At 40.2% G+C, this 72,089-nt stretch overlaps 1 protein-coding gene across 1 annotated transcript; it reads left to right on the forward strand.

Moving 5' to 3' along the window:
* Positions 1–18,041: 18,041 nt before the first annotated feature.
* LOC145160280 (BTB/POZ and TAZ domain-containing protein 4-like) lies at positions 18,042–20,346 on the forward strand. The gene is made up of 6 exons (XM_079079408.1): positions 18,042–18,276; positions 18,560–18,858; positions 18,939–19,060; positions 19,170–19,476; positions 19,562–19,875; positions 19,967–20,346. Exons 2-6 carry the CDS (start codon positions 18,592–18,594, stop codon positions 20,100–20,102), a joined length of 1,146 nt encoding a protein of 381 aa, XP_078935534.1. The 5' UTR covers positions 18,042–18,276; positions 18,560–18,591; the 3' UTR covers positions 20,103–20,346.
* The last annotated feature ends 51,743 nt before the right edge of the window (positions 20,347–72,089 follow it).

Raw genomic sequence — 72,089 nt, forward strand, 5'->3', positions numbered from 1 at the left:
ATAATCTTTCAGCACATCCAACCACATCCTCTGTCGAATGTTGAGGTTCCGCTGATCCATCAAATACTTCAAACTCTTGTGATTAGTAAAAATAGTGCACCACACTCCATACAAGTAGTGCCTCCAAATCTTGAGGGCAAACACCACTGCCCCCAATTCCACGTCGTGAGTGGGGTAATTTGCCTCATGAGGCTTCAACTGCCTCGAGGTGTAAGCACTCACATGCCCCCTCTGCATCAGTACCGCGCCTAACCCTAAGATCGATGCATCACAATACACTACCAAGTCATCCAACCCCTCAGGTAGTACTAGAATCAGAGCCTCACATAACCTATGTCTCAGGGTCTCAGAAGCCAACTGTTGATCCGTGCCCCATCGAAATGTCACATTCTTCTTGGTCAAGCGGGTCAAAGGCACAACAATCTTGGAGAAATCCTGAATGAATCTCCGATAGTAGCCCGCTAACCCCAAGAAGCTACGGATCTCGGATGTGTTCTTCGGTACTTCCCACCGCATCAATGCCTCAACCTTGGCTAGATCAACCGAAATACCCTCCTGGTTGATGATGTGCCTCAAAAACTGCACCTCACGCAGCTAGAAATCACACTTTGAGAACTTGGCATACAACCTTTCCATTCTCAGTGTCTCTAATACCTCCCTCGGATGCTGCTCATGCTGCTCCTTGGTCTTAGAGTAGACCAGGATATCATCAATAAAAACGATCACCAACCGATCCAACATCGGTCTACACACTCTGTTAATGAGGTCCATGAACGTTGCTGGGGCATTGGTGATCCCAAATGGCATCACCACAAACTCATAGTGCCCGTACCGAGTCCTGAAAGCTGTCTTCGGTATATCCTCATCCTGAATCCTCATATGATGGTATCCCGACCGAAGGTCAATCTTGGAAAACCAAGACGCACCCTGCAACTAATCGAACAAATCGTTGATCCTTGGTAGCGGGTAATGGTTTTTCACCGTTAGTTTGTTCAGCTCTCGATAATCAATGCACATCCTGTGGGACCCGTCCATCTTTTTCATGAACATGATCGGAGCTCCCCACGGGGAACTGCTCGGACGGATAAACCCTCGGTCTAGCAGCTCCTGAAGCTGCGTAGATAGTGCCTGCATCTCGGGCGGAGCTAGCTGGTATGGTGCCTTTGCTATCGGAGCGGCACCCGACACTAAATCGATGTGAAACTCCACCTGCCTCTCCAGAGGCACTCCCGGTAACTCCTCGGGAAAGACATCCCGAAACTCCTTTATAACCGACACACTGCCCAAATCCATTGGGGTCTCAACCCTCGTATCCGAAATATATGCCAGAAACCCCGTACACCCCTGCTGCAGAAATATCCTAGCCCTCGCAGCTGAACAGAGGGTTGGTCCCTGCGAGGCTCTCTCTCCATGAATAACCAGTTCTCCCCCACTTGGGGTTCGAACCCTCACCAACTTCCCGACAATCACCTCCAGTCCTCGCAACGGTATTGGGACTAGGTCAACACGAAACCTCTTTTCAAGCACATTCAGGACACAGTCCCGATTCACCCTTGCAGCACTCACAGTGTGGTCATCTGCAATCTCAACCTCAAGCGGGGAATCCAAAATCCCCGGCGCATCCCAGAACTTCTTGCTAAGCGCGGCCATAGGTGATCCTCATTGTCCCTTAGCAGGGCGGCCATAGGTGATCCTCATTGTCGCGGGCGCAGGCGCCGCCACTGCTCCTCCCCCTCCCTGCAACCTCGGACAATCGACCCGCTTATGCCCGGTCTGGTTGTAGTGAAAACAAATCAAGCCCTTCTTGGGGCAATCCCTGCCAAGTGACCCTGCTGGCCACATGCATAACATCCTGAGCCCGCTATCCGACAAGCCCCACTGTGCGGTTTACCGCACTTGGCACACCGACCACGACCCCGATGGCCCTTACTGGAAGAATCTGAGGTCTTAGGCTTTTTAGGCTGACCTACTGCTGTCTGTGCCTGCTCGGGTTTCCGCTTGGTGCAGAAGTCCAACTCCATCTCCCGCTCACGGGCCTTCTCTACCATCTCATTCAGGGTTTTGCACCCCGTGAACCTCACAAACTCCCGGATATCATCCCTCAACATGAAATGATACCTCGTCCTCCTCATGTCCTCATCTATAGCATACCGTGGGATCAACAATGCTCGTTCCCGAAACTTGGCGGTGATCTCCGCCACAGTCTCAGTGGTCTGCTGGAGCTCCTAAAAATTCCTCACCAATCTCTGCACCTCAATAGATGGTGCAAACTCCAGGTCAAATCGACTGACAAACTCGGCCCATGTCATCTCAGCCACACCGGCTGCTCCCACCTGGCTAGTCACCTCTCCCCACCAGTCTCGGGCTCTATCTCTCAGCATACATGAAGCAAAACCTACATTTGTCGTATCATGGCAAGAACTCGTGCGCTGGGCGTTCTCTATGTCCGCCACCCAGCGTCGGCTAATAATGGGGTCCCTGACCACGAAAAACTCTAGCGCCCCGCACGCCTTAAACTCCCGAAACGAGGGAGTTCGGGCCCCGACCTGGCCCGTAGCAATCTCAGCTCGTAATGTCCTGAGCCTCTCCTCCATGATCTCCATCATACCCCTCCTTGACTGTCCCAAAAATAACTGGGGAGCGTCAAGGATGCCCCTCGTGGCTGCGATGAGCTCACGTAGCCTCTCATCGATGGGCTCAGTACCATCGCCCGACCCAGATCCAGATCCCGATCCTGATCCCCCAACTCCATGTCATGTCACCACCATACTGTACTGTAGTACCATAAAACATAATGATCAGGATGTCCGTAGAAGGGATCCTCCCACACCGGTCCTCCTTAGAGCTCCCAGGTCTAACATTGGTTCGGGTACAGGTCTTGTGCTTTCAGTAGTATGGGCCTAATACTACCTTCCATACCTACCTGTACCTTCCCCAAGGCTCTACCTGATAACTCTAATTCATCCCAAAACAAATCATATCTCACATACTACCGCATAGCTCAAATCCTAGGCTACCCTAAGATTTCCTCCAACCATATCAAACCAGAATCAATCATAACAGGTTGCCTTTATGCATACAAATTATACACAGAAAAGGATCAAATAGGCTTTCGAATAATAGATTCTACCCTAGGACCACAACCAGACAAGGAACAGGAAATAAGGCCAAATCAATCATTATAAGGCTATAAGCTCCTAACCGTATATAATTTTAAAAGCATACACATAGCAAGATCCATACGATTATCATAACTCAAATATCAGTATAACATGGCTAACATATTGGAGAACTACATACTTGGCTCGGCCGATCACGCGCATTGCACTCTCTTCTTTTCCATTCTTAAAAAGTTTTTAACTTTTATTTTTGAAAATAATTTTACCATTTCCTTAGTTTGAGTCCTGAAACACCTGAGAGTGTGCCCAAATCCCTCAAACCAAGGCTCTGATACCAACTTGTAAAGACCCAATTTTCAAAAGAATTTTTTCATTTTCAAATAGACAAAAACACTTTCCATAAACCATGAAATCTCAATACATTTGTTTTCAAATTCTTAACAATATCAATATTATTTCAAATCATCAGAGTGTCCCAAAAAAAGGCCTGTGAGAGAGTGCATGCCGCGCCATCAAGCCTTGCCCTTGCCCTTGGGCTCAGATGTACCTGAAACAAATCCACAAACTGTAAGCTAATTCTTAGTAAGTTCCCCAGAGCATAACCCACACACAATCCACATAGCACATATCATATTAGCTATAAAAGCTACATATACACCATAAGCCATGCATACAAACATATAAGGATGCCGTGGGCTCCTCCCAAGGTCTTACTCCAGGATGCCATGGGCTCGCCCACATGGTCTTACACCTAAGTGCCATGGGCTCCCCCATGCTCTTTAGCTGGAAAGCCATGGGCTCCCCACATGGTCTTACATCCAAGTGCCATGGGCTCCTCCCATGTTATTTACTTGAAAATCCATGGGCTCCCTCACATGGTCTGACATCCAAGTGTCATGGGCTCCCCCATGGTCTTCCCTGCAAGTATCACATATATAACTAGCATAACACCAAGCATAACTAACTATCATACCACATATCTCTACAATAACGAGTATACCACATATCACAAAATGGGTCGACCTTGGTGCCTTAGACCCATTGGTATGGTGAGGAGACTCACTCTCAAATGCTGAACTGACAAGCTAAGATCAGATAAATCCCACGCACTGCTCCAACTCAACTGCCTATAATCATCATGTTATTAACTTGTCACAATCCCGAAATGCCATAAATACCTTCAAAGTCAACTATGGTTAACCTTGGTCAAAGTCAAAGTCAAAAGTTAAGGTCAACAATCCATGTTGACCTCAACTCGCCGAGTTTCTTCCGAGTCCATTCCACTGAATCCCGAGTCAACTCGCCAAGTCACCTAAGTGACTCGTCGAGTTCATCAAATGTCCAGACGACCAAAAGTTCTTGCAGACCAAAACTCTAATCCTTCATTACCCTCATTCAGAATCTCGAAAACGTACCCTACCCGGCTAGTTGAGTCGACTCATTCAGAATCTCGAAAATGGGTAAACCCTACCCGACTAGTTGAGTCGACTAAGGGACTCGACGAGTTCCTTCAGTCCTTTTTGTGTTCAGTCCTTTACGTGAATGCAAGGCCTCACAAGGCTAAAACACCAAAACTAAGGTTCCTATAAGGTTTTAGTGCATGGAAAGGGCCTAAGCTGGATAAAGTGAGCAACTTTATGTCATTGAGGACCTAGAAATGTCCAGATCTGGAACCATATCCTTGTGACAAGTCCAAATCCGAGCGTGACACCCTTTTGGCACCAAAAGTGACCATTTACTTCCAAGAAAAGAGATCTAAGCAACTAAAGGTCAAGGTAGTGACTTTATACCTCAAGATGGTTGCCAATACAGAGTAAATGTCGGATCTACTGCTTCACTCCTTGCTCCTTCTTCTTCAAGCTCCAAAATCCTTCAGAACCACACCAAAATCACTCTTAAAAGCTCTCTCTCTCTCTCTCTCTCTCTCTCTCTCTCACTCAAGAAGGTGCAAGGCTCAAACTAGGGTTTCTCTGGATGAAAGGACGATGGAAGAGGATGCAAATGAGCCATAAGTTCTTTAATTGGGTACAAACCCCTAAAAATTAGGGTTTCTCTTTACAGTGCCTACTCGTCGAGTCGGGCCTTCCGACTCTTCGAGTAGATCCGAAGTCCTGCGTCCTCATAATAACCTCTACTCGACGAGTTGGAGCTCCCCAACTCGCCGAATCCAAGCACAAAACCCTAAAAACTTAGATAATTTAAATAATACCTGGTGTTACATAAAGAGAGAGAGAGGTGAAAAGCGGGTTGATGAACCCGTTGAAAGAAGCAAATGAACAATACCATTCTTGGAGGGGAGATCACCTTGGAGGTACTTTCGGTATCTCCAACCCACATACCTCCAACCAGAGCTACTTCTACCACCTTTATAAGTAACCATGCTTCTAAATTATAACAATCTACCAAAGCATTAAATGGAAACATGGTTTGGGCCTTTAAAAAATAATAAAGGACAAGGCCACACTATGAGCCTTTCCTAAATATTTTCGGCCAACAAAAGAGGAAGAAGGAGTAGTGTCCAACTCTTCAAGTGGGTCCCACATGCTCTCGTTTATATTTTATAAAATTTACCTTATATATATATATATATATATATATATATATATATATATATATATATATATATATATATATTAGGCTTGGTGGAATAGTCTCAACCTTTATTGGGCCGGATGGATGCTCGTAAACAGTAGTGGATCCTGGTGGAACAGTCGTAGCCTTTAGCTGGGTGCTTGGGTTTCCACCGAGTTTTACACCCATTGGATCTCATGTATTATTGGATGCATTCCCATAAATATAGATAAAGATTTATAAGGTTTATCTAACATCGACTTCCATCTGATGCTGCTGAATAAGAGCACATGCAAGGCCAATGCCAATAAGCTGAGTTAGATGTACAAAAAATAGTTTGAGAAAAAATCGGTATTAAAACCGAATCAGTTTTAGTAAAATTGGTTTATAATAAACCTAATTTAGTTTCAACTTGAACCACCTGTTGAGGTATGATTTACCATTTCAACTTCCGAACCTGTTTGCATATATAGTCGTTGGAAATTCATTTTTTGTCTAGCTGACATATAATTGTGTGTGACTGTGTTAAATGTCACATTGACAATTTTACCAATCATTTATTAGCATAAACATGTGTGGGATGTGTTATTTCATCACACCATTTAGAAACACTTTATAGTCTTCTACAATCACAAGTTTACTCACCTGTTTTCTCTACTTCTCGTTACAAGAAATGACAATCTTCTGTTGACGATGAAGCTTCATCTACCAACATATTGGTTGTTAAAGGTACACCTACAAAATAAATCACATAGATTTAACAACACTTTGACTACTATGGAATGTCTGATGTCTCGAGGAAAGCTCGATGATAATTTATTTAAAGGTATTGTAAATACCTCATTCAAAATCCATGCATATACATCATGTAACGTGATGAAATATGATCCATATCAAAGTTGAGCAACAACGACGAATCAATGCATCATTTGGACATGTGATCAAAGTTTGGTTTAAAAATGATGACAAAGTTCGTGATTCAAGAAACTTTGATGTTCAACCACTTTGAAACCTACGATTGACGAAGTGGCGTCCTAGAGACTCTTCAATCGCGTTATTGTCACCAAAATTGTTCAATTTTTTTAATTACAAAATTCACTAAATATAAAAAAACAAAGCAAATGATATAATAGTAATTTTGAATTTGACAGTGAGGAATCAAAAAAAAATATATAAAAATAAAAATAAAAATAAATCTTGCTTAAAACGTCAAATACAAGTTAAAAACTTTTTAAATCGTATCTAAAAAACGGTGAACCCATAAACTAAATTTGCAATTTACTCAATTTATATTTGTAGGGACGAAATTATTTATAAAGGAAAGCCCATCAATTCAAGGGTTTGGAGTTTGGGCTTTTGCATTCGGACATTATTATTGGTATTATTACAAGCCCACCAGTACTTTGAGATCGAGATATGGTTTCACAACTAAAATAGCAAATGTTAGGCCTGATCCGTAACATCAAAACTCAAAAGCAGTTGTACTCTATGGGCTCAGATGACTCGCTTCTAAATCATGGGCCCCCGGCCTCCGGTGTAATGTTCACATCCAATTTAATAAAATAGAATTCTAAAATAATAAAAACTGAAGTAAATTACACCACTGCTCTTTTAGCATTATAATTTTTTTTTTCTGAAACGACCCTTACAATTTTTTTTCCTTGAGATGGTCCCTACGGATCAAACTTTGCACACAAATCGTCCTTACCGTTAATGTCCGTTAAATTAATCCGTTAAGTTGAAATAATTTTGGATAAAGACTATTTATGCCATTTTGTGAAACCTGTTTTTATATATATATATATATATATATATATATATATATATATATATATATATATATATATATATATATATATATATATATATATATATATATATATATAAAAGATACCCGCGCGATGCAACGACGCAGATTGTTCCTTCCGACGGATAGTTTCCTTGCGGCGATTAATTTGTTTTTTTGGCGCAAGATAGTTCCTTTCAGCCTTATTATAGATTGTTTGGTGTAGATTGTTCCTTTTAGCGAATAGATTCTAGCAATGTGCGTAGTTGCGGTTAGCGGTGAATTGTCTCTAGCAATGTGCATAACAACATAATACGACGGACGACGAATAGTTTCTATTCGGGTGTCATCAATTGTTTTGGTTCATAATATACGATTATTTGGTAGATATGTGCAAAAAATGAAACCAGAAAAAAAAATATCGAAAAACAATTTGTTTTAGAAAAACGTTATGTTTTTTTTATATGAACCAAGACACGCTCTGATAGCACAATCTAAAAATCGTGTATTTTAATGTATTTATATTTTCAAAATAAACCCTATAAATTGTCTATAAATTTTCAAAGTATTTTTATACATACCATTTTTACTCTATATATTTTAGATATAACTATATTTGTATGCAATTTTTATAAAGTGTTATATTTGAATATTTTAAGTCACCATTTTGGTATTTGAAAATCCTATTAAACATCGGTTATTTATTGTTCGCATTTAACTGTTTTTTAAAGGTTGATTTTTTCATACTTTATATTAATAAAATTTGCATGGTATTTAAACCTTTTAAAGGTATTTCAAGTAACTCTTGTTCTAACATACGCTCTTTAATACTTTAATAGTTGATTAAATTTCTAATTCAACAGGAATTCAACATTTAGGATTTTATTATTATAGACATCATCTTGAAATATGTTGTTTTAGCTAATGAAATCATAACAAACAAAAAGTACAATAACAAACTACATCTTTTATATAACTTATTAGGTTATAACCCGTGGAAACCACGGGTAAGAAATTTAAAATTAATTTTAATTAAATTATAACTTAATTACTTAGCAATGATAATACAAAATTTAATAGTTAATAAATATATATGTTTTGATAGTAATTTCATAATGATATAATAATTTGTTGAAATTACTAAAATATAATGGATTTAATAAAATCATAATAAACATATAATCATTTATCAACATAAATAAACATATTTGAAAAAGAAACAACGCATATAAATATTTGTAGTAAATATAACACTAATGAATTTGCATTAAACATTATGATATTTAATGTTTGTAAAAAAAGTTATATAAAAACTTCATATAATTACTTAATATACATAGTTTTTGAAACGACATGATAGTAACAATATTATTATGATATAACATTATAAAGCCATTCAAATTAATCTCAAAAGCAAATAAAGAGGACGCATAGGATTTTGAAGACCTTATTATCAAGAGCTCAAACGAAAATGTCTATTCTGATTAATTGTAACAAATAAATAAAAATATTTTTAATGTTAAAATTAAAATGAATAAAAAAATGAACGGAAAATCAGAAATGATTAAAAAAATGAACGAAAATGAATAAAAAAAGTGAGTCCGTCTTGTTTATCTTTAGCTTTTATACTTGTTTTCTTCTCCCAAAATGTGAAATTAGAAAAAAGCCCTTTATTTCTTCTCTTCTTAGCAATACACAGGTATGCACCCGCAAGGACAAAATCACACCATCGTTTTTCAATTGATGGTCGGTAAAAGATCTGAGCATATTTTTGTTTCCCTCTCCATTCATCTTGAATCGGCACGAGTGAAAGAGTAATAAAGCGCAACTGAGAAAACCCTATGCTCGTTTATAATTCTGGTTCACGATGACTTGTTTTCCGGCAGGGTGCGACTGGAGCGATCATTGGCGGCGGTTTTGCATAGGTGGCGATGGTTTTTGCGGTTGTGATGGATGTTAGATGAAGGTTAATTATTATGGAAACCCTAGTATTGCTTACTTGTTTCTAGTTCATCACAATCTGATTCTTGATTTCATATGGCAAAGCTTCTTCGAGGTCAGTGCTAAAAACAATTTTGTAGCATTACATCATTATCGTATTCTTCATTTCTGTATCATTTAATTGGATTTAAATACGATTAAACAGATAATTACTTACCTTGATTCCATCAATATTGAATTACTAAAAACAAAAACGAATCAGGAGTGTTTGGATGCACTATTTAAAATCGATTATAGCAACTTTCTGTTTTATTTGAGCTCTCGTAACTTCAATGATAGTAGTTTAAGTCATTGATAGTAGTTTAAGTTCAAACATTTCCATGGATCCTTCATAAATATTAAATTGTTGGGATTTGTTCTTTTGTGAGTATGTCCATAGAGTAATCAAAGATTCATCTTTATATTTATTTCCTAATGTTCTATAAATTGATTCTTTATCTTTGTAATAATCAAATTTCAAATCAATAGCATTCAGATTGTCTCTTATATTGTGAAACGATTTAAGTGTTAATTGCAGGTAAATTGGGGTGAATCAACCATGATTGAAGTCGAAAAATTGCTACTTCAAGCAACTCTTGAAATTCCAGCAAACCAGATATTTATTCTTTTATCAAACAGGTATACCCCTAAAAGACTTGTTATTATAGCTATTGCCTATAGTTACACGATTACATCAAATAGGAGTAAATGACCATTTTAAGCTTTCTGGATTCACTATAATCCTAGGGTGTCTTCTATTATACCAATGAAGAAATAGCAAAAAAGGCTCATAGGTGAATTATATTTTCATTTTAATACCATTCTTGCGCAATCTTAATGCACTGATATAATTGATTTTCACTTGTACCTGTGAATTTATTTTATTCTTATATAAATACATTAAAAGCCACTAATTTAAAGTACATTACAATTGTATGCATGTAATATATCCAATAATCAAATTTAGAAAGACTATTTGTCATACATGTAAGTCACTTTTCTATTTTGCTATAATGTTGATTACATTCAATACAATTTTATACAATTTTAACAGAAAGTTTAAGTTTTTCATCTTAAAAGTATGTGAAAAGAGTTTTAAAAAATTGTTTCAACATAAATTGGCATTAGTTCTTTAAGGGAAAAAAAGATAAATATGCCCTTTTGTGTATAAGTTATGAAAAAATAACAACAAATGATAAAAACAATGTATAGATGCGTAACAAATAAAAAAAACTTAAGCTTTCTGTTATAACACTCATTGACAAAAATGGTTATGGCAGTTTTTTTACACAAATGGTCCTGTTGGCGATAAACCTTTTCAAAAAGGTTACGTGGCATGAACAACATGACATAAACGATCATTTGTCAACTTTTACAGTAATTACAAATGCAACAAGATATTTGATGGTATGCAAAAAATCCAACATTATTTGTTTAAGGAAAAATAGGACAAATATGCCCTTTTCTTCATAAGTATGGTATCTCCTTTTAACGAAACATAGAACACACAGAACGAAAGTAGGATGATATATGAAAGTCAATTCCTCAAAATAAGTAAGATATTGAGAAGAAGAATCGTAACAGAAAGGAGAAGAAAAAGAAATAAAGTAAATAAGTTTTTATAGATCACAAAAACACAAATCACTAATAATTTTTTGTTGTAGACTAATAAACAGATGGAGACGCACCTTCAGTAGTTTGCAAAGACGAAGAAGAATTCTCAAATGATAAGTTCCAAGACGCCAATGAAGAAGTGAAGAAGATAATAACTGGGAATCGATATTTGTAAGTTGGAGGATTATGATTAGTTGATTTTAAGGGATTGCATATATCTATAAAAGTTTGAAATTTTTGTTTACATATATAATACGTAATTTGAATGCAGTGTATTGGATATGAAAACAAATTTCCTTAATCTTAGGGGAAGAGTTATTGACACTTGAAGAATTGCATGGGCGGGAAAATCAGTGAAACAGTATTTCCGAGATTGACACGTGGCATAGAGCAGGTGTAGAAAGACGCCACGTGGCAGTGTATAGAGTCTTTTATTAGGCATGGAGATGGAGATGGAGATTAGTAACCCACAATTTATCTTTATAATCAAAAAATAAATAACATGCATCTCAAAATATTTATTTAAACTTCACAAACATAAACAAATTATTCATTTCAAACTCAAACCACATAAAAATTAGAAAATAAATTAGCCTATAAAAATGATATTCTTTTCAAACTCAAATCACATAAAAATTAGAAAATAAATTAGCCTAAAAAAATAATATCTATCCCAGTTAAAAGCCTAATAAAAACACTTAACCCATTTAAACCAATTAGTAGCCCATATCCCACAAGAAATGAGCCCACATACTTCTTAAGTCTTTAATCTGTGGTTGCCCGAATTCCCTTTTGCTTTCGTCTATTTCCCCAACAGCCAGAAAATATTCAAACCAAAGATATGTACCCTTCTTTTCTTCTTTCATTCTTGATTCATAGTTCTCGGTAAGAAGGTGATAGCATGATGCGATGCAGGGTAGTAGAGGGTGTTTCGGCTGTTATGGTATTTCACGCTGATGGTGGTCCGATGAGGCTTGACTGGTGGGGCTGTTGAAGCTCGGGTATTCGCTGGAAAATGGCTCCTGGTATTCAAAATTTGTTTAATAGTTTGTGGGGGATGTGATTTAGCCATTGTTTGCATGAAGATCCCGAAGTTGTTTGATCATGGAGATGGCTAGGTGATTGTTTTGGTTATAACAAACATGTTCCTCTCGAGGTTTGTAAACAACATTCTACATATAGCAAACAAGACAAACTATGTGGAAAAATAGACACGTATATACAAACATAGCTATTTGCCAAGTCATTCAATTTCTTCAAAACCACATCATAATCTGATGGACATTTCAAAACTTGAATACAACGAAAAGAAACATCTCTTATGGTTATAAAAGCTAAAAAAATATCTAACTAATTTTACATTAAACAACCCAAATGAAAAAGATAATTAGTTTTTCATCAATAAACCCAAAAAACCCGATTAAAATATAATCCCTAGAAAAAAAAGATAACGATAGTTTTTTATGATCATATCTATGAAATTAGAAATTTGCTTTGTCAATTCTTGATTTCGATTCACATATATAACTACATACAGGTGCCTTCAAATATGTTGGATCTAACCCAAACAGTGGCGAATCCAGATCAAAAAATCATGTGGTTCCCAAATTAAGTGAAAAATTAAGTGAAGCCAATAAAAAAAATTCAAAATCTAGACCAAAAAATCATGTGGTTCCCAAATTAAGTGAAAAATTAAGTGAAGCCAATAAAAAAAATTCAACAACACTTATCTGGGGTCGGGTCGGGTCGTGTACCTTAAAAAACTAGACGAATCAGTTCAACTTGTTAAAACCGATCAGACAGCACCCACTAAAAATTTTAACAAAACGATTGGAATATAAATGAAAAAAGCAGTACGTTTTTAATGAAAAACTAGTTGATTATTAGTCCATTGATAAAGCGGTGAACGGAGAGTGAGAGTCTTTAGCATGTAGACTTCTTTTTATTACAGCAGTTTATTTATTTATTGATATTTTGAGAGTGCCGATTAAGAGTGGTTAATTTTTTGTTATCAATCCCATAATTTAAAATAACAAATTGATCCTAATAACTTATTTTTTTTCTTATTTTAAAATGATTTTTTAAGACATTTTTTTAAAAAACAAACTCAAGGTAGGTCCCTTACTTTTTCTAAGGTAGTTCCTAATTTTTCTACAATATATAATGTAAATGAAATTGAAAATTTAGGTAGGTCCTCGGACTTACCTTGGGCCATACTAGATACGCCCCTGAACCCAAATACATTTACAAAAAACCCAAATCTGACTATGTATCTCATATCCAACATTGATTTGTTGTGTAGTGTGTGTGCATGATGGTGATGCGAATGTTCGTGGATTTGGTAAAGAATGAGGACGGATGCAGGGATTGGTAGTGAATCGATGTTGGTGGCTTTGGTGCGACGTTTGAGGTAGCGGAGGTGAGTGGGCAACATTGTTATTCGTGGTGAAGATGAGGACGACAGCATGTAGTGTTGATTGGAGTGGATGCGGGTTTCTTGAGTGTAGAGAGAGATGGGAACGTGTTATGTAGAAAGAATATGTGTAATTAATATTTAGGATTTAGATGAATCCCATGTAATTTATAGTGTGATGTGTATGATTTATATGTTATGTGATTGGTCCAAATTTATTCACATGGATCACCATTATGTTTTAATCCCAACCATTTATATTTATCAATGGTCAAAATTTAACCTCCTTGTTTTTAAGACTTGGTCTTAAAATTTTTCATCTTCTTATTATATATGTATTATAAAGTAGTATAGATATGTTTTCGATCCTCTTTCTTCACAACTTTGTTATTATATATTTTTTAAATATATAAATAATTTTAGTTGTTTAGATTTTATCTAAAATATTTAAATTACATACATAGTTATATATTTTCATTTTCTACTTTTTATCTAAAAATATTTGAAGCGAAAAACATCATTTTATTACTTTTTAATTTTTATATGATGTAACTTTTATGATTTAACTTTATTTATCTTATACAACTATATTTATTTTTATGAAAAAACATGACGTGTTATTATAAAAATATGTTTTTATAGAAATAATAGTATGTTGTTATTTTATTTTAAAAATATAAGTATGTGGTTTTGAGTTAAAGATAAAAATATGTTTCGGTTGTGATTTCATAATATAAGTACGGTAAATTTTAAATTGATTCGATATAAAATTTTGATATTTAATTTAAAGAAATTATTTAGTTTTATCAAATTTTGAATATATTCCTTAATAAGACATAAAATTTTCAAAGTAAAATTAAAAAAACATTTGTTAGATAATAGTTAACTTCGTTGCTACACATGCTAAAATAACTAACCATATGAATAATATGAAATTAAATTCCGTTTAATTTATTTTATTTAATGAAAATAAATTTTTTAAAGAAATTACTATCATATTATTTTCGTTTAATTCCATTTAATATGACATTAATTATGTTTAATTCATTTTATATAAATATAATAAATATTTTTATTTTCTATTAAATAAAATGAATTAAACGAAATTAATGTCATATTGTTCATATGGTTAATTATCTTAGCATTTGTAGTAACATACTTAAGTATTAGCTAACAAACATTTTATTTTATTTTTTTATTTTGCGTTGAAAAGTTTATGTCTTATTAAGGAATATTCAAAAGTCGATAAAACTAAATAATTTTATAAAATTAAATATCAAAAATTTATATCGAAGCTGTGTTCAACAAAAAATTATATCGAATAAATATAAAATTTAGTGTACTTATAGTATGAAATCAAAACCGAAATATATTTATATCTTTAACTCAAAAATTAGAATAACAACATACTATTATTTCTATAATAACCCATTTTTATAATAACACATCATGTTTTTTTTTTCATAAAAATAAATATATTTGTATAAGATAAATGAAGATAAATCTTAAAAATTACATAATATAAGCAAGTTTTACAAAATAACAGAAATAGTAATTATCCAAAATTCTTTCAACTTAACGGATTAATCTAACGGACACTAACGGTAATGATTTTTTGTATGCAATGTTTGCTCTGTAGGGACCATCTCAGGAAAAAAAAGTTTCGTAAGGACCATTTTAGGGAAAAACTGTAAAACTAAAGGACTATTCGTGTACTTTACTTTAAAAATTGTTGCTAACTTTGTATATTTTTATATAGGGAAATCTCCAGAAAAGTCCTAAAATTTTACCCTAATTTACGAAAAAGTCCCAAACTAAAATTTGTTTACGAAAAAGCATTAATTACCGGTAAAAATGGCGATTTGACCCCTTTTTTCCCGTTTATCAGTTTTATTACTTACCTGTTTCACTAAAGTCTCATTATTTTACCCTAATTTGCGAATGAGTCCCAAAATAAAATTTATTGATGATTTGGCCATTTTCTTCATGTAACATACATTTTATCGGTTTCATTGCTGACTTAGACACCTAGTCATTAAATTAGTTGATCAAATGAATACGATGGGTTATATAATGTCACATTTACTGTAAAATTTGATATCCATCTCATCGGCTCATTTGTGACTATGTATCTACGTCAGGAAGGAAACCAATAAAATGTGTGTTTCTAAGAAAAAAGGGCAGAAAATGAGTTGATGTCTGATGAGATGAGTATATTGGGTTACATAAGATTAGATAAACAATTTGATATTTCTTATAAACGTAAAAAATAATGCAGTTGTTGTTAGTTTATGTAATTATTGTAGTCTTCGTTGGATGCATTTTATGTTCCAAAAAATATACAATACATCAGGATATCAAGTTTTATGCTAAACATAGCATTATATAACTCAACATATCCATCTCATCATCTCATTTAATGACTAGGCGTCTGGGTCAGCAATGAAACCGGCAAAATGTATGTTACATAGAGCAAAGGGCCAAATCATTAGTAAATTTTATTTTGGGACTTATTCGCAAATTAGGGTAAAATAATGGGACTTTAGTGAAACAGATAAGTAATAAAACCGGTAAAAACCGGAAAAAAGGGGTCAAATCGCCATTTTTACCGGTAATTCATGTTTTTTCGTAAACAAATTTTAGTTTGAGATTTTTTTGTAAATTAGGGTAAAATTTTAGGACTTTTCTAGAGATTTTCCCTTTTATATACGTTGGGCGTTGAGGGGGAGGGGCAGCTGCACAGAGCCCAATTTTTTTCGATGCGTAATTTTTTTATTGTATATATATATATATATATATATATATATATATATATATATATATATATATATATATATATATATATATAAACTTATAATAGCGATAAGGGTCATTTTCTTCTGATTCGTCCTGTATATTTGAGGTAGGCCTGACAATCGTGTCCTGTTCGGGTTGGCGTGTCGCGGGTTGGCGGGTCAAAATATGCCAACCCAAACACGACCCATTTAAATATACAGGTCACGGGTTGACGGGTTTGGAACATAAACCCATATATGACCCGCCAACCCATTTATTTATACGGGTTCACAGGCTGGCGGGTTCGTGAGTCATATTTGGTTGATGCAAACATATCCGAATTTTAGACACTTAAGTCTTAAACATCCAAATGAAAATTAAAACATTCATAGAACATGTTCAATTCTCCAACACCATTTCGATACCTGATAATTCAAACTAAACATTAATACAAACATAGATAATTCAATTGGTAAAGTAATAGCCACAATTCCCATTTTTTTCTCCCAAAAAACAAAGTCAATTCTGCAACATCATTTCGATACCTGATTTCGATCACAGAGTAACAGAGGGGAGAATGAGACTGTGGGAGATCGGGAGACTGGAAGTCTGGAAGAGGGAGATACGCTCATACGCGATTAGATTTTGAGATTATTATTTAGGGAAAATGGGCAAAATGGTTACAGACTTAGCCTTACAGGTTACAACTTACAAACTTAAACCATCCACCACGAGTCAAAATGTCAAAACAGTCAAATGGTCTATGAATCAATGGTATATATCATATATGACCCGTTTAATAAACGGGTTGGCGGGTCAACCCGTTTATTTTTGAAAATGGTCTATGAATCAATGGTATACATAAATAATTTAAAAATAAAATAATTTTTTTTCTATTAAAAATATAAACGGGTTGGCGGGTCAACCCGTTTATTTTTTTAGAAACCCATATATGACCCGTTTAATAAACGGGTTGGCGGGTTGAAAAACTCAACCCAAACCCATTTATTTTTTGTCGTGTCGCGGGTCGTATCGAGAATTGTTAGCCCTAATTTGAGGATATTTAAATCCTCAGGATCGACCATGTTTATATATGTTATGTTTGCTATGATGTAAACAAAAAGAGCATTTTTGTAATTTAATATTATTGTAATCCATTTCATCTCACATGTTTGCGCACCAAACAAAATATGAAATTGATTCCAATTAAACAAAATATGAAATTGGATTCCAATTCCTGAGAAATTCTAATTCTTTAACAAATTCCAATTACTTCAGAAACATTATGCGAACAAAACGCCACCTTAACGTGAACAATATCGATCAGGAAAGAGACATGAAAGGCTTCAGGTGTCTAATTTCTTAAAGGAACACCACCTCGGGTGTTTAGGGAAGCTAGTGAAAGAGTTTTCTTAGAGTTGTTTTCCCAGAGCTACTCTCTTATTATAATTTTTATTTGTACCTTATGCTAGTTGTATAATGTATGGTAGGTAGGAAAGCTAGAGAAGTTCATTTTCATGTGGCTAAAAAAGGTAGGGGAATTGATGAAAAACAAAAGAAAAATAGTGATGTGATGTAGAAAATTGAATGTCCATAGCCATTAGCTATTGTCCTAAAAAACACACAAAATTAAAAATAAATAAAAAATAAAACATAAATAAATGAAACTAATCTTCATTTCTTCGTTTGGTTGACCTATTCCCTTTAAATTTCTTCCATGGGTCAGGTTACCCAAAATATCACTAAGCAATAATGTACGGACTACTTTTGTAATTTACCATTTATATTTGAAGTTTTTTGTCATTCTATAAATCTTTTCGTCGTTCTATCTCTTCCCCTTCTTCCCCTTCCTGACACAAGCTAGGAATCCAACCACCAATCCGCCCATTATTGGCGATTGGTGGTGGATCACGGCGGAAGTGGTTGAGACATTGATATTGGCTTTTATTCGTACATTGTGTGCTTATAGCTAAAATACATACAATTCCGCCATTGTTTTCCAACATCTCGGTTACCAGGTAACGTTCATGTTTTTTTGATATCTATTCGGCAACCTCATGATTGTTAGCTCACGTCTTCTACCGACGCAAATCCAAAATTTGAAATTGCAATCGACGTTTATTAGTCGACGGAGATCCGTGATTCGTATCAGGAAATCCAATTTAACGTTCAATCATTTGTCATTGCGACTGCGTGATCTTATGTTTTAATATGTGCCTACATTCCATTTCATCTTCATATGTTGTTTGATCTATATTATTATATATGTTAACGCGGAATGCATAAAATCTGAATTGTTAGGTGGAAAGCTTCAAATCAGACGAGAACCAGTTATGAATAACAGCAACGACGAAGTTACGCTAAATGGCGGGAAAATCGAACCGGTGCCTCCTCCATTACCTGGTTCATCAACAACATCCATCAATCCTCCGAAGGGCTGCATAATGAGCAAAAACAGGTCATCATGGATTCGAAGTGATTGTTGCGTCTCTTCACCAACAAATGAATCATGGAATCGTCTCTTTGACGAAGCTTACAGAGCAGATGTTAAGATCTATACAGATAATGACATAATCATCTATGCTCATGCCAATATTCTTGTAAGTTCAATCATAATACAAATTTCGTTAATTTAAAGTTCAACAATCATAATCGATCTCAATTGAATCCATGTTTCTAGGGTTTCACATCTCCTGTTTTCAGAAGCATGTTTACGAAATCAAAAAACAGGCATCGGATCTCAATTCGTGGGGTTCCACCAGAGGCTGTTCGTACCTTCATTCGATTCTTGTACACTTCATGGTATGTAGCAAATAGCAAATAGCAAATAGCAAATAGCAAATAGCAATTAGCAATTAGCAATTAGCAATCCCTTCGAAGGCTTATGTTAATGGGTTGTATTTCAATGTAGCTATGAAGCATCACAAATGGAGAAACACGTACTCTCTCTACTGGTCCTTTCACATGCTTTTGCAGTACCTCAATTGAAACGAGAGTGCGAGTCTCATATTGAACACGGATTTCTGAATGTGGAGAATGTAATCGATGTGTTTCAGCTATCAATGCTATGTGATGCTCCTAGGGTTAGTCTCATCTGCCATCGATTTGTCCTAAAGAACTTCAAACCAGCATCATCTTCTCCAGGATGGAAAGCCATGAGAACTAGTCATCCAAAACTTGAAAAGAAACTTCTCGAATTCATCAGGAATGAAGATCGCGTAAGCATAAACATCCTTTTTGATCTGTGTCACTTTTATTTTCCATCTTTCTGATTTCTGATATATAATTGAGCTGGATTTACAGAGACGAAAACGGAAGGTGAGAAAGATGAAAGAAAGGAAGGTTTATTTACAACTATATGAAGCGATGGAAGCACTAGTTCATATATGCAAAGATGGGTGTAGGACAATAGGCCCACAGGATAAAGCGTTGAAAGAAGATCAAGAACCTTGTAGATATGCAGCTTGCAAAGTGCTTGAATCTCTTCTTCGCCATTTTGCTGGATGCAAATTGAGAGTTTCTGGTGGATGTGGTCATTGCAAACGAATGTGGCAGATTTTGGAGTTACATGCTCGTATATGTGCTGATTCAGAAGGTTGTAAGGTTCCTTTATGTAGGTACGTGTAAAAAAAATGTGACACTAGAAGGTGAGAAGAGATTGTGATTAATGTTGATAACTAAATTGTGAGATTTTGGGAATGAATGCAGGAAAAATAAGCAGAAGATTGCGAAAGAAATGAAGAAGAAAAGAAAGAGGAAGGAGGAGATGAAGTGGAAAATATTGGTGGGGAAAATTTTGAGGACAAAGAGTATTACAGGAGGTCCGCATTTCAAGTTGGCGTGAAATAATATTCATAAAGTTCAAAATAGTTGTCGTTTTGTACATATAATCGTATGCAAGAACAAAGATTAAAGGGTATGATTGTTCTTGTTTGGATTGTACATCGAAATCTTTCATGAATCAACATCAAAATATTTAGGATGAGAAGAATATAAAGAATGTTAGAAATCTAAAATCTTCTGTCATATGGGAACATTGGTATATGCTTTTGTCTGAAATATATTTGCATTTGGTCGGATGATGTTAATTTAAAGTTCGCAACAAACTCGTCCATTAATATTCTTTAATGTTAATGGCAAAAGAAGACTAGGACATATTGGCATATTACTATGTTGGTGAAGGAAATACATATTTTGATATGGTAATAATTAATTAGCGTTTTCTTGTGCAACAATATGAACGGTGGGTGGTACATGTGCTCATCCCTCCCTATTCTAATTCTAATAAATAAATAAGTTTATTCTTCTATTGAAAAGTGTCACAATATTAGAAATCTTCATTAATGTCAACCTATTAATTCTCCGCTTTAAATTTTAAATTTTAAATTTCTCATTTTAATTACATTAAAATTAATAGTTGATTTTTCATTTCAAAATTTAAATTTCATACTCTAATTACATCAAAATAATAACATTAGAATAAAAAATAAAATAAATATATATTATAAGGTGATATAATTTCATGTATTTATTTAAATCAATGATTATAATTTTATATAACTAAAAAATATCTTTTAATTAATAATTTATTTAAAATAATTTATTTGAAATAATTGATTAAAAATTTTAAGTTTTTACTATGAAATTTTAATTAATTTTATAACTGTGGTTCTCACGGGTTATAAACTAGTATGGTAATAATTAATTAGCGTTTTCTTGTGCAACAATATGAACGGTGGGTGGTACATGTGCTCATCCAAACTGGTTTTGGCACGGAAACCGAACAGTTACCAGTTTATGTGAAAACTGATTTTTCCAAAAAGAGATTGGTTTGGTAAGTTTTGATTATTTAGGTCATTTGTAATACATATCACAAACACCTTTGTGGTTGACGTGACCATGAACCACGATCACGAACACCATCCCAATAGTCTATGGTGGCTCGTGGTCGTGATGATTTGTGGTGAGAATGGAGGCCCACGACCTTCTTCTTCTCTCTCTGTCTCTCTCGTGGTTGTCACCGGTACACCAACACTGGTTCGTGGTTCATGATGGTACTCGTGGTTCGTTGTTCGTCCTATATACTACGGATGACCTTAGTATTGTTTTCGAGAATTTATGCATCAAAATTGGCATGGGGCTGATTCGGTGAACTTAACCAAACAAAAAATTGGTTCTTAGATATAGTAAAATAATGTCGTTCAATCGTTCATATATAACTTCTTCAAATTGTTGTTGATACGAGGATTCGGAGGCTACCCAATACCGATTTTTAGGATGAGTTTTACTTGTTGGCTCATTTCTCATGGGGATTGCAATAAAACCAGTTACATAACTACATAAATTCATACATTTCATACCAAACGTTGGTTTCAAATTGGATATTTTTATTTTATTTTGTAGAATAACCAAATCGGTCCGAACCAAGTGACAACCGAAAAAAACTAAGGTGCTGTTTGTTTTTTCTGAGGCAAAATGTCTGCAGTCTGCGGACCACATCTGTAAACCTCTGCAGTAGAAGAGGTGGACCAAACGTCTGCAGTCTGAAAAAAAAAGACTGTTTGTTTTTTTAACATCTGCGGGCTACTAAAATAAACTGAAATCTAAATAAACTGATTTTTTTAAACTTCAAAATGATTTTTTAATATTTTTATGACTTTGTTATAAATAATTAATGAATCTAGATCAACTTTTATGTATTGTTGTATAAAAAATAAAAATAAAAATGGTATGAATTAACGTATATATTTGATAAAAACCAACAACTTTGGTTGCAAAGTTATAACTAAACATTATAATTAGTGATCAAAGAATTTGATACATAAATGGATGAAAATAAACTTTGATTTTTTCAATTAAATCCATTAAAATGTACCATAAATATTTTCTCGACAAATTGACGATACTGTATTAAATAATGTTTTACAAAATTTGGCAAAAAAATATAAAAATATATTATGATTTTTTTTTTCATATTTATATAAACAACTTCAACGACTATTATTGTAATAAATATTTATTTATAAATTTGTCAAAAATATCATGTTTGTATCGTCGAACGTTTTTTTTTAAGTTTTGTAATTTTTTTTTCAAATTGTTTATCATTAATAAAGTTGGAAAAAATATAAATTAAAAAAAAACTTAAAAAAAATAAAGATATATATGTTTTTTTAGGCTAGAAGATGTCTGAAGATGTTAGAAGACTCTGTCCACATCTGCGCCAAGAAGAGGGCGTACAGACATTTTTAGGTCTGCAGTCTTCAAAAAAACAAACAGTCTGCAAAGGCTAATGTCTGCGCGTGGTCTGCATGGCGCAGACAGAAGAGGCCACGCAGATCTGTAGAGAAAAAACAAACACTGCCTAAATACTAATGTACTTATTCATGGAATAAATAAAAAGAAATTTATAAGCTAAAATTAGTATAGTTTAATAATTATTTGGGATTTTGGGCTAATAACCAATTATCAAAATAGAAGGTTGTCATTCATTTCATGCATGCAACTTGCATTTAATGTAATCTCATTTGTTTTTATTATACATATATGAAATCCAATTGTTGTTTTATGTTGCTAATCATTTACTTAGTAGAAAAGTTTTTAGTAATGTTTATTATGATGATAGTTCGACAAATTAGCATTTTTATTTTATATTGGACAGTAGATTCATTCATGCGATCTAATTCCATGTGATGGAATCAATCACGTAGTGTGCCACCTATTGACCAACATCATGTCATTCAATGGATTGTGAATTATCAAATGTTGCGATTGTTATTAGAGGGTTAGAAATGTAAATAGTTTTATTAGAAGGGTTAAAGTGTAATTATTTATAAAGTAGTTATGGTAGTTAGACGATCTCTTTTCTCATGTACATGTACTATGATTCTTTCGAATGCAATTTGAGAAGTTTCATTTCTTTATTCTATTGTTTGATATGGTATCAAAGAGATTAGCTTGTTTTCGTTTAATTTTTGATTGGTTTTTACTCAATTCTTGTTTGATTCTCCAATCTGTTCTTTTTTATTTCTACAATGGATTCGTCATGTTTAGATCTCAGCCTGAAAGTTTTCAAAATTAGAATATCTCACCGATCGATGATGTAACGCCCGGTTCCTGGTATGTATTTTAAATCAATTTATTCATTTGTGTACAGGAACTCGACGAGTTGGAGGCCCCAAACTCGTCGAGTAGGAAAGGATTTTGGACGCGGAACTTAAAGTCTACTCGACGAGTGGAGAGACTCAACTCGACGAGTAGGGCTGCCAGAATGAAACCCTAATTTTCAGGGTTTAGCACCCTATTTAAACACCTTAACCTCCAAAGGTTGGCCTCATTTACACCCTCCATCATCCCAAACCCTAGTCACGAAACCCTAATACGTTTTTGAGAGTTTTGAGCCATTTTTGGTGGTTTCTTGAGGTTTGGAAGAAGAAGGGACTTGAAGAAGGAGCAAGGAAGTGAAGGGGAAGAGTAGATCCAAAAGTTGAGCTCCATTTCTGGTTCATTGGAGGTATAAAGCTCCTATCTTGTCTATTAAATATTTAGATCTAGTTTTGGAGTGATTTCCTTATGTCTTGGTCCAAGATTGTTAGCTTTTGAGACTTGGATGTCATAAGTAATTACTCTTTCAGATATGTGGTCTAGAAGGACTTTCATGGCATAAATGTGCAAACTTTATGGCCATGGAAGTCTCATGCAAGCTTTAGGATGCCATTTTTTCATTTTAAGCTCCAAAAGGACATGTATGGAGAGAAAGTAAGGGAATTTATATACGTGTTCAAATGGTATCTAGGGTCTAGATCTCAGTTTTTATGCTTTAGTTTGAAGTATTGTGGCTTTTGGATCAAGATCTAGGCCTTAAAGAATTAGGGTTTGAGCTAAACCCATTAAGTAGGGATATTAACGGGTAAAGTTGGAAGTTTTACCCTTAAAAGGACACTTTCAGTATGTAGATGAAGTATGGGGCTTAAATCTGAAGGATAAGAGCTTAATCTATTAAGATGACTCATCAGACTGAAGAACTCGTCGAGTCCATAGAGGAACTCGACGAGTTGGGTCGAAGTACCCCGAGTCTGTAAAGGGCAAATCTCGACGAGTTGATTGAAGAAGTCTCGATTCTATGGATAAGGAGGAACTCAACGAGTTGTGAAAGAACTCGACGAGTTGGATCGCGATTAAGGGTTCCTGATTTATGGAACCTGACGAGTTGATGGACCAACTAAGCGAGTTGAGTCAACCAGGATGTTGACTTTGACCAGAATGTTGACTTTGACCAGGGTTGACCCTTAAGGGGGTTATGAGTATGAAAAGGTAATTAAAGGAGATCTTTATGTGTAGGAGTTTGAGGGGAGTTGATTCCAGAGCCGAGGACAGTTCAGCTAATTCACGACATTTGAGGTGAGTTACCTTCCAGTAGAAGTGGGTCTAAGGCACCAATGCCGGCCCACTAGTAGGTGATTATGGTTGAGATGAATGTCTTTGTGATAATTGTCTGGTATGCTACTATCTGTTATGCTTTATGTGCTAGTATGATAGAATATTATGTGATAGTAGTAGGAGGGGTGAAATAGTCCCCAGTTACCGGTTGAAAGAGACCGAATGGGTAGACAGTACCCATATATGCCTAGCAGTATGTTTATGATATGTTATTATGTGGTAGTGGTAGGGGTGAAATAGTCCCCATAACCGATTGAGATAAACCGGAGGGTAGGTCGGGTACCCATATATGCCTGACAGGGGTAGGTCGGACACCCCGGTATGTCTGACAGGGGTAGGTTGGGCATCCCGGTATGCCTAACAGGGGTAGGTTGAGCACCCCGATATGCTCAGTAGGGTAGGACGGGCACCCAGATATGTCTGAAAAGATGTTTATTGTATGGTATGTGGTATGATGGGGGAACTCACAAAGCTTCGTGCTTACGATTTAATGTTTTGGTTTCAGGTACTTCTTCATCGAAGGGAAATGAGCCGACATGACTGCAGCGCATGACACAACTGATTTTCCGCACATGAGATTCTTGGGATTTGTACTCTGACATTATTATATTATGACATGTTTTGAGATATATTACTTATGGGTTTTTATGAAATGAAATAACTTGATGATGTTTTCAATAACCTCTTTTATGAATTATTAGATCAAAAATGAAATTTTTAGTCTTGAATTTTTGGATGTTACAAGTTGGTATCAGAGCATTGGTTTGAGGGATTCTGACACACATTCGGGGGTGTCTGGACTCAAATAGAGGGTTTGAAAGATTTTTACAAGAAAAACGAATTTTATAAAATTTAAAATTAAGGTTTTTGAGAAAGAACAAGGAGTGTGATGCGTGCAATCGGCCGAGCTCAGGTAAGTTTTCCCCAAGATACCCATACATGTTATGATATGATATGATCTGATTATGAGAACTGCATGCTAGATTAGGGCTGAGGATCTAGGAAGGATGTCTTGTATGCCTACTGTATGTGTATGAGAAATGCATGCTAGATTAGGGCTAAGGATCTAGGAAGATGCCTTATGTGCCTGCTATATGTGCTTATTGAATTACATGCTCGAACTGATTAGTCAGTGATATGATGGCCTGAATAGGATATGCTTGGTTTGGTTACTCAAAGCCCAAATGCTGCTTGCTTTGTGCTTTTAATAAGTTCTAGCTATCTTTAATTAACCAGTAAACGAATACGTTAAGTTACATATTACGAGGACTAAATAATTTCAAAAGGTTAGGTCTAGCCATATTTCGCAGCTCTTGTTTGAGTCCAACCGTTGTAGGGTAGGACCTCTCATTCGAAGAATTATCTGGTCTTAGCGATATGTAATGTTATTCGCGAGCTAGTTAGAGAGAGATAGCAGGGACTTCTTGTGCAGCGTATCGCGGAGAGTGGGTCGGAGATTACCCTAGGGTAAGCCTAGGATGAGATTAGCACAGAGAGCAATAGTAGTGAAAGGGACTTGGTGGAGTCAAGGCAATCCTTGAGGAAAGTACGGATCGATGTGGAAGGTAGTATGGGCCCGTATTACTGAAAGTAGAGGATCCATAGTCGATTCAAGGAGGGATGCGATAGAACCATGGAACTTGTAGTGTGTGAGATCTCTCGAGGTTATGTATGATCCTGACGATTATGTGTTTTGTTTCAAAATGGTGATGACACGTCACAGAGCAGGAGGTTCATGGTCTGGGTTAGGATCAGGTTCGGGTTCGGGTTCCGAGCCAGTCGATGATGGATTACGAGCGTTCATTGCATCCGAGATTACGAGAGGCATCCTTGAGGTGACCGCGGTGATTTCCGGGTCGATCAAGGAAGGGATCATTGAGCTGATGGAGGATCGCCTCAGGGAATTCAAGAGCGACATGGCACTTGGCCAGTCAGGGACTCGCACACTCTCCTTCAAGGATTTAAGGTGTAAAATTTGGGCCACTCGGCACGAGGACTTCCCAAGGGGTCACCCATCCCGGTACTACTCCCGCCCGAGCACGCTTAACTGCAGAGTTCATACAGGATATGCTGCCCTCACAGCTTTAAAACGCGTTGTGACAAAGAAGGTATCCATACCCCTTTATAAGAAAGTGCTTCGTTCTCATTCCAAGCCGATGTGGGATCAGGTGCAACCCACCTTCACCCTCCATTATAGGGTTCGACGTCCCTATCGAACACATCGACCCGTGCCCTAGCTCTGATACCATTTGTAACATCCCCCTCTGGCACGTATCACAATATTGTCCGTTTTGGGCTCCCGACATGAAAACTTCCCAGAGGGTCACCCATCCCTGAATTGCTCTCACCCGGGCACGCTTAACTGCATAGTTCTTATGGGATCTGCTGCCCTCATGACTTTAAAACGCCTTGTGTTAGGGAAGGTATCCACACCCCTTATAAGGAATGCTTAGTTCTCCTTCCCAGCCGATGTGGGAATAGGTGCAACCCACCTTCACCCCCCATTATAGGGGTCGACGTCCCTATTAAACACATCGACCCGTGCCCCAGCTCTGATACCATTTATAACATCCCCTTCCAGCACGTATCACAATATTGTCCGCTTTGGGCTCCCTGCACGAAAACTTCCCAAGTGTCACCCATCCCGGTACTACTCCCGCCCGAGCACGCTTACCTGCAGAGTTCTTATGGGAAGTTTTCGTGCCGGAAGGGGATATTACAAATGATATCAGAGCTGGGGCACGGGTCGATGTGTTCGACAGGGACGTCGAACCCTATAATGGGGGGTGAAGGTGGGTTGCACCTGATCCTACATCGGCATGTGATGTGTGTGAAATGCACTAGTTTTAATCCTACTAACTTAGACACAAAATAAACACACGAAAGGCAGTGTACCTATCGATTACTAATATAGTTCAAGCAAGTAGGGTATCGAACGCAGGGAACGGTAAACAATTAAAATAAATGCTAATATTATCTAAATATAACAAGTAATAGAAAGGGGATTTTCTCTAGTTTTGCAAGACTAGAAACTTAAGCAATCAAATAACACGCAAACTAAGCAACTAACAGCTAAAGCAAATAAACAATCAACTAAATTCAATAATGGAGAAGACTTCTGTTTAGGTTCGATTCATTTACTTCTATGGTTGATTTTATGGCAAGTGCAATGGATTAATTGTTATTTGTTACCGATTAAAGTGATTAGATTCACATTCGCTATTACCAATCCTTAGAAACAAATTAATTTAAGCAGTGATCAAGTGATTAAACTAATGAATTTCCTAGTTAATTATTCGGGTTAAATAAGACTTGTAATTAGCTAATCAAATTACTAATTCAATTAACCTCTTGTTGATGGTTTGTCACACAAGCTCACACATTAATTTACCCACTTTCTAGTTAATCCTAGTTTCACGTTCGTTAATCCTAGGCACATAACAATGTTTTCACATAAATCACATGAGTTAAGCAATTAAGAGATGTTCATGCAGCTTAATTACTTGATAATTAACAGAAAATAGTTATGGTTAATGCATAAGGTTCTTTAACAAGCTTAATAAAACTAAATTCACCAATAAACATTTAATCCAACCACAAATCAATCCATAGTCATAAATTCATCTACCCTAAACAGAAGATATGAGTTTTAACTCATGATTACAACAGAAAGTAACTCAAAAACGAAATCAATTGATGCAAACATAGTTTAAACAAAAGATTAAGTAAAGAGTAAACCTAAATTGCCTTTGATCTTCTCAAAATTGGAATCTAAGTTGAAATTGAGAAAACCACAGCTTCTAAGAACCCTTCTGGCCTCTAAAAATCCTCCATAGCTTCCCCCATTAGTTAGGGTTCGAATGAGAAGCGTTTATATATATATATATATATATATATATATATATATATATATATATGTATATATATATATGTATATATATATATGTATATATATATATATATATATATATATATATATATATATATATATATATATATATATATATATATATTCTGAAAACAGGGGCTACTCGGCGAGTCCAGTGACCTACTCGACGAGTCCATCACTTAAAATCCCGTGTACGGCAAGGCAAAGTCAAGAATCGCGAAACTTCTGACCAACTCGTCGAGTCCATTTGGAATCAACATTTCCTCAAAACATGAAAGTCGTCCGAAATTGTGTCTAGTATTCAGAACATTTTGAATCTCGTCAATCGGAGTTACGGTTCATGAGATATGGCCAAAACACTGACGAGGGGTCAAGCTGTCCAGCAACATCCTTCTTTCTTCAAAATCCAAGATTCAAGCTTCCAATTGCTAAATCCGCTTCCTTTTCCTTTCGAGCATGTCTTTGTTGCTGAAAATGAAATATTTAAGCTAATTAAGCACCTTTGGTTCATTCTTTGAGATAAAATTAACATAAAGTATTAAGATCATGCATGATTTTTATGACTAAATAAGCCCATATCAGCCTGGAAGGAGAACAAAACAGTTCCTTATAAGGGGTGTGGATACCTTCCTTGTTACAACGCGTTTTAAAGCCATGAGGGAAGCAGATCCCATAAGAAATCTACAGTTAAGCATGCTCGGGCGATAACAATTCAGGGATGGGTGACCCCCTGGGAAGTTTTCGTGCCGGGAGCCCAAAGCGGACAATATTGTGATACATGCCAGAGAGGGATGTTACATCATGGGATGCGGTACGCCAGACTTTCACGGGGTGAAGGACCCCATCTTGGCCAGGAGATGGATTGTTGACATCGAGTCTGCACAGTTGACGAGCTTCTGCCCTGAGGGGTCGAAGGTCCGGTATGCTGCAGGATGTTTGAGAGACAGAGCGAGAGACTGGAGGAAGGCAGTCAATGACACGTTGGGAGCCCCAGTCATTGAGGCTATGAACTGGTCGGACTTTGTGACCAGGTTTAGGGTTGAGTTTGCGTCGGATGTGGAGATTCAGCAGCTGGCCAGGGAGTTTCTGGATATGAGACAGACTACTGAGTTAGTGGCGAAGATTACCACCAAATTCAGGGAGAGGGCCTTACTGGTGCCTCAGTATGCGGGGGATGAGGAGATGAGGAAGACCCGGTACCACGACATGTTGAGAGCTAACATTCGGAAACATGTCAGCTACTCGCATGCCCAACTTTTGATGACATGATTGCGAGGGCGAGGGAGAGGGAGATTGATATAGAGCACATCAGGAAGAGGAAGGTGAAGACTGGGCGGGCGACTGGGGTTTCTGGGAAGAAACCGAAATGGTTCGACTCGAGGTCGAAGGGTCACCAGGGCCGGAGCCGCTGTGGGAAGTGTGGTAAGCCACACGAGGGAGTTTGCAGAGCTGGGGGATCGGGCTGCTATAAGTGCGACAAGACTGGGCACTTTGGTAGGGATTGCACTCCCCCTACCCCCACCTTTCAGAAATCAGACCTAATTTGCTTTCATTGCAATCAGAAGCGCCATAAAAAGGCCAACTGCCCGAGGTTAACATCAGGAGCCCCAGTGGCGGCGCCAGCTCCATGACCCTGCGGATCACGTATGGCCGACAGGGCAAGACTGATGCTCCGGTGGTGAGTAGTCGAGCCTTCCATTTGACCGCCGAGGAGGAGCGTGCCACTCCGGATGTGGTGACGGGTATATTTCTTCTCCCTATGTTTATTTATTTGTTAGTTTTGATATTTATGTTTCATGTTTCATGTATTCTGTTAGGATCGTTCCATGTGAACGGTATTCCAGTATTGGTGTTATTTGACTCGGGAGCTACCCGATCATTAGTATCCCTTGAACTCAGCAAGAGGTCTGCTGAGTCATCCGACACATTGGATTGTCCATTAGAGGTCGAGATTGCGGACGACCGATCCGTCCGAGCATAAGAGGTTTTCAGAGATTGCGTCTTGAGGTTGTACGACGAGCGTTACCTCGTGGATTTGGTTCCCATTCCGTTGCGTGGGAACAAGGTCATCATATGCATGGACCGGTTGAGCCCTAATGGGGCGGTGATCGACTGCGAGCAATAGTTGGTTAAGTTAAGGACCCCAAGTGGGGGAGAGTTGGTGATTCAGGGCGAGAGGCCGCAACGTGGGTCGGCTTTGTGTTCAGCAGTGAGGGCTAGGCGCTACTTCCAGCAGGGTTGCGCGGGTTATGTCGCATACGTTATGGATACCCGAGAGGCGGGTAAGGCAACTGTGAGTGATGTGCCAGTGGTGCAGGAGTACCCGAATGTGTTCCCAGAGGAGTTTCCTGGGATACCTCCGGAGAGGCAGGTGGAGTTCCGGATTGACCTCGTTCCTGGTGCGGCGCCGATAGCCAAGGCACCATATCGGTTGGCTCCTCCCGAGACGCAGGAGTTGTCTACATAGCTGCAAGAGCTGTTAGAAAAAGGATTTATTAGGCCGAGCAGTTCGCCTTGGGGAGCCCCGATTCTGTTTGTGAAGAAGAAGGAAGGGTCCCAGCGGATGTATATAGACTACTGGGAGCTGAACAAGGTAACGGTGAAGAACCGTTACCCACTCCCGAGGATTGAAGACCTCTTCGATTAGCTACAGGGGGCATCTTTGCTTTTCCAAGATCGATTTGCGCTCAGGATATCATCAGATGAGAGTCAGAGACGAGGATGTATAGAAGACTGCTTTCCGGACTCGCTACGGCCATTATGAGTTCGTGGTAGTGTCCTTTGGGCTCACCAATGCACTTGCCGCGTTCATGGACCTCATGAACCGCGTATGTAGACCGATGCTGGATCGGTCAGTGATAGTCTTTATCAATGATATCTTGGTTTACTCCAAGACGCAGGAGCAACACGAGGAGCACTTGCGAGAGGTGTTGGATACATTGAGGAGGGAGAGCTTGTACGCCAAGTTCTCCAACTGTAAGTTCTGGTTGCGCGAGGTCAAGTTTCTGGGGCACCTTGTAAACCAAAACGGTATTCTGGTTGACCCGACGAAAGTGGAGGCCGTGATGAGATGGGAGGTTCCGAAGTCTCCATTTGAGATTCAGAGTTTCCTCGGTTTAGCAGGCTATTATCGGAGATTCATTTAGGATTTCTCCAAGATAGTTGTACCCCTGACCTGACTGACGAAGAAGGCGGTTGTTTTTTGCTGGGGTCCTGAGCAGCAGGCAACGTTCGAGACGTTGAGGCAGAGGTTGTGCGAGGCGCCGATCTTAACCCTGCCAGAGGGTGTTGATGACTTCGTGGTATACTGTGATGTATCCATATCGGGTTTGGGCGCAATGCTGATGCAGAGGGGGCACGTCATCGCCTATGCTTCGAGGCAGCTGAAGCCTCACGAGGCGAACTACCCGACGCACGATCTAGAGTTGGGGGCGGTTGTTTTCGCCCTCAAGACTTGGCGACATTACCTCTATGGGGTCCATTGTACCATTTACACGGGCCACAAGAGCTTGAGGTACCTCATGGATCAGCCGAATCTAAACATGAGGCAGCATCGGTGGTTAGATTTGGTGAAGGACTACGACTGTGAGATCCTCTACCACTCGGGGAAGGCCAATGTTGTGGCCGCTGCACTTAGCCGCAAGGCATTGACAACCCCGATTAGAGACATCTGTCTGAGGATGACAGTAGTGCCTCCGCTTCTAGAGAAGATCTGGGAGGCCCAACAGGAGGCTATGAAAAAGGAACATCAGAAGAGTGAGCGTATCGTGGGCCATATTTCCTCCTTCGACTATGATAGCCGTGGGCTGTTGACACTCCACCGCAGAGTGTGGGTTTCGTACGCAGGCGGTGTGCACCGAATCCTGATGGAGGAGGCGCACAAGTCCAGATTTTACATCCATCCCGGGGCGACAAAGATGTATAGAGATCTTCGCCCTGATTACTGGTGGCTCTGCATGAAGCGGGATGTAGCCTGGTGCGTGGAGAGGTGCTTGACCTGCATGAAGGTCAAGGCCGAACACCAGAGTCGTCACGGCAAGACGCATCCGCTAGATATCCCTGTGTGGAAATGGGAGGATATTACTATGGATTTCATCACGAAGATACCCAGGACTGCGCGGGGAGTGGATTCGATTTGGGTCATCGTGGATCAGTTGACCAAGAGTACCCATTTCATTCTGATCCAGGACAACATTTCGGCCGAGAAGCTAGCCGACATCTACATCAGGGAGGTAGTAGCTCGACATGGAGTGCCAGTTTTCATGATTTCCGACCGAGATGTACGGTTCACTTCCAGATTCTGGAAGAGATTTCATGACGAGTTGGGTACTCGTCTGCACTTTAGCACGACTTTTCACCCGCAGACGGATGGTCAGAGCAAGCGGATCATCTAGACCTTGGAGGATATGTTGCGGGCATGCCTCCTAGACTTCGGTGGTAGCTGGGATACCTACCTTCCCTTGGCAGAGTTTTCGTACAATAATAGCTACCACAGGAGCATCGACCGTCCTCCCTTCGAGATGCTTTATGGGAGGAAGTGCAGAACCCCGATATGCTGGGGTGAGGTTGGACAGAGGGTCATGGGGAGTACCGAAGTGGTACTCAAGATGACAGAAAGGATCCAACAGGTCCGGAGTAGACTCCAGACGACCCAGAGTCGACAGAAGAGTTATGCCGATAGACGATGATCAGACCTGGAGTTTCAGGTAAGAGATATGGTCCTCCTGAAGGTGTCACCTTGGAAAGGTGTCATCCGGTTCAGGAAGCAGGGCAAGTTAGGCCCCAGATACATTGGTCCGTTCAGGGTATTGGCCCGGGTGGGCCGGGTTGCGTACCGACTGGATCTGCCAATCGAGCTCAGTCAGATCCACAACACCTTTCATGTATCCCAGCTGCGGAAGTGCTTGGTAAATAACTCCGCAGTGGTGCCCCTAGGGGATATTCAGGTGGATAATAGCCTGAACTACATCGAGCGACCGGTAGCCATCCTTGACAGGAAGACAAAGGATATGAGGAACAAGAGGGTTGAGTTAGTGAAGGTGCAATGACATCACCGCAAGGGCTCGGAATGGACTTGGGAGCCGGAGGATGAGATGAGGGAGCAGTACCTAGAGCTATTTCCAGGCGCACCAGACTTTGAGGACAAAGTCTAAAATAAGTGGGGGAGATTTGTAACGCCCGGTTTCTGGTATGCATTTTAAATCAATTTATTCATTTGTGTAAAGGAAGTCGAAGAGATGGAGGCCCCAAACTCGTCAAGTAGGAATGGATTTTGGATGCGGAACTTAAAGTCTACTCGACGAGTTGAGAAACTCAACTCGACGAGGAGGGCTGCCAGAATGAAACCCTAATTTTCAGGGTTTAGCACCCTATTTAAACACCTTAACCTCCAAATGCTAGCCTCATTTACAACCTCCATCATCCCAAACCCTAGCCACGAAATCCTAATATGTTTTTGAGAGTTTTGAGCAATTTTTGGTGCGTTCTTGAGGTTTGGAAGAAGAAGGGACTTGAAGAAGGAGCAAGGAAGTGAAAGAGAAGAGTAGATCCAGAAGTTGAGCTCAATTTCTGGTTCATTGGAGGTATAAAGCTCCTATATTGTCTATTCAGTATTTAGATATAGTTTTGGAGTGATTTCCCCTTGTCTTGGTCCAAGATTGTTAGCTTTTGAGACTTGGATGTCCCAAGTAATTACTCTTTCAGATTTGTGGTCTAGAAGGACTTTCATGGCATAAAGGTGCAAAATTTATGGCCATGGAAGTCCCATGCAAGCTTTAGGATGCCATTTGGCCTTTTAAGCTCCAAAAGGCCATGCATGGAGAGAAAGTCAGGGACTTTACATGTTCAAATGGTATCTAGGGTATAGATCTGTAACATCCGGTTTACCAGGTATATTGTTTTGGGAATTTAATTCAAGGATTTTGGAGGGACTCGACGAGTTGGTGCCTCAACTCGTCGAGTAGGGTCGTGGCTTGGTGACGTGGTTAATGAATGGACTCGACGAGTCGGAGAGATGACTCACCGAGTCAGCGCTGTTAACAGAAACCCTAATTCTCTCGGGCCTGGGCCTATTTAAAGGCACTTATAGCCTCCTTGACACCCCCATCAGTGTCATTCGTCACTTGAGAGAAACCCTAGAGTCATTGGTGAGCAAGAGAGGGAAAGGGACTCATTGGAGGTCATTCCTTGGGGAGAAGATCAAGGGTGTTGCAAGGATCAAGAAGAGAGCTTTTGGATCTATTTCATCCCCATCTTCAGCTTCAGATCAAGGTATGAAGCCCTTACCTTTCCTGTCTTATTGAATAGATCCTTTGAGTATGGGAAATTAGGGCTCATATCACTTTTGGTGGGGTTTTGGGTGCATCAAACCCCCTCTTCTGAGTATGCCATAGATCTGGATCTGGTAAGATCTAGAGAGTCAGAAAGTAGGAAGCCATTGTTGTGAAAACATGAGGCTTTGAAGTTAGGAAGCTTTAATGGAGTCTAAATGGCATATAGAGCAAAATATGTTATGCATGGATATCAAGATCGGACCTTTATGTGACTTTTGGGTATTAGGAGGTCAGATCTATGAGTTAGAGTTACAGATCTGACCTCAGGTGGTTGAATGAGAAATCCGATGGAGCCAACTCGCCGCGTCCATGGGATGACTCGACGAGTCGTAGCGGGTGTGACCTAGTAGCCTGGACCCAGTGGTAACTCATCGAGTTGGGAGTCAACTCAGTGAGCTGAGTGAACCCTAGGATGAACGTGGAGAATACGAGTGGACTCGGCGAGTGACAGGTGTGCACTCGACGAGTCAGGTCAACCTTGATTGCTGACTCAGTCTGGTTTTCTGTTGACTTCCTGGGTGGGTCAATAAGAGGCAGGAAGAACCAAGGAGGGGTAAAATAGACTTTTACCCATCCCGAGGGTAAGAAAGGGGAAAAGAGGACTTAAGGAGTAAATGAGTAATAAAGCGGATAATGATTGAAATGCTTGTCTTATGTGTTAGGCGGAGGCTAGTCCAAGATTTCCGAGTGCTTGTCGGTTACCTGCTAGTCGAGGTGAGTCTTCTCACTATACGTTACCTAGAGCGGTATTTATGTGTGACCGGAAGGTCTTATGTGCTTGCTTGAGTTGTGCATCTTGTCTATGTGATATTATGTTATGAGTTATTTAGACCGGACCGGAAGGTCCAACGATTTATGAGGCCGGAAGGCTCAATCAGACCGGACCAGAGGGTCCAACGAGCTAGACCGGACCTAAGGGTCCAACGAGCTACGGGACTGGAGGGTTCCGTTGAGACACAGTGACCAGAGGGTCTTACAGAGTATAGTCTCGAGTGGCGAATTTGTTGTATGTGGTATTTTGGGGAACTCACTAAGCTTCGTGTTTACCGTGTTATGTGTTATGTGTTTCAGGTTGTTCTCAGGATCGCGAGAAGGCACCGGTTTGATTGTACACACCAGTGAGAGAGTTACGTTTTTGAGGATCCTGGATTTTAACCGAGCAATTAAGAAGCTTTGAGTTGTAAACTTAATAAAAGAGATTTTTGTGAAATATATTATGAGAAGTATGTGATTTAAAATGAAAAATTTGTTTCGAAAATTTACGTTGTTACAAGTTGGTATCAGAGCCTTGGTTTGAGGGATTCGGATGCACCTTCGGGTAAATCTGGACTCAAACTGAGGATTTATGAAAATTTTTCAAGGAAATTATTTTTCTAAAACGAGCAAGAGTTTCTAAGAGAATACGATAAGGAGCAGTGTGTACAATCAGCCAGAGCCCGAACGGTGATTTCCCAAAATACCCTATTTGTGCTATGAGATATTTTGTGATATTCTGCATGCTAGAGGATAGGCTAGGTATTTCATATTTTAGGACTAGAGTGGCCTGATTTGTGATGCCTTAGCCTAGGAGTTGCTGTTATCTGTGATGTGCTTCCGAGTTGCTGTTATCTGTGATGTGCTTCCGAGTATTGTTACAGAGATAGAGTTTCGAGTAGAGGAGTAATCTAGGAGAGACATCTAGATGAGCATTGGAGGAACCTACTGAGAGAGTAGCTAGATGCCCGTGTGGGGTAGAGTTTCCTGCGTTCGGTGACACCTGTTGAGTATGAGCATAGCAATAGAGTTGTAACCTAGATGGGTTTTACGTGTTTAGTCGATGCCCGAATGCTGCTTGCTTCGTGCCTTGTGGAACTCCCGATGATGGGAGTCATCTACCAAGTGAATGTGACGATATTCAGGAGGTAGATGGCTGGCATCATAAGGAGTTCTTCAGCAGCTAATGGCGGGAAAGAGTGAGAAGCTAGGAAGAGCCTAGGGAGTGACCATGGTCAGATGAGTGCGCTGACAGAGTAGAGCATTTCGCTGGGGAGCGAGCACACGCGACGGGATTGGTGATTGAGAAGGTTGAGCAGCTACTTAGGAACTCCTGGGATGGTCCGTGTAGAAAGTATGGGTAGATGTGGCAGGTAGTATGGGCCCGTAATACTGAAAGCAGAGGACCCATACTCGATGGAGGGAGTATTCCGGAGGATCTAAGTAGCAGTTTGAGAGGTGATGTCATGGTTCGAGTACCATGATAAGTAGCAGATTGAGTAGTGATGTCATGGTTTGAGTACCATGATAAATAGCAGTTTGAGAGGTGATGTCATGGTTCGAGTACCATGATAAGGAGCAGATTGAGTAGTGATGTCATGGTTCGAGTACCATAATTAGTAGCAGATTGAGTAGTGATGTTATGGTTCGAGTACCATGCTAAGTAGCAGTTTGAGAGGTGATGTCATGGTTCAGGTACCATGTTTTGTAGCGGACTGAGAAGAGAGAACATGGTTCGAGTACCATGATCCGTAGCAGATTAAGAGGAGATAACATGGATCGAGTACCATGGTTTATAGCAGATTGAGAGGTGGACACATGGTTCGAGTACCATGACCCGTGGCGGTTAGTGTTACTGGTTCTACCAGTTATTCCGTTGTGATTGGTTAGACCGAGATCGGATGCGATAGAGTATGAGGTCAGAGGGTCATGTGGAACAAGTTCCAGCGAAGCATCCCTTGTGAGGGAAGTCGAGATGATTCCAAGGTATTTTTGGTGAGATGTCAGATGAAGTTGCAAGGCTCAAGGATGAGTAGAGATGGCATCTATGGAGGATTGTGGCATGAGTTGAGCAATCAACAGATAGTGGAGATGTCACCTTCTTTGACCTGGGTGGTATTATTTCCGTTTCCTGTGGGAAACATAAGAGGTGTTGAGATTTCGGTTTCTGAGCTTGGGGGTAAAACCCAGCAGGTTAGCATTGATGGTGACCTTCCATCAGAGTATTTGGGCAGTATGTCTGCCGAGAGGTAATGATAGAACATGAGCAGGTTGTCAGTGGGGACTGAGATGGTTAAGGATAAGGATACACCCTATTTGCACATAGTAGGGCATGTATTAGTTGCAGTGGCGGACGATCAAGAAGAGGATATTGGGGTGGTGGCTTTTATTGTCTACGATGAGTATCGAGTGTGGTAATGAGGTCTCCGCTCTTATTACAACCCACGTGATGGAATGTTGGTTGAGGAGTCGAGGATGAGGAGTATAATAGTTCATTATTTTCAGGTTAAGAGTCAGAGTTACTACTGGACAGTTGAGATGTCCGGTAATGGGATGGTATGAGATTCTGTATGATTAGAGGCAATCATGATGGGAAGTTTCTGGGGATTTCATCCGAGATTCGGGATATTTGGAGTCGCGGGGTCTCTATCGGGGAGACCACCGAGCATTGCGTAGTACCTTCCAAGAGTAAGTGTGATGTTCCTGGTGGGAACAGTCTGTGGAGTAGATTATTGGTGCGCCAATTGGTGATGGTTCGAACCCTGAGTGGGGGAGAACCGGGTATTCTATCGAGAGGATCAGAGAATTGTTCAAGAGCGGTTAGGGAGCTGGATAGAGACATGCACTATGGATTCATGAGACCAGGGTTATTGGTAGTCGAGGTGAGTTGCAGGGGGATTTAATGCATGTTGAACGCATTCAAGAAAGGATGAGTGTCTGCACGGCAGGTAGCCGTTGGGCAGAGGCCTTGTGGTAGATAAGAACTTTTCGAGGTGGTTGGTTCGTTGGGATACTTCGGCAGTTGAGAAATTTTGGTTCGATGAATGGATTATTCTATGCTCCTTGGAAAGGGTAAAAAGTGATCGGGCATCCAATTTACGGGTCGGCGTGCGTAATCTCGCTTGGTTTTGAGCAATAGAAGAAAGAGTTTCGGAGGGTTATCTTCGTGTTCTGAGTCGTTGACGAATTCTCCATGTTTCACTTTTGGAGATGGAGTATTCCGGGATTACAAGTGGCACGAGAGAAAGATCGGTTGCGAGATTCCGAGGAAGCAATGCAGTATCTGAGTATGATGCCATGAGTATGAGATCAGTGGTAGAGTCAAGACACTGCGATGCGTTGTGATGGTGTACCGGGGTATCCGAGTTTAATGTCCTAAGTCTCAGATTATTTTGAGTTTTGAGTTGAGATGGCAAGTAGTGTATCAGATATCTACGGTTCCAGTGGGGGCCCTTCTGCCAATTGACATCAAGCGAGATTATTCGAGAATGTGGATTGCAGCAGGGAAAGGTGTTTTGTTATGGCGGATGTCGTCATAATTAGCAATGCATAATTTGGGTAAGTGTGTACACCTATCTATGGTTGGTCCGCAGGGCATGAGTTAATGATCGCAATGTGGCGTCGACCTGAGGATGAGATTGTGAAGTAGTGAGAGGGTGTGGTGATGCTACGGGGAGCCGTAGTACTCACTATTCAGTGAGAGGTTGTAGTGATGCTACGAGGAGCCGTAGTACTCACTATTCAGTGAGAGGTTGTGGTGATGCTACGGGGAGCCGTAGTACTCACTATTCAGTGAGAGGTTGTGGTGATGCTACGGGGAGCCGTAGTACTCACTATTCAGTTAGAGGTCGTTATGATACTGCGGGGAGCCGTAGTACCCACTAGTCAGCGAGAGAATGTTGTGATGCAGTACTCTCCGATCAGAGCATGACGCAGAAGAGTATTAGGCTTGGGTAGCCCTAATATTGAGTTTGTGGAAGCCTGGTGGTCGAACCAGGGGCGAGACTGGGATCTCCATATTTGTCGGGAGTCATTATAGTCTGAATTGAGTAATGGTTGTCGCAACCAAAAAGAAGTGGATAAGTGGGGTACGCATGGGTTGCGGGTCATGAGTCATGAGTTGAGTGGTTCATTGGGACGAGTGGTTCCAACTCTGGGTCAGACCAAACTCTCGAGTTTGAGTTTGGCTCTGGTAGTGCGTCCGGTAGGCGAGATGAGATTCCAGATTCAGAGATGAGTTCCATGTTGAAGGGTATTGGTTGTCATCTGGTGTCTTAGACCAGTGTGGGTCAGTGCTTGGTACGAGAGATACCGCGAGATGCATGGAACTATGAGCAGTAGACGACAGAGGTCGGGGTTGAGTCGATCTTCAGTTGGGATTGTAATGTTCGTTTGAAGTAAAGATAACCTTGTGACTTGTGCGTCACAATGGACCGAGATAGTGTTGTGGGAAGGAAGGCGGCAAGACGTGTTGGATATGTAATGGGTAACCTTTGGAGGCCCAACTGTGAGGTCGAGAGTAGACCAGGTGCTAAATGTTAAAAAGAGATATCTGGGGGAAAGTGAAGGATTACGACTTTTTAATGTTTGAGGACTTCTGAGCGAGCATGATCATTTTGTTCTTGTGTCGGAGAACAGGGTGTTGGAAGTTTATTGTTCGGGTGGGTTCGGATGGTAGTTCGGTGGATGAGCCCTGGTGGGAGGTGAACCCTTTTGTTCCTTGCGGCGTGTTTCAGATCGTTTGTACATTTGGGTGAGTGATCGGTAGCCGATTGTTGGATTTTCTCTTGTGAGAATTAGAGGAGCAGTGAGATATCAGGGTTGATATCAAGGAGCGAATATCATGGTGATAACTTGAGTGGGCGGTCTGGCGGCGGGCAAGGCCACTAGAGTTTCCAGATTCTGGGAAGGTCAGAAAGGGGTATCTTAGCGACAGAAGGGTTGGTATTGTTCCGGACTTGGGAATTTCTGTGTGGATTCAGGTGTCCATGGGAAAAGATATCGGTGTGGTATGAGATCCTTTCGGTAGTGCCTTTCTGGTTGTTGGATTCAATCTAGGTGTGGTTAAGGAGCGATTTCGAGGGCGAAATCTAATTCAAGTGGGGGAGAACTGTAACATCCGGTTTACCAGGTATATTGTTTTGGGCATTTAATTCAAGGATTTTGGAGGGACTCGACGAGTTGGTGCCTCAACTCGTCGAGTAGGGTCGTGGCTTGGTGACGTGGTTAATGAATGGACTCGACGAGTCGGAGGGATGACTCGCCGAGTCAGCGCTGTTGGCAGAAACCCTAATTCTCTCGGGCGTGGGCCTATTTAAAGGCACTTATAGCCTCCTTGACACCCCCATCAGTGTCATTCATCACTTGAGAGAAACCCTAGAGTCATTGGTGAGCAAGAGAGGGAAAGGGACTCATTGGAGGTCATTCCTTAGGGAGAAGATCAAGGGTGTTGCAAGGATCAAGAAGAGAGCTTGTGGATCTATTTCATCCCCATCTTTAGCTTCAGATCAAGGTATGAAGCCCTTACCTTTCCTGTCTTATTGAATAGATCCTTTGAGTATGGGAAATTAGGGCTCATATCACTTTTGGTGGGGTTTTGGGTGCATCAAACCCCCTCTTCTGAGTATGCCATAGATCTGGATCTGGTAAGATCTAGAGAGTCAGAAAGTAGGAAGCCATTGTTGTAAAAACATGAGGTTTTGAAGTTAGGAAGCTTTAATGGAGTCTAAATGGCATATAGAGCAAAATATGTTATGCATGGATATCAAGATCGGACCTTTATGTGACTTTTGGGTATTAGGAGGTCAGATCTATGAGTTAGAGTTACAGATCTAACCTCAGGTGGTTGAATGAGAAATCCGATGGAGCCAACTCGCCGCGTCCATGGGATGACTCGACGAGTCGTAGCGGGTGTGACCTAGTAGCCTGGAATCAGTGTTAACTCATCGAGTTGGGAGTCAACTCAATGAGCTGAGTGAACCCTAGGATGAACGTGGAGAGTACGAGTGGTCTCGGCGATTGACAGGTGTGCACTCGACGAGTCAGGTCAACCTTGATTGCTGACTCAGTCTGGTTTTCTGTTGACTTCCTGGGTGGGTCAATAAGAGGCAGGAAGAACCAAGGAGGGGTAAAATAGACTTTTACCCATCCCGAGGGTAAGAAAGGGGAAAAGAGGACTTAAGGAGTAAATGAGTAATAAAGCGGATAATGATTGAAATGCTTGTCTTATGTGTTAGGCGGAGGCTAGTCCAAGATTTCCGAGTGCTTGTCGATTACCTGCTAGTCGAGGTGAGTCTTCTCACTATACGTTACCTAGAGCGGTATTTATGTGTGACCGGAAGGTCTTATGTGCTTGCTTGAGTTGTGCATCTTGTCTATGTGATATTATGCTATGAGTTATTTAGACCGGACCGGAAGGTCCAACGATTTATGAGGCCGGAAGGCTCAATCAGACCGGACCAGAGGGTCCAACGAGCTAGACCGGACCTAAGGGTCCAACGAGCTACGGGACTGGAGGGTTCCGCTGAGACACAGTGACCAGAGGGTCTTACAGAGTATAGCCTCGAGTGGCGAATTTTTTATATGTGGTATTTTGGGGAACTCACTAAGCTTCGTGCTTACCGTGTTATGTGTTATGTGTTTCAGGTTGTTCTCAGGATCACGGGAAGGCACCCACTTGATTGTACATACCAGTGAGAGAGTTACGTTTTTGAGGATCCTGGATTTTAACTGAGCAATTAAGAAGCCTTGAGTTGTAAACTTAATAAAATAGATTTTCGTGAAATACATTATGAGAATTATGTGATTTAAAATGAAAATTTTGTTTCGAAAATTTACGTTGTTACAAGATCTCAGTTTTTATGCTTTAGTTTGAAGTATTGTGGCTTTTGGATCAAGATCTAGGCCTTAAAGAATTAGGGTTTGAGCTAAACCCATTAAGTAGGGATATTAACGGGTAAAGTTGGAAGCTTTACCCTTAAAAGGACACTTTCAGTATGTAGATGAAGTATGGGGCTTAGATCTGAAGGATAAGAGCTTAATATATTAAGATGACTCATCAGACTGAAGAACTCGTCGAGTCCATAGAGGAACTCGACGAGTTGGGTCGAAGTACCCTGAGTCTGTAAAGGCCAAAAATCGACGAGTTCAAGGATGACTCTACTAGTTGATTGAAGAAGTCCCGATTCTATGGATAAGGAGGAACTCGACGAGTTGTGAAAGAACTCGACGAGTTAGATCGCGATTATGGGTTCCTGATTTATGGAACTCGACGAGTTGATGGACCAACTCGGCGAGTTGAGTCAACCAGGATGTTGACTTTGACCAGAGTTGACCCTTAAGGGGGTTATGAGTATGAAAAGGTAATTAAAGGAGATCTTTATGTGTAGGAGTTTGAGGGGAGTTGATTCCAGAGCTGAGGACAGTTCAGCTACTTCACGACATTTGAGGTGAGTTACATTCCAGTAGAAGTGGGTCTAAGGAACCAATGCCGGCCCACTAGTAGGTGATTATGGTTGAGATGATTGTCTTTGTGATAGTTGTCTGGTATGCTACTATATGTTATGCTTTATGTGCTAGTATGCTATGATATTATGTGATAGTAGTAGGAGGGGTGAAATAGTCCCAGGTTACCTGTTGAAAGAGACCGAAGGGGTAGACAGTACCCAAATATGCCTAACAGTATGTTTATGATATGTTATTATGTGGTAGTGGTAAGGGTGAAATAGTCCCCGTAACCGGTTGAGATAAACCGGAGGGTAGGTCGGGCACCCAGATATGCCTGACAGGGGTAGGTCGGCCACCCCAATATGTCTGAAATGGGTAGGTTGGGCACCCCAGTATGCCTAACAGGGGTAGGTTGAGCACCCCAGTATGCTCAGCAGGGTAGGTTGGGCACTCATATATGTATGACAGTATGTTTATTGTATGGTATGTGGTATGATGGGGGAACTCAGTAAGCTTTGTGCTTACGGTCTACAATTTTGGTTTCAGGTACTTATTCTTCGAAGGGAAAGGAGCTGACATGACTGTAGCGCATCACACACATGATTTTCCGCACATGAGATTCTTGGGATTTGTACTCTGACATTTTTATCTTATGACATGTTTTGAGATATATTACTTATGGGTTTTTATGAAATGAAATAACTTGATGATGTTTTCAATAACCTGTTTTATGAATTATTAGATCAAAAACTAAATTTTTGGTCTTGAATTTTGGGATGTTATAGATGACATGATGTCTCCTTATTACATTCATCATTCAGATAATCCTGGATTTGTTCTAGTTCTCAACCACTTACTTTTGAGAACTATCCATCATGGAGCATATCAATGATGATCACACTTTCTGTCAAAAATAAGCTCAGATTCATCAATAGATCTTTGCCTGAACATCCTTCTGAAATCATTAATCACAACTCATGGATGCGAAATAATCAACTTGTTATTTCATGGATTCTCAACTCAGTTTCTAAGGAGATCTCAACAAACATCATGTTCACTAATTATGCTCATAAACTTTGGGACGATCTCAAAGATCGTTATCAATAGAGCAACAGACCTCAAATCTTTCAAATTCGTAGAGAAACTGTGAATCTCAATCAAAATCAAGACTCCTTTGGTGTGTATTTCACTAAATTGAAGTCATTATCTGAATAACTTGATAATTCAGACCAAGCTGTATTTGTGGAAAGTATGAGTGTGACGAGGTTAACAAAATTGAAAAATATTTTAAATCTAAACAAGTTATGAACTTTTTGATGGGGCTAAATGACGCATTTTCTACAACCCGTGGTCAGATTCTTCTTATAGATCCATTACCTTCTATCAGTTGTTTTTTCTCTCTAGTTGCACAAGAGGAGAAGCAAAAGGTTCTTTCAATTGATTATCAACATATGTCATCGGTTGCATTCGCAGCAAAATCTACTAACAACAAATCTTTCAATGTAAGCCCGTAACTGTGGGCTAGACAATTAAGATATAATAAGTAATAGTTATTATAATTTGAGACCTCGAATAGAGAGATCGTTAGTCTTACGCGTTGCAGAATACAAGCCTTTTTATATATTTATCGATAAGTGATAAAATGAAGTTCTCAATAGAAGATTATTTCGGATAGATAATCATAACCAAAGTTATAGTATATGTAACAAGGATTCCATACATCTAAAGAACTATGAAATACGACTTTGTAGGAAGAAATTATGCTTCTTCGAAATTTCGCAATTAAACCAACACGACTATGCGCGTCGTAAATAGTGAATCGGAGATAGGTTGATTATTAGCCTAAGTAATCTAAACGAAAGTCGTAGTACTCGTAAAACCGAGAGTGTGAATATACAGAACATCCAAATCCGATTTCATATGAGGAAGTTATGGTTTTTCGAAGTTTCAGCGCAGCTGTGCGAATACATAAATCAAAAATTCAAATCGGATGATTGTTAGACAAAACAATATAAATGAGAGTTGAAGATATCATGAATAGGATTTTGTCGATATAAAGACAATCAAGAACGAAATTCGTATGAAAGAGTAATGATTTTTATACAGACTTTAACAGTCTAAGCCTGTTAAAAATATAACTTTAAAAATAAAGTGAGAATTAGCCAATGGAGTCTAAATAAAAGTTGTACATCTCGTCAATAGCTATGCGTAGATATAAAGAACTTCAAAAACGGAGCCTGTATGAGAAAGATACGATCTTTTGAAGATTTTCGACAGGCGTCACGTGCATATAGGCTCGACGCGTGCTTTTGGAAGCCATAGGCGTGGACCAGCACAAAGATGACATGCATCATAAAGCAAAAGGAGCGACGTGGCTGGAGGGTGCAACACACACCACTAGAAGCGTGGCACGCCTGGTCAAATATTTTCCTATAAATACTCCTTCAACCCTCATTCATTCCTCACTTCACTAGAAGTTCTCTATGGCAATATCTCTCTAATTTTTTTGAAATTCTCTAGTATTTAGGGTATTTTAGTGAAGCTCTGAGCTCTCTGAGAGCCTGACAAGTAGAAGCTATCTAGTCGGAGTTATGCCAGTACAATTTTCGGACTTTTGTCAAGAAAATCTTTGTAAGTTAAGCTACACTTATATTGCTTTCAGTGCAACTTATATTTATATTCATAGTCATTATTATGAATTTATAAATAAGATTTATCAGTGATTCCAAGTCATTATACTGATCGATGTACTTACGGGGGGTAATGTCTAGGCCATATTAGTGAGGTGTTTAAAGTGAGATTTCCAAACTATATACTTTGTATACCAAACAAACCCTGCCTCCGATATGATATTATCTGGTTGCTCATTATCAACTATAAATCAATAGACATTGGGATTGTTGAGGAATCTAGACTATCATTAGTCACAAAACTAAGACCTAGTGATAATCATACCTAAGTCACATCGAAGGAAATACTAAATAGCTAGGCGAAGCGCTGCCAAAATTCCAAGTCATCCACTTTTAATAAGTGAGTGCATAGTCACTTTCATCTTACATATAGATATGAAATATTTAGATAATTAAATGCTATATGTGCTTATGTTTTGTGCTTGAAGATGCTATGTGTTAGATGAATTAATATAAGATGAATTTTATATGATTTAACCGTATATGAAGTTTCATGCTTATAATACAATGGATAGTGAAGGGTGATGAGAGATGACTGATAACGAGGGTGATGAGTGATGAGATATGACAGATGATGAGAGTGATGGGTGATGGGAGATGAAAATGATGATAATAGGCCACAACTTTAATAGTACTATTGTAGTAACGATGTAGTCATCTAACAGAGTATAGATGACAGCCACAAACTATTAAGTCTATTCTAGACTGTACAGTGGAACACATGCAGGTTCACAACCTGTAGGTGATGAACTACTTATTCATATGATGTACTTTATTCCTTACTGACATGTATTGCGTAGGAATCCCCGAAGCATTACTGTCTACTCGATTTTGCGCGATGATTCTTAGGATAAATCCTAGGAGATGAATGTAGAAGAAAATAGGGATGGGTAATTAGGTTAACTGTTTGATGTAAAATAGATAATTAAACAAATTAATTATATCATTATGGGATGAAAACCCTATGTACTCACCAAGCTTCCCAGCCTGACCCACTCTGTTTCTTTGTGTATCGTCCCAAACATAAGACCCAAAAATTTCATTTTTACATTAATAAAACCAGTATCCCAAAAACATCATCATAAAAATCCAGATAAAACAAATGTATCAACCATCATGTCATATCAGAGTAAGTAACAAAATGCGGAACGAGGTGGTATGTGCTTTGTAAACATCCGGAGCTCTTCCTTTTGGAACTGGAAGTACCTGAAACATAAATTGAAAACTATAAGCACAAAGCTTAGTGAGTTCCCCAAAATACCATATACCATACATAATAAACACATAATGCGCCCCGCACAAAGAGTGTAATGGGCCCCGCCCACACTCGCATAACGGGCCCCGCCCACATACAAATCATACAAGCATAACTGATCATAGCATACAGAATAACCATTGGGCCCCGCCCCGTTAGCATACAAGCACATACACATACAAGAGTCACACATACATCTAGTATTCTAGCATAACAGATCATGGGCCGGCATTGGTGCCTTCGACCCGCTAAACCCAGTGAGGAGCCTCACCTCGAACTGCTGAATCACACTGATAAATCTCTTGCTGCTGGTCCGACAAATCCTCGAGCTATCAATACCAAATAACATCCAATTAATAATTGGATTCCAATCCATAACCATCCGACTAAAAATTAGGGTATAAAGACTATTTTACCCCTTACCTAACTTGGTCCCCAAAACCTACAATCCAAAAGGCCCAAATTCCAAAATAACTATCCAAGGCCCAATCATGGCCCAATTTTCCAAATTGGGCCCAAATCCCTTTATGGGCCTTCACCAAGCGAACCTAGAATAAGCATCTGCCCAAAAACCTAATGACCAAACAAGGCATTAAACATCTAATCCCAAACATGGCCCAAACCGAAAGCCTAAAAGTCCGAAGCCCAATTTGTTGAGTAAGCGGGGCGTACTCAGCACATACGCACAACGTACTCGCTTTAGGGCTTGTACGCTAAGCGCACCTGCTTGTACGCTCAACATACTCCCCCATTTGGCCAACTTCCATTTTCCAGCTCTTAATCGATTAAGACTTCACTCCAAAACTTAGATCTGACTTCCTTGATGTGGTTTATCACGTAAAGTTGCCAAATTTACGTGCATTCATGGCTTAATGAGGCTCTTAGAGCTTAAAAGAGCTTAATAGATGACTTAATACATGATGAGACCATAAACACCATAAATTTTGCACCTTTAAGCTTAAGGAACTCTCTAAACATCCAGATCTACAAGATTTAGCTTCTAAAATGGCCTTAACCCATCGAGACCAACCAAAAAGGGACAAAGAACAATATAACCATAACATGAAGAGATCTAAGCATACAAAGATCAAGGTTGAGACTTTATACCTCAAAAGTCACCAAAAGATGGAGCTAAATCTAGATCTCTAAGCTTCTCTCCAATGAACGAGTCTTCCAACTTCTTCTTCTATCACTTCAAGGAGCACAAATCACCAAAAATCAAGACCAAGGCTCAAGAACACTCAAAGATGCTATTAGGGCTCGAAATTAGGGTTTTAGGGCAATGGAGGCTGATAAAGAGGTCAACCCTAGGGACTTAAGGAGTTTATATTGAGTGCAACACCTTAAAGTTAGGGCTTCATTAAACCCTCGTACGCCCAACGTACAAGGCTCGACTTCGCGATCAGACCTCCCCCTTAGTACGCTAAACGTACCATGTGGTACGCCCCGCATACTAGCTTCTCAACTAGTACGCTAAGCGTACCCTATGGTACGCCCTACGTACTACCCAAGGACCAAATTGCAATAATTTAATTAAAAAGGGCTATAAAGGAAACATACCAAATTGCAATAATTTCTCGATTAAACTGGTACGACTCTGCGTATCGTAAAAAGTAAATTATTAATAAATTAGTTTTTAGCCTAAGTGATCTAATCTAAATTCGTAGTAGTCATTAATCCAAGAGCGTGCAAATAGAGAACGTCCAAATCTGACTTTGTATACGAAAGTTATGATTTTTCTAAATTTCAGCGCAACAGTGTGCAACATTGATATCGAAATTTAGAACGGTTGATTGTTATAAAAAACAATATAAATGAGAGTTGAAGATCTCATCCATACCTATCTGTCGATATAAAAACAGTCGAGAACGAATACTGTATAACAGGGTTATGATTTTTACATGGAGTTTAACAGTCTAAGCCTATAAAAATATAACTTTAAAAATAAATTCAAAATTAGTCGACATATTCTAAATGAAAGTTGTAGATCTCGTCGATATCTACATGTGGATATAAAACCTGTCAAAAACGGACCTCGTATGAAGAAGACAAGAATTTTCTATGAAATCAGAAAAATTCGCGTGCAGCCACGCGCACCGATCGGATGCGCGACGCGCACTGACACACCACCCAAATTGTGACATATGGCACCATAGGAAAGTGACATGTCATCACCTCCATCCAAATGCCTGGCATGTAGGGAACACAGTGCACAACCCACACTCTTTTTCTGCTTATAAATTGGCACGATTTTCATCTTAATTATCCCCTCACTCAAATTCTCTCTGAATCTCTTCGAGCTTTTAATCCCTTTTACTCTCTAGTTCTCGGATACTTTATCAAACCCCTACAATGTTAGATATCTTGAGAATAAAAGCTCACTGTTGGATTAGGTGTCTAAGCCCATAACTATAACTGGGATGTACTTGACCCGATTGTAGCATGGTCCTTCTGGGTTGCCTTCACCAATGCAATTTGGTAGGATGGACTTTTGAGAATAAGGTTATTTATGATTTATTGATATATTATAAGTATAATATATTAATTGAGAAATCATATTATTTAATTAGTATTAATCAAGAATTAATTTGAAATTAATTTAGTGATCAAAAGAGACTGATTAAATATACGGGGACAGATTAAGTAAATCAATGATTCTTATAGTGTGGGCCAATGATCCATGGTTAATTAGGATGGGCTTAACCAATATGGTAGTCCATGGATAGTCCATGGAGGTTTAACCCATGGAGCCTAAGTAATATGAAAGGTCATGGTGCATTAGGGTTTTCATGGATGAAACCCTAGCCTTTGTAACACTATAAAAGCAACCCCCTAGAGCCAAAATTGGTTGCCCCATTCATTCTAAGAGAATGATAATCGATTTGTGCTAACTAGCCTATTCTCTCAAGTCTCCTCTTGCATTTGGTGTTTGTGACACATTAGAGGCATCACACTTGAGGTGCTAAAGATTTCTAAGGCCAAGAACTAAAACTACATCAAGAGGTATTCATCTAACTATGAGTTTTGTATTGTATATCCTCTATTGTATGCTAGTTAGGATGTATGCTTTGGAAAGATAAAAAAAACATGTATAATTAGAGAAATCATAGATCCAAAGCATCTAGGGTTTCATGTGCACCATAGGAGTGTTATAGTGCTTAAAACCCAACAGTGGTATCAGAGCCTAGGATTGTTTTCTGTTATATTTGATTCTTGTTAATTTTCAAAGCTAAAAAATTGATTTTCTAGCCTCTGACTGATGAACTCGCCGAGTCCACTGGCTGACTCGACGAGTCCTCTCAGTAAAAGAGCAACTCGACGAGTCCTGTTCATGTACTCGTCGAGTAGATGCTTCTGGTTGCATAAATTCGAGTTCTTTGTCAGAATTGGACTAGGATAATTACCACAAACTGTTTTGTAATCATAAAAAATGTGTTTTCTGATTTGGTAATGATGATCCTCATCCAATTAAAGGACAATTGTCAAATTTTAAGATAATTAAGTAATTATTTGTATTATTTGATATGAATTGCCTTGCTATGAGTTAGGTTAGATCAATAGTTAAATTATTTGATAATCTTGTTGGCTAAAATTGATCTAAGTTGTTCTTGAAGTGAGTTTTGTAACTTGTCCTCAAGTTATATGAAGAGTCTCATTCATGAACATTAAAAACTTATAAGTTTTCATAAGTTATGGAAACCAAAAGTTTTGAAAGTTACAAAACTTGCCCTCAAGTTTTGGAATTTGTAAAGTCTCACTAATGAAACATTTAATTCCAAACCTTAGAATTTTAAAAGTTTAAAATTCAACCCTTATACTATTATAATATTATAAGTTTAATAATATATGTATATATATGTATAAGACAAGTCAGTCTTACCGTTAGTAGGCCTCATTCACGAAGCTGGTCTATAAGGGGGGTATAAGGTTACTACCTATAAAATGGCAGTTTAATGGGTGTCCACTCTCACCCACCGCTTCCTTGACTGGTGGAGGGTCGTTAGCCGAACGAGTAGGATAAGACATTAATTCTCGTTAAAAGTATCATGATAATTATAAAGTAACTAAACTTTTATTAAATTCCCAATCTTAGTTACTTTAGGAAAAATGTGAAAATGTTTCTATTCCATGAAATTGCACTTTGCACCTTGTTAAGTCGTTAGTGGAGCGTGTGTGGTTAACCGGCACACTAATCTGGGACTAACAAGGGTGGCAAAGGGTAGCTTGATGTTAATCATAGATCAATGGAGTGTGTGTGGTTAACCGGCACATTGATTAGGTGATTTGTAACATTAAGAGTACCAAGCACATTTGCATGGTTATTCACACCTTGTTTGTGATCCTCGACATCCCAGTCACAAACTTGAAGCGCACAATCGAGATTTAAACATGCCATTGAAAAGTTCAATGAATCTCAAAAGAATCTAGAAATTTCAATCCAATTAAAACTTAATAATCAATTTCGTTTTTCATGGTGGAAATTGGTAAATCGTCATTTACCTACCTTCAAATATTTTGCAATTGGATTACGGCATCCCTCTTCTGAATTGTAAAATATTGTGTTGAGTCCTAGCCTTAATATTTCATTTGGGTGTTATATTAAGGATTCTCATCTAGTTTAAACTTTGTTCTTTTCTTTTCAGATGTCTATTCCAAATAATGCTTCAGGCTCCAACCCTTCTAGCTCATTCTCCATCATGAATTTGGTTGGGAGAACTATCTTCGATGGGTCAAACTTTAACGATTGGATAAGAAACATTCGTATGGCCCTTCGCTATGAGGACAAAGAATATGTACTGGTTAAAAGAGCTGAAGGAGATTGATGAACAAACTGCTACTCCCGAACAAATCGAGGAATACAGGGTTCATGAGAGGGACGCAACAAAGGTGTCGTGCATTATGATTGCTACCATGACTGCTGAGCTTCAAAAGTCCTATGAGGACTTATGGCCCTTCAAAATGCACCAAGATTTGATGGAAACATACCATCAAAGTGCTCGGCAGGAAAGGTATGGGATCATTGCCTCCATGATCACAACCAAAATGAAGGATGGAGAGTTCATCACGACCCACTTGCAAAAGATACAGAGATATGTGGACCGCTTGCTGAAGTTGAATGTGAACTTCGATGAAGAGTTGGCCATTGACATCATCCTACATTCGTTGCCTTCTTGTTATGATCAGTTCTGTATGACCTATCATATGAACAAGGAGGAGGTCACTCTTAGCAAGCTTCAAGGCCTTCTAAGAACTGCAGAAAGCAACGTGAAAGGCAAGTCGGTTGTACCTACTCCTACTGTTGCTGCCCCTGTTCTGGCAATTGGACATGGGAAAGGGAAGAAGAGGAAGGCTCCTTCTTAGAGCCACAAGGGAAAGTCTCTTGATGGATCCTCTTCTAGTGGGACCAAAGTTAGTTTTGCTAATCCCTCTACCAATCCAAAGGATGCAGAGTGCTTCCATTGTCATGAAAAAGGGCACTAGAAACGAAGCTGCCCCAAATACTTGCAGGACATTAAGGATGGGAAGATAAAGCCCACCTTCGTAGGTATTTACACTATTTTGTCTATTAACTCATCACATGCTAATTCTTGGGTCCTTGATACAGGTTGTGGTATTCACATTTGTTCTGATATGCAGGGACTAAAAGGAAGTAGGGATGTGGAGCACGGGAAGATAAACTTAATCATGGGGAATAGGAAAGTGTCGTTTGTGATCAAGATTAGAGTTTACTCTTTATTGCTTAGTTGTGGGTTAAATTCAGATTTGAATAATTGTTGTTACTCGTCAGATATGACGAGAAATATTATTTCCTTTCATAGTTTGTATAAACAAGGTTTTACCTTTTCTTTTAATAATGAAAGTGGTAGTATTAATGCTTATTATAACAGTGTATTTTATTTTGAAGCATGACCTTGTAATGGTATATATGAAACTGTGATGGTTGTAGATAACCTAGGAAATAATGTGTTGAATATTGATTCGTCCAATGTTTTGGTAAATGCATGCTTGTGGCATTGTCGTCTTGGACATGTCAACAAGAAGTGCATATGCCAACTCCAAAAGGCTGGAGTTTTGGAGTCATTCGACTTGAAGTCAGATGACACTTGCGAATCTTGTTTGCTTGGGAAGATGACCAAGTCACCCTTCACTGATACTTGTGAAAGGGGTGAGGGTTTGTTGGATCTCATACACACAGATGTGTGTGGACCCTTCAAAACCGCCACAAGGGATGCTAACCGCTTCTATATGACTTTTACTGATGATTATAGTAGATATGGGTATATTTACTTAATCAAGCATAAGTCATAAACTTTTGAAAAGTTCAAAGAGTTTAAGTAGGAAGTGGAGAATCAATTGGACAGGAAGATAAAGATGTTGTGATCCGATCGAGGAGGAGAGTATCTTAGTATCGAGTTCCACGACTATCTTAAGGAATGTGGAATTGTTTCACAGTTGACGCCACCTAGGACACCGCAGTTGAATGGTGTGGCTGAGAGGCGCAATCGAACCTTGTTGGATATGGTTCGTTCCATGATGAGTTGAGCTTCGTTACCTATCTTATTCTGGGGGTATGCCTTAGAGACTGCCACCCATATCCTTAATCTAGTCCCTACTAAGAAGGTTGCTAAAACACCTCACAAGATGTGGACATGGAATGTTCCCTCGTTAGATCACATCAAGGTTTGGGGTTGCGAGGCTTTCGTAAGACGAGAGACTCACGACAAGCTTGAACCTCGTAGTGAGCGATGTATTTTCATCGGCTACCCACATAAGTCCTTTGGATATCTCTTCTACAGACCGAGTGACAATGCTATCTTCGTTGCAAGGATAGGAGTTTTCCGAGAGAGAGAACTCATATGCCAAGAGGACAGTGGGAGGAAAATTGACCTTGAAGAGCTTCAAGAGTTAAGTGATGAAGGAACCTCAAACACTGGCACTCAACCCGAGGAGGAAACTCCTGTTGAACCTATTGATGAGTCATTACCTCTTCGACATTCCTCTCGAGTTAGGATGGCACCTGAGTTTTATGGCTTTCATATTACTACTGAAGGTGATACGTTTATCAGTGATAGCACACTGGTAAATTTAGATAAACCATCTAACTACAAGGAAGCCATGGCAGTCCCCGAGTCTGCTAAATGGAAAGAGGCAATGGACAACAAGATTCAGTCCATGTACGACAATCAAGTTTGGAACTTGGTTGACAATGTACCAGGTCGTTTGACAGTCGGGTGCAAATGGATCTTCAAGAAGAAGACCGACATGGATGGGAAAGTACACACATATAAGGCGCGACTGGTTGCGAAGGGCTTTACTCAAACTCAGGGAGTTGACTGTAATGAGACCTTCTCACCAGTAGCGAAGATTAAATCTATAAGGGTTATGTTAGCCATAGCTGCATTTCACGACTATGAAATATGGCAAATGGATGTCAAAACCACTTTCCTTAATGGAAAGTTGGTTGAAGATGTTTACATGTGTCAGCCAGAGGGTTTTGTCAATGAAAAGTACTGTAATAGAGTGTGTAAGCTTGGGAAATCCATTTATGGATTGAAACAAGCATCTCGTAGATGGAATCTTTGTTTCGATGAGAAAGTCAAAGAGTTTGGATTTTCGAGAAGCGAGGATGAGTCCTGTGTATATGTCAAAGATAGTGGGAGTATAGTAAGCTTTCTGGTATTGTATATGTATGGCATACTACTCATTGGAAATGACATCCCAACCTTGCAGGAGGTTAAGTCCTGGCTTAGGAAGTGTTTCGCTATGAAGGACCTTGGAGAAGCTGCCTATATTATAGGGATAAGGATAATGAGAATAAGGAGTAAAAGACTAATAAGACTTAGTCAAAATGCCTATTTGGACAAGGTGTTGAAGCGTTTCAGCATGGAGAACTCCAAGAAAGGTGACTTACCTATCCAAAGCAATACCAAACTGAGTAAGACTCAGAGTCCGAGTACAGAGGTTGAGATAGCAGAGATGAGTCGAGTACCATATGCTTCCGCGTTGGCTCGATCATGTATGCTATGACTTGTACTCACCCTGATGTGGCCTTTTCTTTGAGCATGGTCAGTAGATATCAAGGGAATCCTGGTAAAGCTCACTGGACTACAGTAAAGAACATTCTTAAGTACCTGCGGAGGACTAAGGATTGGGTCCTTACCCTCGGTGGGAGTGATGACTTGAGAGTGATGGGGTATTGTGACGCCGATTTTCAGACCGACATAGATAATTTGTGCTCTCAGCCGAACTGGGTGTTTACCCTAAATGGAGGAGCAGTAAAATGGAAAAGTTCCAACCAGGAGACTGTAGCTGATTCAACGTTTGAAACATAGTACAAAGCCGCGAGCGAAGCATCGAAAGAGGCGATATGGTTGAAAAACTTCATCGGAGACCTTGGAGTTGTGTCATCCATAAAGGAGCCTGTGGAGATTTTCTGCGATAATGAAGGGGCGGTTGCCTTAACCAAGGAACCGAGAGATCATGGAAGATCCTGGCATATCGACAGAAAGTACCACTTCATAAGACATCAAGTAGAAGAAGGACACCTCGTTGTGAAGAGGATATCGTCATAGAACAACCCAGCAAATCCCCTTACGAAGGGACTGAGTAAGGTTAGGCACTTGCAGAATGCAAGGGCATTGGGCCAACGAACGATATTAGTTTTAGTGATTAGATAAATGTTTAGAAACTTGTAATACCTAAATTGTAATTGACATTTGATGATTGAATAAAATGAGTTTTATTTATAAGTAAAGTTATTGTCTTGTGTCAATTATTTACTATTGTTTCACCTTTGCATGTTTTGACTTCCAAAATAATAAGATTATTCAAACTATGCACAGTCGATCATACTTTGGAAGTAGGTCATGAGGTAAGACTATCATGAATATGGCTTGTAGATTGTCTAAGGTGTTATACATAGCAAAAGTATGCTACAACATTCATGAGTGCTCCTGAAATAAGATTTGAGTATTGGATTAAACCCACGCTCACCTGAATCACTTCATGGAATTTATCACGAGTGATTGTGAGACGATAATATCATATAGTCTTCAAACCAAGATATATGAGTTGTTGACTACGAGTTGGTTGTGCATTGATGATACGAAAACGCATCAGTAACTTGATGTTATAAAACGTATCGTTGTGCATGATTTAATGAGTAGTTAGTACAAGCATATAATGTCGAAGTTTATCTGTTCCTTTTATCCTAAGAGGATTAAAAGCGATATCTTGGGCCCCTCGATGAATTTGTTTTGACTTATGTGTCGGGCACAGTCAGAACTAAATTGATGTGTTCAATTATGTTCTATGTCAGACAAATCGGAAACCAGGAAACAAACTGCAGGACAATAAGTATGACTATGTTCCATGTATTTGTTCGCATGATATCTTGAAGAACAGAGGAGTATATGATCCCTTATCTAAAGGACGCGTCACTGACTAGGTCAGAGTTCGACAACGGCTTTGGAAAGCTACGGTTGCTAATCGGATCCTGAAGTGGCATTGGCAGTTATAGTTATTAGACTTATCCAAGTGGGAGATTGTTGGATTAGGTGTCTAAGCCCATAACTATAAATGGGATGTACTTGACCCGATTGTAGCATGGTCCTTTTGGGTTGCCTTCACTAGTGCAATTTGATAGGATGGACTTTTGAGAATAAGGTTGTTTATGATTTATTAATATATTATAAGTATAATATATTAATTGAGAAATCATATTATTTAATTGTAACATACACGTTTTGAAATCGTGTTATGTAATCCAAAAAGTTAAAAATATTATGAAATATTATGTGAAATTGAGTGTTGAGTTCTAACAGATAGTTTTTACTAGAAATAAGGTAAAACTATGTTTAGAATCACTCATAAATTATTGGAAGTCTACAAAGATAAAGTTGATTGGTTTAGAAAGCCATGTATTGAGTAATGACGAAACTTCAGTCAAGAAGGAGATGGTCGAGATGGTCGATAGAAATATAACGATCTTCATTAAAGAATTGAGCAACCCTTAACTAGAGATGTTACCTGTTATGAAGGCGATAAAGAATTTAGTTATTCATGGAAGGATTACAGTATGAAATCCGTGATTTAATAATCAGTCGAAATATTCTGTCATTTGACAAAATTGATGTTTATGTCCGCAAGCACGAATTAGAGATACGTGGTGCTATTCTTTTTTTTTGTTCCGAAGCATCCACGTGTTGATCAAACTCTTTTTGTTTTCTTTATTCCATCAGCTCGATTTATTCGATCTGATTCTAATTCAAGAGTTTGGTTCGTTATGTGTCTTGTGCGTTATAAAATTAAAGGTCATTAGAATAAGACCATTCGAGTTGTTGTTATAGCAAAAGTAAAGACCTTATCTTGGGTTTAGTCTATAAACCAAGAAGGAGCAGGAGTCTGCAATGAGAATTGAGTTTTAACTCAAAGATTAGGATCGAAGGCCCAATAGAGAATGATGAGCGGGTGCAGGTTTGAGCACCACTAGTAATTAAGAAGTTTGAAGAGTTTGACAATCTTTTGGCAAACCAAAAGTTAAATATCGTACATTTTAGATTACCACAGAGGAAGTAAGTTAGGACTCGAATGTTGTGACTAGTAATTTCTCGTAAACTTTAGATCTGCTCACATCTTATTTGATTGTGATGCCTCAGATTCTTTCGTGCCTTATAAATTCGCACATTCTTTTCAAATTGCTTGTTACGCAATTGTCCAATCATTTCATATAGATAACATAGGAAATATATCATTATTTGCTGACAAAGTCTATAGAAATAGTGTCATAGGAATTGAAAGTTATAATCTTCCTGCTAACCTAATTCCTATCTTCTTTCCCAACTTTGATATTATTCTCGACATGAATCGATTGTCAAAGAACTACGCAGATCTCTTGTGCTACGAAGAGATGATATGCATCCCTATCGAAAGGAAGGATTCTTTTATGTCTACGGTGAAAATAATAAATTTCTTTCTTAAAAACTCGTAAATTTATATCGAAGGGATATTCTACTTATCCGGCTTATACAGTTAATACCTTGAAAGAGGAGAAGAAAACTGTGAATGATAGCCTTTGGATAATTATCGACCGGTTGATTAAGAGTGCATATTTTCTCGTCATACGTACAACGATTCTAATGGAGAAATAAGCACAAGTTTACTTAGACGAAATTGGGGCGAGACATGGTGTGCCACTAAAGATTATTTCCGATCGTGATACTCGTTTCACTTCTCACTTTTGGGCGAGTATGAAAAGTGAATTGGGATCTCGAGTTGCTCCTAACACAGCTCATCATCCCCAAACAGATGGTTAGATGAAGAGAACAATCCAAACAGTAGAAGATATGCTTCGTGCATATGTCTTAGAGTTCGGTAGTAACTGTGAACACCATTATGTTGGCATAATGTAGGACAGAAAATCCTTGGTGATCCTGAAATGATTCAAGACACCACTGATAAGATTCAAATTATACTTAGGGAAAATAAGAATGAGATAAGAGCGAAATATCCTCATTTGTCTAAATCGTTGTGATTTCGGGGACGAAATCCTCAAAATGAGGAGGTATTTGTAACATACACATTTTGAAATCGTGTTATGTAATCCAAAAAGTTAAAAATATTATGAAATATTATGTGAAATTGAGTGTTGAGTTCTAACAGATAGTTTTTACTAGAAATAAGGTAAAACTATGTTTAGAATCACTCATAAATTATTGGAAGTCTTATGAGATTCCAATTAAAAGCCCAATAGTGAAAAACGGAGCCCGTATGAGAAAGTTATGGATTTTACAAGATTGGGCACATTTTTCGAGAAATTTCGCATGAATAGTGATTGCCACGTCACCCTCGCTCGGAGCTGGCCACGTGTCCGTAGCAACTGCGTGGCATGTCCGAGAAGCGACGCGTGTCGCACAGGTGTCCGAAGAAGCCACGTGATCTCGCATGTGCCCCACGTGATCCGACCCGCGTGTTGGCTCCTGATTCGACCGAGGAGGAGGCCCAATCTGAAGCGCACATCTGTCCGAACCGAGCCTCACCTTGCTGACAGCTGGTCCGAGCCTCGCATACGAGCCTCTCGCTTCCCGGCCTCGGATCCGAGCCTTCGGTCCTCCTCCCCTATAAATAGCAGCCATGCGAACCCTCCCGGGTATTTTTAGAATTTTGGCACTTTTTCACCCTTTTTCAATATTTTTACTATTTTGACATCCCCCGAAGCCCCGGGATTAATTCCAATGCCCGAAACACGCCCCGAGATTCCCGAGAAGCCTGAAAAATTTATCTTTTCGGTTTCGAAGCTCTACCTTCGCAGAGCCCGGTTTTCAACGAAGAAAGTCATATTTAGAGCCGAAGTGTTGCCCAAATTATTATTTTGACCCCCAGTTATTTCAAGGTGAGTTTAATATATAGGAAAAATTGTATGTTATGTGTTATATGTGCTATGTGCTTTTCCATGTTATCATCTCGAGTTGTTGTATCTGCTATTTTATAGCAAGGCTGTACCTCTGACTTGAAGTGTATGACATAAGCATCACTTGGGTATTGGTATGAACCGTTGACCATGAAGTGTATGACATAGGCATCACTTTGGCTTCGGTAGCAAAATGATAAACCTGAATATTTACTGTGTCATTTGTGCTGAAACTTTATTGATTTTATATCAAGTATGGAAATTGTTATGTCTCAATGATTGTATATCTTTGAATCAAATCAATGATTGATATGAAAAGTTTATCACATTATGCCTTTGTTGTTCCTTGATCCTATTTGCTTCTGCCATATTGGTATATATATGACATAACTTTATATTGTATCTATTATTGAACTCACTAAGCGTTATCGCTTACCCCTCCCAATGTTTTAACATAATGCAGGCAATAAGCACCCAGTATAGTTGGAAGACTTAGAATAGTTTGTAATAGTACTTTTGTACTTCAGTATAAAATTACAATATCCTGGGTAGTTATGTAAAATCTTAAAACATAGTCGGTTTGTATCCAATCTTTTATAATCACTTTATCAATGTAAGATAATGTTTTATAAATATGCATGTAGCATGTTTTGGAGTAACTATATTGTCAAGTATGAAAGTTTGGGTCTTTCAGAAATATGAAAGTCAAGAAAGGGGTTCTTTCATTAATTAGTATTGATCAAGAATTAATTTGAAATTAATTTAGTGATCAAAAGAGACTGATTAAATATACGGGGACTGATTAAGTAAATCAATGATTCTTATAATGTGGGCCAATGATCCATGGTTAATTAGGATGGGCTAAACCAATATGGTAGTCCATGGAGGTTTAACCCATGGAGCCTAAGTAATGTGAAAGGTCATGGTGCATTAGGACTTTCATGGATGAAACCCTAGACTTTGTAACACTATAAAAGCAACCCCCTAGAGCCAAAATCGGTTGCCCCATTCATTCTAAAAAAGTGATAATCGATTTGTGCTAACTAGCCTATTCTCTCAAGTCTCTTCTTGCATTTGGTGTTTGTGACACATTAGAGGTATCACACTTGAGGTGCAAAAGCTTTCTAAGGCCAAGAACTACAACTACATCAAGAGGTATTCATCTAACTATGAGTTTTGTATTGTATATCCTCTATTGTATGCTAGTTAGGATGTAGGCTTTGGAAAATTGAAAATACATGTATAATTAGAGAAAACATAGATCCAAAGCATCTAGGGTTGCATGTGCACCATAGGAGTGTTATAGTGCTTAAAACCCAACAGCTCTCAGGTTAAATTTTTGCCCGCATAATTCTCGGTTTTCGTTAGATTACTCTGTAAGTCAAGCTATGCTTATTTATTTTAAATATAACCTTTAATTATAGTCATAGTCGTTATTATGAACCTATAATTACGACTTATCAGTGATTCCAAGTCGTTATACTGATTGATCTAATTATGGGAGTGATGTCTAGGTTGGATTTAGTGAGGTATTTAAAGTGGGATTTCCAAACAGTATACTATGTATACCAAATGGACCCTACCTCTGATATGATCCTACCTGGTTATTCCTTACTTGATAGATCTTGATGTCAAATCCCCGACCGAGGCGGTGGAACACGCCGGGATGTGCGACTAAGTTCATGGATCATAGGTAAACTGAATATATAGCACAAGTACAACAATAAAGAAAATAACATTCATGTTCCATCTTGATATTTGAATACAAGGTATTTACAGATAATAATAGTACATGAATTGCCTAAACATATAGGCAGATATTACAATATCTAGTAAACTAGGTCACCTACAATCCAATCCGTCTTGAATGTTTGTTTAGTGATTTCCTGAGAATACATGTAGTTTTGAGGGTCAACACAAGGTTGGTGAGAGCTACAGGTTTTCTGCTAACAACAGTAATACTTTTAAAAAGTCTAAAAAGTGCTTTCTTTGTAAGTATAACAATAGATAAAACTATATTCTTAAAGAGTCTTTGAAATCCAAAATGTATCTTTGTATAAGTAAATCCATACTCAAAACTGTGTTTGTAAAGAATCCTTGAATATACTTGCAAACGAAACTGTAATGTTGCATAAGTAAATCCATACTTAAAATAGTTTTGAAAGAAACCAAGCCCATGGTTTGTAGTGTGTGTGTGTGTGTGTGTGAGAGAGAGAGAGAGAGAGAGAGAGAGATCCCAGTTAATGTTTATAGTGAGTCCTATAACCGAGCTATGTGACTGAATGTACCCCCTACAACGCTTCATTGGAAGTTGTAGTAACAATTATAGGACGAAGTCTAAAATAAGTGGGGGAGATTTGTAACACCAAGCTTTTTCCAGATTCAGCAGCAGACTTCGAGGACGAAGTCTAAAATAAGTGGGGGAGATTTGTAACACCGGGTTTCTGGTATGTATTTTATTTAAGAATTGGATGTATTTTCTCTGGGACTCGACGAGTTGATAGCCCAACTCGTCGAGTAGAGACGGGATCCGCGGGAAGTTTAAGTGACCTACTCGACGAGTCGGAGACTGACTCGGCGAGTAGGCGCTGTTTGGACAAAACCCTAAATCTGAGGGATTGCACCCTATTTAAACGCCTTAATGCAGCCTCCATCGTCCCTTATGCTCCCAGAACACCTCATACTGAAACCCTAATCGTTTTGTGAAATCTAAGGCCCTTTTGGTAATTTTGGTGGTTTGTAATCACAAGAAAGAAGGAAAAGCTTGAGGAGCCAAGAGGAAACCAGAAGATTTCGAGTTTGTGCAGCATCTACAGTTCCTTAGAGGTATAAAGCTTATACCCTGTTCATTCATGTTCTAGATCCCTTTTTGGAGTGAATTAGGGCTTTTAGGAACCACTTTTGGTGGCCAATCACGAGTGCAAGCATGGTTGGGGGTTAAGACTCCAGATCCAGGGTCCTTAGGGGACTACATGGAGTAAAGTGGCCAACTTTGTAGCCATAAAGAGCCAGATGTAAGGAAAGGGACTCGACGAGTTGGCGGCCCAACTCGGTGAGTCAGGTCAACTGGAAGTTGACTTTGACCAAGGCTTTGACCTTGACCAGGGGTAAATTAGTCACTTTACCCAAAGATTAGTTAGCAGTGTTTGACTAAGTGTCTTTATGGGAATTGCAGCCCGGGAGTTACCGGAGCAGCAGTCAGACATTTCCCGATCAGCATTTCAGCAGTCAGCCTTGCGAGGTGAGTTGCCTTCCAGTAGGGGTGGGTCTACGGCACCAATGTCGGCCCACCAGTAGGTGATTATGGTTGAGATGATTATCTTTATGATAATTATCTGGTTGATATGATCGTGCTGAGATATGTGCTAGTAGTAGTAGGGCGCATTAGTCCCTAGTTACCGGTTGAAAGATACCGAAGGGGTGGACAGAACCCACGCATGCATAGTAGTATGTTTATGATATGTTATTGTATGATTCAGTATGCTTATGTTATGATCATGAAACCAATATGTTTATGTTATGGATTATGTGATAAAATAAGTGGGGGAAATAGTCCCCAGATACCGGTTGGAAGATACCGAAGGGGAGGTTAGCTCCCGGGTACCGATTGGAGGATACCGAAGGGGAGGGTAGCTCCTGGTTACCGGTTGAAAGATACCGAAGGGGAGGATAGTTCCCAGTTACCGTTTGAAAGATACCGAAGGGGAGGGTAGCTCCCGGTTACCGGTTGAAAGATACCGAAGATTCTATGCTATGGGTATGATGGGGGAACTCACTAAGCTGCGTGCTTACAGTTTCAGTTTTGGTTTCAGGTACCTCTTCGTCTAAGGGGAAGGAGCCGGCGGTGTAGCAGGGCATCACACACATACATGGTTTCTGCACCGGATTTCTGGGATTGTACTCTGATTTACACTGTTCTTGATTATATGGTTTTGAGACATGACATTATGTTTTTACAAGTAATATGAGATTGATGATGTTTTGGAAAACTGATTTGTGAATTAAGTAATTTAAAAACGAAATTTTTGGCCTCGAAATTTGGGGTGTTACAAGTTGGTATTAGAGCCCTGGTTTGAGGGATTCGGACACACCCTCGGGGATGTCTGGACTCAAACCGAGGGATTAAAAAGTTTTTTTTTTCAAAGAAAATGGTTTTCTAAAATCTAAATTAAGGAATTTTAGGGAAGAACAAGGTGTGTGATGCGTGCGACCGGCCAAGCTCAAGTAAGTTTTCCCAAGATACCCATACTTGTTATATTATATTATATGGTTTATGATTATGAGAACTGCATGCTAGATTAGGGCTAAGGATCTAGGAGGATGCCTGGTATGCCTGATATATGATTCTGAGAACTACATGCTAAAATAGGGCTAAGGATCTAGGAAGGGTGCCTTGAATGCCTGTTGTATGAGTTGTATGCTAGGACCGCTTAGCCAGCGGTAGGATAGCTTGATTAGGTTATGCTTGACGCGGTTACTCAATGCACGAATGTTGCTTGCTTTGTGCTATAGTGGTTCTGGCCAACTTTAACTAACTAGTGAGCGGATATGTAACAGTATTCGCAAGCTAGTTAGGGGGAGATGGTAAGGACTCCTAGTGCAGCTGATGGCGGAGAATAGGTCAGAGAGTGCGCTAGGAAAGCCTGGGATGAGATTAGTAGAAAGGGGTATGAGTGAAGGGACTTGGTGAAGTCGAAGTAATCCTTGAGGAAAGTACGGATAAATGTGGAAGGTAGTATGGGTCCGTACTACTAGAAGCAGAGGATCTGTACTCGAGTCGAGGAGGGCCGAGATGGAACCGAGGAACTTGGAGAGTGTGTGAGGCCTCTCTAGAATGTGTATGATCCTGACGTTTATGTGTTTGTTTCAGTATGGCTATCACGCGACATGGAGCGGGAGGTTCAGGAGCTGGGTCAGGATCGGGATCAGGCTCGGGTGCAGGATCCGAGCAGGTTGATGATGGGCTACGTGAGTTTATCGTGTCTGAGATCACGAGAGGCATCCTTGAGGCGACCCCGATCATTTTCGGGTCGATCAAGGAAGGGATCATTGAGATGATGGAGGACCGCCTCCGGGCATTCAGGAGTGATCTGGCGTCCAGCCAGACGGGTACGCACACACTGTCCTTCAAGGACTTCAGGGGGAGTGGTGCGCCAGACTTTCACGGGGTGAAGGACCCCATTGCTGCCAGGAGATGGATCGTAGACATCGAGTCTGCGCAATTGACGAGCTTCTGCCCGGAAGGGTCGAAGGTACGCTTTGTCGCGGGATGTTTGAGGGATAGAGCTAGAGATTGGTGGGAGTCAGTTGGTGACTCGCTGGGAGCCCCAGCCATCGAGGCTATGACCTGGTCAGACTTTGTGACCAGATTCAGGGCTGAGTTCGCGCCAGCTATGGAGCTTCAGCAGCTGGCAGGGAGTTCTTGGATATGAGACAGACTATGGAGACTGTGGCGGAGATCACCGCCAAGTTCCAGGAGAGGGCTTTATTGGTGCCCCAGTACACAGGAGATGAGGATATGAGGAGGACCCACTATCACGACATGTTGAGAGCCTATATCAGGGAGCATGTCAGCTTCTCGGCATGTCCAACCCTGGACTCCATGATTGCCAGGGCGCGGGAGAGGGAGATAGATTTGGAGCACCTCAGGAAGAGGAAGGCAGGGACTGAGCAGGTTACAGGGGTTTCAGGGAAGAAACCCAAAGGATTCAACTCTAGGTCGAAGGGCCAGCAAGGCCGGGACCACTGTGGGAAATGCGGTCGGTCACATGAGGGAGTTTGCCGCACTGGGTCGGGTTCCGGCTGCTATAAGTGCGGCAAGACTGGGCATTTCGGCAGGGATTGTACTGCCCCTGTTTCCACAGTTCAGACATCAGACCTGATTTGCTTTCATTGCAATCAGAGGGGCCATAAAAAGGCCAACTGCCCCAGATTGACAGCAGCAGCGGCGCCAACTCAGGAGACTGCAAGGGTTATGGATGGCCGGAAGGCCAAGCCAGAGGCTCCAGTGGTGCGGAGCCGAGCGTTTCAGCTGACAGCCGAAGAGGCACGCGCCGCACCCGATGTGGTGACGGGTATGGTTCCTCCTCCTTATTACTTATATTTATGATTGCTGCGATTTTGATATGTTATATGTATGCTCTGTTTAGGATCGCTCCATGTGAACGGTATACCAGTTCAGGTATTATTTGTTTCGGGCGCCACCCAATCGTTTGTCTCTCTTGCGCTTAGCAAGAAGTTCCCTGAGTCTTCGGGCATGTTGGATTGCCCTTTAGAGGTTGAGATTGCCGATGACCGATCAGTGCGAGCATCAGCAGTTTTCAGAGATTGCGTCCTGAGGTTATTCGAGGAGCACTACTTGGTAGACTTGGTTCCCATACCTTTACGGGGAAACAATGTTATTATTGGTATGGATTGGATAAGCCCCAATGGGGCGGTGATCGACTGCACGCAGCAGTTGGTGCGGATCAGGACCCCAAGTGGGGGAGAGCTGGTGATCCAGGGCGAGAGGCCACAGCGAGAACCAACTTTATGTTCAGCAGCGAGAGCGAGACGCTACCTACAGCAGGGTTGCGCTGGGTATGTCGCCTATGTTACGGATACCCGGGAGGCGGGTACGGCGACGACGAGCGATGTTCAGGTGGTGCAAGACTAAGCGGATGTGTTCCCAGAGGAGCTTCCTGGGATACCTCCGGAGCGACAGGTGGAGTTCAGGATCGACCTAGTCCCTGGTGCGGCTCCAATAGCCAAGGCACCATATCGGTTGGCTCCTCCTGAGATGCAGGAGTTGTCTACGCAGCTGCAGGAGCTGCTAGACAAGGGATTTATAAGGCCAAGTAGCTCGCCTTGGGGAGCCCCGATCCTGTTTGTCAAGAAGAAGGACGGGTCGCATCGCATGTGCATAGATTACCGGGAGCTGAACAAGGTAACGGTGAAGAACAGTTACCCACTCCCGAGGATTGATGACCTCTTTGACCAGCTACAGGGAGCATCTTGGTTCTCCAAGATTGATTTGCATTCAGGTTATCATCAGATGAGGGTCAGAGGGGAGGATGTGCAGAAGACTGCTTTCCGGACACGTTATGGTCACTACGAGTTCGTGGTGATGCCCTTCGGGCTCACCAATGCTCCTGCCGCGTTCATGGATCTTATGAACCGCGTGTGCAGACTGATGCTGGATCGGTCCGTGATAGTTTTCATTGATGATATCTTGGTCTACTCCAAGACGCAGGAGCAGCATGAGGAGCATCTGCGAGAGGTCTTGGACACTCTGAGGAGGGAGAGCTTGTACGTCAAGTTCTCCAAGTGTGAGTTCTGGTTGCACGAGGTGCAATTTCTTGGGCACCTTGTCAACCAGAACGGTATTCTGGTCGATCCGGCCAAGGTGGAGGCCGTGATGAGATGGGAGGTTCCGAAGTCTCCATATGAGATTCAGAGTTTCCTGGGGTTAGCCGGCTACTATCGGAGATTCATCCAGAATTTCTCCAAGATAACCGTACCTTTGACTCGGCTAACGAAGAAGGCCGTAGTCTTTCGTTGGGGGCCTGTGCAGCAGGCAGCGTTCGAGACACTGAGACAGAGATTGTGCAAGGCGCCGATCTTAGCCCTGCTAGAGGGCGTAGAGGATTTTGTAGTGTACTGCGACGCGTCTATTTCGGGTTTGGGCGCAGTATTGATGCAGAGAGGGCATGTCATCGCCTACGCCTCGAGGCAGTTGAAGCCCCACGAGGCGAACTACCCGACGCATGATTTGGAGTTGGGGGCAGTTGTCTTCGCCCTCAAGATTTGGCGACACTATCTCTATGGGGTTCGATGTACCATTTACACTGACCATAAGAGTTTGAGATACCTCATGGATCAGCCGAATCTGAACATGAGGCAGCATCGGTGATTAGATGTGGTAAAGGATTATGATTGTGAGATCCTTTACCACCCGGGGAATTCCAATGTGGTGGCCGATGCGCTTAGCCGTAAGGCAGCGCCGATCAGATACATTTGCATGCGGATGACAGTAGTGACTCCACTGTTGGAGCAGATCCGAGAGGCCCAGCAGGAGGCTATGAAGGAGGAACATCGGAAGAGCGAGCGTATTGTGGGTCAGGTTTCCTCCTTCGACTATGATTGCCGAGGGTTATTGACCCTTCACCGTAGGGTGTGGGTCCCCTATCACGGAGGCGTACGCCAGATGATGATGGAGGAGGCGCACAAATCCAGGTTTTCTATCCATCACGGGGCGACGAAGATGTATAGGGATCTTCGTCTTGACTATTGGTGGCCCTGCATGAAGTAGGATGTAGCATGGTATGTGGAGCGATGCTTGACCTGTAGGAAGGTCAAGGCCGAGCACCAGAGGCCACACGACAAGATGCAGCCGTTGGATATTCCCATGTGGAAATGGGAAGATATTACCATGGATTTCATCACCAAACTTCCCAGGACCGCGCGGGGAGTGGATTCTATATGGGTCATTGTGGATCTATTGACCAAGAGTGCCCATTTCATACAGATCCAGCAGAGTATATCGGTCGAGAAGCTGGCCGACATCTACATTCGAGAGGTGGTGGCTCGACACGGAGTGCCAGTCTCCGTGATTTCAGACAGGGATGTGCGGTTCACTTCCAGATTCTGGAAGAAATTCCATGACGAGTTGGGTACTCGTCTACACTTTAGCACCGCTTTTCACTCGTAGACGGATGGACAGAGTGAGCGGACCATCCAGAATCTGGAGGATATGCTGTGGGCATGTGTGCTAGACTTCGGTGGAAGTTGGGATACCTATCTCCCATTAGCTGAGTTCTCCTACAACAACAGCTACCATGCGAGTATCGATCGTCCCCCCTTTGAGATGTTATACGGGAGGTAGTGCAGGACCCCGATATGTTGGGGTGAGGTGGGCCAGAGGGTCATGGGGAGCACCGAAGTGGTGCTCAAGACGACAGAGAGGATTCAGCAAGTTAGGAGCAGGCTTCAGACTGCACAGAGTCGGCAGAAGAGTTACGCCGACAAGCGCCGATCAGACCTGGAGTTCCAGGTCGGGGATATGGTCCTCCTGAAGGTGTCGCCTTGGAAAGGCGTCATCCGATTCAGGAAGCGGGGCAAGTTGGGCCCCAGGTACATTGGACCTTTCAGGGTTGTAGCCCGGGTGGGCAAGGTGGCGTATAGGCTGGACCTGCCAGCCAAACTCAGTCATATTCATAGCACGTTCCACGTCTCCTAGTGCGGAAGTGCCTGGTGGACGACTCGGTGGTGGTACCTTTGGAGGACATTCAGGTGGATGACAGACTGAATTACATCAAGCGACCAGTGGTGATCCTCGACAGGAAGTCAAAGGACCTGAGGAATAAGAGGGTGGAGTTGGTGAAGGTGCAATGGCAGCACCGCAAAGGATCGGAATGGACTTGGGAGCTGGAGGAAGAGATGAGGGAGCACTACCCCAAGTTTTTTTCCAGATTCAGCAGCAGACTTTGAGGATGAAGTCTAAAATAAGTGGGGGGGATTTGTAACACCGGGTTTCTGGTATGTATTTTATTTAAGAATTGAATGTATTTTCTCTGGGACTCGACGAGTTGATAGCCCAACTCGTCGAGTAGAGACGGGATCCGTGGGAAGTTTAAGTGGCCTACTCGACGAGTCGGAGACTGACTCGGCGAGTAGGCGCTGTTTGGACAAAACCCTAAATCTGAGGGATTGCACCCTATTTAAACGCCTTAATGCAGCCTCCATCGTCCCTTATGCTCCCATAACACCTCATACTGAAACCCTAATCGTTTTGTGAGATCTAAGGCCCTTTTTGGTGATTTTGGTGGTTTGTAATCACAAGAAAGAAGGAAAAGCTTGAGGAGCCAAGAGGAAACCAGAAGATTTCGAGTTTGTGCAGCATCTACAGTTCCTTAGAGGTATAAAGCTTATACCTTGTTCATTCATGTTCTTGATCCCTTTTTGGAGTGAATTAGGGCTTTTAGGAACCACTTTTGGTGGCCAATCATGAGTGCAAGCATGGTTGGGGGTTAAGACTCCAAATCCAGGGTCCTTAGGGGACTACATGGAGTAAAGTGGCCAACTTTGTAGCCATAAAGAGCCACATGCACCTTTAGACCTCATTTTTGGGTCCATTAAGCTTATACTCCCATGCATGCACATAAAGTTCGTAACTTTACGTGCTAGATCGACCTTAGAAGCCCATATCTATCTTTTGGATAAGTGTTGTACATCAGAAATCGAGAAATAAGACTTGGACAATATCGACTCGGCGAGTTGTTCTTGGAACTCGGCGAGTCCAGGGCTTGAGTCCCCAGTCTGTTGAGGTTCAAAGGGACCCAGTTGAGTGTTAGAAGGGTCTTAGAGGGGTCCAGGGGAGTGACTCAACATATTATACTTAACCATGGACCTGGGAATCATAGGACTCGGCGAGTGTATGAACAGACTCGGCTAGTCCAAGGAAATCTCCCAACTTTTGAAGATGAACTCGACGAGTTGTTCATACAACTTGGCGAGTCGCAAACTGGACATGTTCATAGGATGAAGGAGAACGCGACGAGTTGTTCATACAACTCGGCGAGTCGGATGAAGGTTCATTCGATGATATTATAAGAGGGAACTCGTCGAGTCTTTGCTAAACTCGACGAGTAGAGTCGGGAGGGGGTCAGATGTAAGGAAAGGGACTCGACGAGTTGGCGGCCCAACTCGGCGAGTCAGGTCAACTGGAAGTTGACTTTGACCAAGGCTTTGACCTTGACCAGGGGTAAATTAGTCACTTTACCCAAAGATTAGTTAGTAGTGTTTGACTAAGTGTCTCTATGGGAATTGCAGCCCGGGAGTTACCGGAGCAGCAGTCAGACATTTCCCGATCAGCATTTCAGCAATCAGCCTTACGAGGTGAGTTACCTTCCAGTAGGGGTGGGTCTACGGCACCAATGCCGGCCCACTAGTAGGTGATTATGGTTGAGATGATTATCTTTTTGATAATTATCTGGTTGATATGATCGTGCTGAGATATGTGCTAGTAGTAGTAGGGCGCACTAGTCCCTAGTTACCGGTTGAAAGATACCGAAGACGGTTACCGGTTGAAAGATACCGAAGGGGTGGACAGAACCCACGCATGCATAGTAGTATGTTTATGATATGTTATTGTATGATTCAGTATGCTTATGTTATGATCATGAAACCAAAATGTTTATGATATGGATTATGTGATAAAATAAGTGGGGGAAATAGTCCCCAGATACCGGTTGGAAGATACCGAAGGGTAGGTTAGCTCCCGGGTACCGGTTGGAAGATACCGAAGGGGAGGGTAGCTCCTGGTTACCGGTTGAAAGATACCCAAGGGGAGGATAGTTCCCAATTACCGGTTGAAAGATACCAAAGGGGAGGGTAGCTCCCGGTTACCGGTTGGAAGATACCGAAGATTCTGTTCTATGGGTATGATGAGGGAACTCACTAAGCTTCGTGCTTACAGTTTCAGTTTTGGTTTCAGGTACCTCTTCGTCTAAGGGGAAGGAGCCGGCGGTGTAGCAGCGCATCACACACATACATGGTTTCCGCATCGGATTTCTGGGATTGTACTCTGATTTACACTGTTCATGATTATATGGTTTTGAGACATGACATTATGTTTTTACAAGTAATATGAGATTGATGATGTTTTGGCAAACAGATTTGTGAATTAAGTAATTTAAAAACGAAATTTTTGGCCTCGAAATTTGGGGTGTTACATAAGTGTTTAGACTCAACTAATGAATATAGTCTCACTAAAAAGCCCTTAACTAAAGTGTGTGAATAGCTCTCAGCCGAAACTTAATTGTGGTTAAGTCACTAGGCATAATGAATTTCATTGTATAAAGTTTATAAAAGCCGAGTATGCTTGGTATGTATGTAAAAGTGTAATGTACTCGGTTTTATAAAGATGTACGTTCCAAAGTAATGAATATATGTGTAAACTTGATGTATTTAAACATATAAATATACATGCATAGTAATAGCTTGAATCCTTGATATACTACCAGGTTTTATGATAGGCATTTTATGACATACAATGTCACATAAATCATATATTTTTGTATCATGTAGCATTTGTTGTGTGGACTAGTTATTTCACGATAAAATAAGATGTATATGAAAAGTTTATACTAGTTTATTTGTAACAAGATGTTACTTTGTTAAATAACATTTTTATAAACTAGAATTATTGCATTTTCGCATAAAAGGATAATTTGTTTGTATAAAAGAAGTATATAGGCACATGTATTCCCCCTCCCCCCCCCCCCCCCCCCCCCGAGATAATTAAAATTATTAAAAAGGGCTCGTAAGCACTCACCCTTGAAGCGTGAGTTCGATTTGTACGGAATCGGTTTATTTGAGCAGCTTGATGTGAGAAACCGCAAAACCATAATTCCTGAACTTTGAAATACTTTCGGGATCATTTCGTAACGACTTTAAACTATTGGGGGTTGTTTTGTAATTTAATTAACCAAAATAGGACTAATTTGGTTAAAATAAATCTAGGGAGGGACTGAAATGGTTTAAATGAGATTAATGTTTGAGTCTTGGACTGATTTTATTAAGAAATCTCCATGGGAGGGGCTGAAATGCTTGATTTAAATAAAAGTTTGAAGACTGGGATTT

Source organism: Lactuca virosa, chromosome 2, assembly GCF_052849685.1.
Source record: "Lactuca virosa cultivar CGN04683 chromosome 2, Lactuca_virosa_CGN04683_v6, whole genome shotgun sequence".
Classification (NCBI taxonomy): Eukaryota; Viridiplantae; Streptophyta; class Magnoliopsida; order Asterales; family Asteraceae; genus Lactuca; species Lactuca virosa.

What these genes read in the sequence shown, in the direction of transcription:
- LOC145160280 (XM_079079408.1), top strand. Translation starts at nt 18,592, where the DNA reads ATGAATAACAGCAACGACGAAGTTACGCTAAATGGCGGGAAAATCGAA. An exon ending in ATGCTCATGCCAATATTCTT is followed by an intron (nt 18,859 to 18,938) that starts GTAAGTTCAATC and finishes CCATGTTTCTAG; the next exon opens with GGTTTCACATCTCCTGTTTT. An exon ending in TCATCAGGAATGAAGATCGC is followed by an intron (nt 19,477 to 19,561) that starts GTAAGCATAAAC and finishes CTGGATTTACAG; the next exon opens with AGACGAAAACGGAAGGTGAG.